We start from the raw sequence: 71,185 nt of genomic DNA, 5'->3' as shown, positions 1-71,185 counted from the left end.
TTTTGATTGCATAATAAAACAAATTCCTCCGAAATCAGTCATCGTAACCATAATGAAAAAGCACTCTACTCTGATACGTTCTTGATAAGAAACTTTTCTTAATAATGTTAAAACACAGATCTGCTATAAATTATTTCCACTATGTAAAAATAAGGAGATGTGGTATGACCATTGCCATTGAAACAACTATCCCTAAAGTTCAAACGAAGTGCACGAAAGCCACCAAAGACAACCGTATGGCCTTCAAAAACTAGCCTGGGATCCTATTCAAAAACCCGTTCCGTATAGCTGGCCCCAACATGAAAAATATGTAACAATTGAATTCTCAGAAAACTAACGGAAACTTTCTCAGAATTTACAATGTCCATCTTGACACCTCAAACATGTGAACACTATATAATTTTAAACCTAAGTGACTCGCAATTGTATATTAAACAATTAGTATGAACTTTTTAAAATTAGTTACCAAGGAGGAATACTTCAAAAAAATCATCTTATTCACGATAAGCAATGCATATTTTAAACTGTTCCGTTATATGTTACCTGTAAAATGGCGCAAATGTAGTTTATATTTTTTTGTCGCAAATGAAAATTAACCTTGTGGCGCAAATGAAAGATTGGATTTTGTCAAAATTTGCGCAAATGTTATAAACAAAATTTGTCCCTTACTAAAGTGGGCTTCTTCCGTTTCCTTTAGTTAGTACCCTGGATATGCCGTGATTGATTGCTAATGTTAAGGTACATTATACAAGTTATTGGTCTTAAATCTATCAGTAATGTCTGTGTTGTTGAGGGACGGTCAGTTAAGTGTAATATGAATACTACACGCTTACTATTCCGTATTGTTTTGGTATAAATTAAACAGAGGCTTCCTAATTCACTATTTTCCCTTTTGTACAAATGTAATGCACAAAAATATATGTTTTATGAAAATCGTTTTTTAGGCCTAAAGACCAACTATGAGTAGCATTCGAAATGGCTGATGACCGTCTTTGGCTTAAACAGGACTTTGTTTGGATAAATATACTGATATTAAATGCGCGAAATATGAAAATCCAACAAATCGATGACATTTCTAAAGTTTAATATTTTTGCAACATTGTGAATATTGTTACCCATAGAATTAGTAACGTAAGATAAAATGCTTGACAGATGAAAAAAAAACTTGCATTAACAAAATTGTTCTAGTAAAGTATCAGATGCCATCACATGAATTCAAATCGTACTAAGTATACTAGGTTCTCCCTTGCAACATACGGGTATCTGAATCACCCTTGTTGTCAGAGCCGAACATATATAGAACAAGGAACCAGTCTAAGACTAATAGGTGACTTGCTTCAAATTGTGGATGGTATACATGTACTTGTATCAGATTATAACCAAACCTTAAATGAGGGGTTCATTAATTTGTCGGCCACAATGTTTTTTAGATAAAATCCAAATTCCGGCCTTTCCAGTCATACACGATTGCAGACAAAATAATCAAGTTCGGGTTAAGTAGAACAGTTGATAATACACTGAACTAATAAAACCATAGAAACCACATACACCTTATCGCTAGTCAGTCCATTCGGGGAAAACAGCCATTTAGACAACTTCCTGTTTAGGTCAAGTGTTGCACAAACAAAGGTCATCAGTAATGAGCTGAGGGAGGAAAACGTGTAGAAAGTGAACATTTTGAAATTGATATAGTTATTAAACACAATTAAAGTAAGAAAAATGGTTTGTTTGAAGTGTTTACAATAGTTTAAACATAACTCTTTTAAAATTTGTATGCACAGTACATTGCTTAAACAGGGCCTCAGATAGCTTCAACTGGTTAAAAAAATGTGTAATTTCAGAAATTAAAAGAATAGAATAAATATCGATAAGGTACGTATATTGACCATAGCTATTATCAATGACCAATGGTCTAACACACGATTTTTTTTAAATTACAGCGTCTCTTATCATCATTTTCATAACGGCAACAGAAAAAGCAAAAACAAAAACAAAACATGTCTTTTGAAGAGGTGACACCAACAGCGAAACATGTCAGGTTTGTTGGCAGGTCTATGCAAGGTAAAGGAGTAGGAGAAGTGCCAGGAATCGGTAAGGCAACCCAAACCAGGTTTGCTAAACACGGAATTACTAATGTGAGTAAAAAGTTTTTTCTCTACTAGTATGTGTAAACTAAAACCGTATTGTCTTTTAAAAAGGCACGTTCAGCAAACATCAAATAAAATAATACATTTGGTTAATAAATCAATCAAGCATCTTGGTGATTTCAGTTTCAAAGAAGTGTTTGTTTCAATCAGCATAATTGTTTTTAGTTTGATTTGCCATCTCAAAAATATTTGAAGCTTTTTTGGCCATCGATTTTATAAGTTAAAGCAAGTTCGATTTAATTACCCCCTTCCTTTTAAAAATTAGAAAGGAAAGAAAAATGAAACAAATGATAAATTTTAAAATCCACCGTTTGCACCTATGATTCATTTAGCGCTCATATCTTATTCCGGACGAAAACAGGTTTTAATAAAATGTACTCCATCGACGTCACAGTGACAATAATTTTAAAATGCTTGACCCAGTCCGCCAAAAGACATGTTATCTATCCAGGCCCATAGTTCTGACCCCGATTGTTATCCCAGCTGTGAATTGAAGTCATTACCTCCTGCAAAAGTGCCGCGCCCGCGTAAAAATTATCACTTACTAGGCTGTAGCAAATTGATGACACTGATTCAACTTATAACATGAAGACAAGTTGTAAGATCCATATCCTGATAATTAAAACGAACAATGGTTGAAAAATGGTTCAATTTATTAAATATTATCGAAATGACTGAACTTGATTAATAATGTAAATTTAATTTTCCCATATTTCATACTGTTTATTTCGCGGGTTGAACATGATATAAAAATAAGATGATGAAGTCAAATTGACGTGGTTGCTGTAAGATATTATGTAACCGTATAGACTTCAACAATGAGAAAAATACATATCGTATAGTCAGCTTATAACAGCCCCGACATGGCAAAATATGAAACAACACAAACGAGAAAATAAACGGTCTTATTTATGACACGAATCACAAATGCAAATTATGTCTATCTATTTTCCTTTTTGCAATCCTTAATGATGTTTAGCTGTGACTGAAAAAAAAAACCCAACATATATCACTTTTCAGAAGATCATGTCATATTTGAGATAAAACAAAAAAATACATAACATATTAGCACTACACCTGTCCATTTTCTCTTAAAATGTAAAACAGAACACCGGTCAATTCCAGAAATTTGAATTAGCAGAAAAGAAATTTGTAATAAAAACTAGCTTCCTGACTTGTAAAAATAGACCGCGGTTTGTGATCGTATTTAGGGGGTTTTAACAAATGATACAGATTGTACGGTGTTGTATTGTAGATTCTATATTGGCTAATAAATCTTTTGTTTACAATTTTAGGCACAACAGCTTTTCGGCCAATGTTTAGTACGTGATTTGGACAGAAAAAAATGCAAAACATATTTGCAGCATTTTGGAATGAACGATGGACTACAGACTGATGCATTCAATGCATTCAAAGAATGGGCTGACCAACATCTATAAAGACATTCCATAAATAAGTTTCTACATATTTGACTATTCCAAGAACCGTTTAAGCTTCTACATTTTTGACTTTAAATGGATATATTTAATATCAGGAAGTCGAGAAATGTTTAAAATTTTGCATCTCCCAAACCAGGAACCAATTCAATGGTAGCCTTCTCAGTATTTTTATTTTTTTTTTAGCAATCGCATTATTACTGACCTGTGGTATTACATCAATTTGACGCAAACTAAAAAAATAATTAAAGCACAAGCATATTTTCACATTACATTTATTAATAATTGTCTTGCATTGTCATTTTTTTTCTTTCTACTTTTGTAATACGACATCTGACCTTTTTTTCTTTTATTGATTACTGAATAATGTAATTTAATTAAGAAGTTCAACATTATGTTTCAGGATGTTCGCTATTCTTGTTTTTGACTTTTGTCAGAAATTCGGAATACTCTAGTTTTATCCATGTAGTGTCAATAAAAATTTTGCACTCTTAACCCTACTTTTCTTTTCATTATTTTATTCATTATAGTTTTTAAAAGCCATTTTTGAAAATCTTATAAAATCCATGGTTTTTTTCATTATTTATGAAAGGAGAAAGGTTGCAATGTTAAAGGAATGAAAAATCTATAGAGAATCATTTCAAGCCAAATTTTCAATGGCTAATATTTCAAAAGCAAGGACACGGACCTATCTTTTTTACTTTTTTAGTTCAATTATTTAAATACTATCAATTTATAACAGTCTGGTAAAAAGCTTGTTATTTTTTTTACAGAGTAGCGAACATCCTTAAGTGTTGATTGATTTTCGGAATGCCCCTTTTTCAAATGAAAGTGAATTTCAAGAAAGGTGTCTACTCGATAAGAAATGTATGTGCTAAAACAACATTTCAGTATATAATCCTTGAATGGTGTAAATTCCCCAATGGAACGTGTATGGTGTATGGGGCCTTGAACAGTGTATGTCGCATATGGAATGCTGTAAGTTTTTTTTCACTTTTGGTTCTTTTTATAAAAAAAAACAAAAAAAAAACGTATATTATCATTTTCAATTCCTACCAAACACGTAACATTGCGGGTAATTATGAATAGTGCAACTCTTCTTTGATTAAAATGGGAAATTGGTAAAAGAAATATTGAATGGTGTATGGGGAAGGTGTATGATTAAATGTGCAATGATGTACGGTGCAAGTGGGAAGTTTCACAATTCAAGGACAGAAATGAATGTTCATTGACACCTTAAATGACAAATTTTTATTTTGTAATACCTTTGTGGTATTACACACTCCTAAGGGGAAAGGGCAGAGAAAGGAGGATATTTCGAAATTCAATTTAAAAATAGCTATACCTGGTTCTGGAAATAACCTTAAATACGATAATATTTAGATATCTCACGAAGGGATAGTTATCCTCTTTCAAGTATTGCAATAGTCTAACTACCGACTTATTTCCAAGTTTTTTGTTGCTTATGGACATGGAAAAATTACAATTTTGACTACAGTTAGCTTCTCTTAAACTTAAAGGTAAAATTGAACATAACAAGAAAACAAGAATATCCGTTCATAGAATCCTTCTTTCCACTAATTTGATCGAAGCATCCAACTACCATTCTTCTTCTCTATTGACACTACATTAAAAATCTATACTATTAAATGAGAAGACCTGATTTTGTGTGTCGCTTCTCTTCCTTCCACAATAAATTAATCATCATGCCTCTGTGTCTTAAAGGTACCATGCATAGTTGCATTTGTCATCCTCGCTTATGATTATTCCGTTTAGGTTATTTTGGGAGAAAAACGAAAATAAGAGCGTCCGGATATTGTTTCCGTCATCGGACGGACTTTTAAGTCAAAGACAAGACTTCCGTTTTAGGACTGTTTAGAATTACTGTACACATAATTTGGTATAATTTTCACCGGGAATTTTCATAGGTACTTGGGGTCAGGACAATTATTTTCGCGTTTTTCTGTAAAACTATGAACATACATATACTATAAAATAAGTGTATTTGCTATTTACTATCAATTCCAAGTTTACTATCCACGGCGGTCACTGATATATTATATAGCCGGAGACTCTCTACTCTATATAATATATCAGTGACCGCCGTGGATAGTTAACTTGGAATTGATAGTAAATAGCAAATACACTTTATTCATAGTATAATTATGTACGTTCATAGTATACAAAAAAACACAAAAATAATTGAAATTCATAGAAAACAACAAAAATAATGGATTTCCACGGCGGTCACTGATATATTATGTAGAGAGTCTCCGGCTATATAATATATCAGTGACCGCCGTGGATAGTAAAGTTGGAATTGATAGTAAATAGCAAATACACTTTATTTATAGTATAATTATGAACCTTCATAGTATACAGAAAAACGCGAAAATAATTGAAATAGATAGAAAACAAAAAAATAACGGATTTCCACGGAGGTCAAAGATATATTATAAAGAGAGTAGAGAGTCTCCGGCTATATAATATATCAGTGACCGCCGTGAATAGTAAACTTGGAATTGATAGTAAATAGCAAATACACTTTATTTATAGTATAATTATGTACGTTCATAGTTTACAGAAAAACGCGAAAATACTTGAAATTAATGGAAAACAAAAAATAGCGGGTTTTGAAAAAAAAGGGGGAGTGCTAAAAATTTCCTCCTACAACACTTTACATACTTTCAACCCCACTCTAAATGCCCGCGATTTCGCGGTTGTGTTCTAGTAATTGTGAATTTTATATTGATTTGGAGTCTCTGAACATATTTCCGTCTAGGGCTGATTTGATGTATAGCCTTACGATAATGTTTTAAATTTGTCGTTAGAACTAGAGATCAAGGCCGCACAGTGAACAGTCACTTTACATTGTAATAGAAATGACCATTGTGCATGCAACACGAACACATTTTCGATTTTTTTAAAGAAATATTAGATATAACTTCATTATGAACAAAAGGAAGTGTGGATTATAAAGCTGTATTTAGCAACCAAAGAGACACAAAACCACAGACTACTATCAGTGAATGATCCTTTATGATGATAATGCATAGCCAATGTGATGAAGTTTAAATTACCTAAAAATTGAAGTCAACACTGCGTTTACCAGATCCGGACATTATTTCAATTTAATTATATTTTCCCATCAAATCTTGCTATGTTCATGTTGACCATTTATACAACGTTTAATTAAGTTTACCGAGGGGGGTGAATCTATATTTTGCTGACGAATGTTTAACGCAAATTCACCTTAGATCGTAAAAGAATAGTTACACCACTTGCATCATATTAACTATGAGTGTGTAAGGCCACAAATCACAAGTTCAAATCAATAAATAAAAGAAGAATGTGTCTGTGGACACGATTGTCCCGCACAAGCATTGCATTTTTTCAAGTTTAAAATAGAGATAGATCTAGAACAGTAAATGCATCACTACCAACAACACTGTCTGCACTGTCTGCATGTTGTTGGTCTTGGCATTGTGTATGAGTTTCATAAAATTTGGATCAAGCAACCTTAAATTAGAGTGCTGAAACGAACAAATAAGCAATTTTCCAATTTATATAGGGGCATAACTATAAAACGGTAAGTGAGTCACTGCCCAAATATTAACAAATTCTCTCAGCAAGTTTTGTTTCTTAACTTTGTGTATGAATTTCGTAAACTTTGGACGAGGAAAACTTAAGTTAGGTTGCAGAAACGAAGACGGAACGAACGGAAGGACGGTCAAGGGTATCACCTAATGTCCTCATTACCTACGGCGGGGTCATAACAATTTTCATGAACTCAAGACAGAGCCATGACAGACTAAGCATGTCCTCCTATGATAACATTTCTCGTCATACTTAAATATACGAAGTCAAACTGTCTGAATAGGTAAATGTACACACAGAAAGAAGACCTTTCTGGTAAATGAAAATATTACATTCATGAGGTATATTCTTCATATACAAAGACTTTAAGATATATGTAGATAAAAGTTAGAAAAATCCTAAACACAAAAAATTGCAGTTTTACACTATTTTACAAATTGAACGTCAAACTGAACAAATTAAACATCAAAAAACAGTTTGAAGTTGTATGTATCAGTTCGCAATAGTTTAAATCTTATTTAAAAAGATACATTTTTTTATTTTGAAAGCGACAAAAGAGTCATGATGTTTAACGAGTCTTTGTTAAAGTTAACTTCAAATAATCTTGTTGATCGCAAATATGATCAGTAAACTTACTTCAGTTCTAAAGAAAAAAATTTACACAAAGGCAAAGCCGGATATCAATAGAAGGTAACGTAAATTTTCACCGACAAGGAAGACAGGTAAAGCTGTGACCAGCTAGAACACTTCCTGCTGTCTTGATCTACTAAATATAGTAACAAAGGGATCATTACGTGCAATGTCAATTTCATGTCACACCTTCATCTACCAAATATGGTGTAGGCCAAGGCTCCGTGTTGAAGGCCGTACTTTGACCGATAATGGTTTACTTTTACAAATTGTGACTTGGATGGAGAGTTGTCTCATTGGCACTTATACCACATCTTCTTATATCTACAAAGGGATCATATCTAAGGAAATTTCAATTTCATGTCACCCCGGCGTCATCTACCAAATATAAAGTAACAAAGGGGCCATTTTGTGAAATGTCAATTTCGTGTCAAGCCTTCGCCTACCATATATGAGACAATATCAGAAAGAGTCTAACTTCCTGGTTCCATCATTCAGCGGCAATTATTTTTAGATCCAATTATCTTTTTGGAAAATTTTAAGTTTCAGTATTAACTAGAGTATGTAATGCACCAACTATTGCCAATTTAACACTCCTTCTTATATTTCTTCCAATAAAATATTATAATATAAATGTTCAACCCCCCAAAAAATCGTGTTGTCCACTTTTGTTTTTCTGACAATGAAATCATTCAATGAATATCCTAATCAAGTAAATATGTTTCCAATTGTCACAATTATGATAGATTATATAAGAAAGTTGTCCCCTATTGATCTGTTTTTTTTTATAACTAAAGCATATCTAAAAAAATTGCATTTTAAAACTTTGACCCAAGGGATAATTTTCTTGTTGTTACCACTGTTTTTTTTACCTGTGGAAACATTTGAAAGACCAAGATTTAATTTCCTATATTGCAATGAGAAGAGCATCATTTCCTGAATGCATGGCAATTCGCATGACTTCACGTGTATAGTTTGAATGGTGGTCAGTTTGAAAAATCCGAGCTTATCCAAGATAAGAATTTATAGAACAATACTTTTGTTGTTCTCTCCTGTTACAGCCTTTTTGTGTACCTTCTGAGAATATTTTAATGTCAACACTATAACATTAAATGTGTTTTTATAGTATCTTATTAAATTGATATGTAGATGGAAGTACACTTCCATACTATTCAAATAAAAGGACAAAAAATACTGTGTAATTCTTTCTGTTACGTTCTGTCATGTTACCTGATAAAAAGTAACAGCATGGTCATAATCAGTAACAGGAAGGATGTTAAAGATAATTTTGCTGATGAAACACAAAGTTAATCTACTGTATGCCAAACAGTTCATTTAATATAATTTATTATTATCATATTAAATAAATCTCTACATAATATACTGTCTTTTGAATGAAAAGACAGGTTTTTGACTTTTGATAACAGCAGAAAACATAGTGCAATTTCAGTATAGTTGATGGTAACAGAAAGGAATTTATTTTTGAATTTTTCATTACAGACAGATTTTTCATCTTGCAAATGAAAGTTTCAAAAGAAAAATGAGTCAGACATTGTTTGCTGTTATCTTCCAATTGTGACCAATTTGTTATTATGTATTTTTCTTAAACTATGAAAACAAAGGAATTGTTTTGAAATAAAGTTCTTCCTGTTACCAACTCTGTCTTGATACTCAAGATTATTTCGTGTTACCGACAAATCGGACGATATTTTAGTATATTTATTAACCTTATGTATTGTAAATGCTAAAATAAATAATTGACATTTGATAAAATATTGCAGTAAACCACAAATAGTATCTTTAATTTATTCCTTATTCCCGTTAGGAACTTTTTAAAATTGATTCACTTTGGTAACAGGAAAGAACTGGAATTTTTGGAACCATTTTTTACATTGCCATAGTTACCACATTTAATAATTTTTTGAATTACAGACAACAGTTCCTGAATCCTCAATGTTTTTTTCTTTTTTTTGTGCTACTAAATTACAGATTTCAAAGACATTTTTGTTTTGTTTTTCCCATTGCCAAAAATAAGACTTTTTCTGATATTGTCTCATATATAGAAACAAAGGGATCATTTCGTGCAATGTCAATTTCATGTCACGCCACTATTTTTCACAATCTGAGGTTCGTTTGGGGAAGTTAAATAATTTATATTTTGTGTTAAAATTTTCATAGATATTATTGATGCAAATTTTAGCTGCAGTATAAAAACAATTTCAGGTCAATGTCAGAAAAGCATCTTCATTTCTGTATTTGGCACGAAACTGTTAAAGGACTCATCAAACGTCGCCCAGTTTCTTTATAACTCATACAAAAAAGTTGATATTTTTCTGACATTGACCTAATATTGTACATTATCACGACAAATGCTCTTTAATACGAAGTTAGAAATACTTTAAAGTGTGATTATAGTGAGTAACTATATTGTCTGGTCAAGTGTCTGTTATTATCATTAACCATATTATCACGGTATCTGACGTTTCAAAATAATATTTGTAAGTATTAAAACATCATATTTGAAGCATATTACTAGGGTGACCTTCAAGAATATGAATGTTTGGTTGGTTGATTGATTAGTTTTTAACACCACTTTCAGCATTACTGTGCTATTTCTTGGCGGTCAGTTTTTATTGGTGGAGGGAGGCGGAGTTTTCGGAGAGAACTGACGACCTTCGTAATGAAAATCGACAATCCTAGGCAATTAAGATTGCAGCTCAAATAGTTTTTATGACGGCCAATGTGTTTTAGAACGCAACTGCCTAGTGCAAGATTCGCACACACAACCTCAGAGAGGAATATTTTAGTGTTAGATACAAGATTTGTTTTTTTACAGTAATAGGGTGCAAACATATGAAAAAATAAGGGCAAAAATTAAAGAATTGTCAAAACATATAACTGATAACAGAAAAGAACAATGTTCAGAATACAGTTATCAATTAATTACAGAAAAGCCATTATTTTTAAAGATAAAGAATAATGAGCGAAAAGATAAGAATACAGAAATGAAGGACCCCTATCAATGCCCTATTTCACACCACTTGTTGCGGAGTTTAAACAGTATTTTAATTAAATTAATTGAATTGCATTGTTCAACAGGCAAAGCCTATGTAAGCCCCCTCCATAAAACAAGGTACAATATATTACATTCAAACAAAACAACACATACACAAACATAATGACAACTACTTGTTATTGAAATTTCTTAACATGCTGATACGAAGGTTTTCGATTCAAATGACCTTTTTGTTAAGTAAAGTTTTATTTGATTATTTCTCCTATTTGCCTTTGAAAACATTTTTTTAACTATTTTATGACGAATACCAAAATTCTCGGGAAAGAAATAAACGTTTTAAATCCAACGTCGAATCCGCTCAAATAGTTTGTATGACGGCCAATGTGTTTTAGAACTATATACAAATAAATTACGAATAGTACAAATACGTATACGAAAACAATACTTTATAAATCCAATAAAAAGGCTTCCGAGCATATACATATATATATATATAGTATTAATGATACAATATTTTTTAAGATATATTACACTGAAAATAAATGAAGAACTAAATATCCTCCATATAAGATGGTGTTAAAATATGTAAATAAAAACAGCAACATCGTGGCCTGAAATAGAATGCAGAAAAGACAAATACAACAATAAAACATCACACAGAAAACCAAAAATTGGGAAGCACGAGCCGAACAAGAATCGAGGATGAACTCAAGTGCTCCGAAAGGGAAGGCAGTTCCTGTTTCAATTGTGGAACCCGTCTTATTGCTCTAGCAAGTAACAATTCGGTGACAGTCGCATTTCGTAATGCAACAATCAAGGAAAAGATGATCCGTGATCATCTGTTACACAGACTAATATCCATAGCGGTCATTCAAATCATGATAGCGCCCGTAAAACTGTACAATATAAAGATATATTAGATATAAAAAGAATGTCCAAAACATTTACTAGAAATATATTTGAGATGTGATCTTTTGAAAATGTATTATACACATGCATATATACACGTCGTTTTATTAGAAACAATGAAAATAGGCTAGAAACTTTTGTTTAAAAAACTGATGTTTCATATGGTCTCCAAATTCTCAAAAATTCAAAAGAAGTCTCGTTCTCATATTGTCTAAAGACAATTGATCATCACTATTGTTTTGTGACATATCAAATACAGAGACATCACTCCATATTAACCGTAAATCTGTTGGAGTGTCTTCGATGCAAATATCCAGTGCAACAATTATAACTTTCAGGAGAGAACGACACGATTTATCTTCCTTTGCTTGATCTATTTCTTAAGCGGCAAATGGTTTAGACATGAAATCAGAAGTCACAACAAATATGATATGACGGCTGCTAGATATCGTATGAGCAATTTGTTCATAGATTGACTTTCCACCAACAAAATTTCTATTTTGTAAAGCGGTGATACAACAGCTTTTGAATCGTATAGAATTGAGTTTCAAATATCTTAATCCAGGTCCAAAAACTGGGTGTCCGTACAAATCAATACTCAAGTTTCGTAATTTTATAGCCGGGTAAAATGGCGTTCCGACTATATGGGAATTAAGAAGGAATATTTCGCTCCTTAAACTTTTATTTTAGCAGTCCGGCAAGACCAAACAACAAACTCCAAACCAAATGTCAAGTAACATACAAACAATAACAATATATATAAGCACAACCAATTAAAGGATTAAGAAGATTAACATATGCCAAATAGAAATAACAATAGATTAGAAGAGTAATTAATGTCCGACACGTATAAGTAAATTATTGTCTAAACTGTTACAGAGAATAAATAATTAAATGAATAGAGTAAATAAATTAAAGTCCTTTGTCCAAAATTATGACACATAATCCGTGTGAAACACTTATGCCTAAATTTACGACAAAGTTCAGAATAATAAAATAAATGCAAAACAAGAATATACATTAAAACAATTGAATTCATAAATGTTGTTTAAAAACTAATTTCATTGCACAGTCCAAATTGTCCGGTCATATATTCCCGCGGCCCTTGAAGACACGACCCGGGTTTTACTGTTCATCTAAAATTATTCCGAAAGTTTCTTCTGTGGTTGTGGCGTCCTCTGTAACGATAGTTTTGGTTTGAAAAGTTTTCTTCTCTTGTATTTTTCCTAAAATTGTCCAATCTCGAAATTCACTCGGTCGTGCCTGAGTCTTACGTTATCTATGAATTCCTTGTTATATTCTAAGGTTGGAAAGAAGTCCATCAGTTCTATGGTATTAAGTTCCGCACAAGAAAAACATTGACATAGCTTTCTGTTCTTTGAATTTTTTCATTCTTTCTGCGTCACGACGTAACTTGGATTTCGATTTAACCTTAACAACTTTCACGTCCGGTTGTCTGTGAAAATTACACATTCTGGCGTAATGTCCCAAACTTCTACACTTATAGCAAAATGACGTTTTTGCTATACATTGTCAAAAATGAAATTGATTGTTCACAGTCTTTCCACAAAACTTACATAGGTGGTTGTCCATATGTTGAAAATTTCTTGTCTGAAAGGTAGTTCCATGATCAGACATCTGGTATCTCCAGTCTCGGCCAAAATTTCTGGTTCTCGGCGTATCCATTTTTCTGTTTGCTGGGGGATCAGCTTCACAGGTAGAACAAGGTATCCGATAGATGCGATGCCCGGATGTCCTAACACCAGATATAGCCAGGTAAAATGGCGTTCCGGCTAAATGGAAATCAAAAAGGAATATTTCGCTCCTTAAACTTTTATTTTAGCAGTCCGGCAAGACCGAACAACAAACTCCAAACTAAATGTAAAATAACATACAAACAATAACAATATATATAAGCACAACCAATTAAAGGATTAAGAAGATTAACATATGCCAAGTAGAAATAACAATAGATTAGAAGAGTAATTAATGTCCGACACGTATAAGTAAATTATTGTCTAAACTGTTACAGAGAATAAATAATTAAATGAATAGAGTAAATGAATTTAAGTCCTTTGTCCAAAATTATGACACATAATCCGTGTGAAACACTTATGCCTAAATTTACGACAAAGTTCAGAATAATAAAATAAATGCAAAACAAGAATATACACTAAAACAATTGAATTCATAAAATGTTGTTTAAAAACTAATTTCATTGCACAGTCCAAATTGTCCGGTCATAATTTTATGATCCGTTGAAATACCTCATCTGGATAAAACAGATACCCTCTTTTATCTGATGAATCCATATTTAAACTAAAATCAAGGTTGATAATATTTCGTATATTTGTCAATATAAATAAACCATCGGTCGATATATTTAGTGCGTTTCCGGCTAACGTTACATTTTCCAGACTATTCAAGCCATTAAAGCCTTTAGGTTGCACGGTGTGTACTTTACTGTTGTCAAGCTCAAGTTTTTTCAAATGCCCGTATCTCGCAATGATTTATTCAAAATAACACACAGGTTGTTTTCACTCAGATCCAAGGATTCAATGTCTATTGGTAAATCTTGCGGAATACCTGTTAAATTTTGAGTGTGAAGTTCCAGTGGGAAGAATAAATGCAGCCAGCAATAAACTTGAAAATTTCATATTTCCCTGTAAGGAAAAGATAAATAGCATTAATTTTTTGAGTTATGAAAATATTTTAAATTGAAAAACAAAATTTTAAGTTTATGATATAGTTTCTTAAAAAATCAAATTCCAATAAACTGTAGTATTTGACATCTTTTAAATTTTGACACTGCTATATCACGTACCGTACGTATCATTGCCATCGTCTTCGTAGACTTCAGACGAATGACAAAGAGCAAGGAATCGCTCCTGCTTATATACCACAATGGTAGCCGTATCATTCTTGAAGGAGGGGTGTTCTTCCAAAGTGCCTCATTACTCGTATTAGAGTTTCCACTGGAACACCCCTTCACATTTGACCTGACCCAAGGTTAACCTACCAAATATCTTATTCTTTTCTATGTTTTATTAAAGTATATACAAATACATGAAATAAGGCTTCTGCCGAACTGTAACTAAGGTAAAATATCGAACCTAAGATACAATATCATCACATTACCAATATATCGACGTTCATGTACATGTATACATCAATTCAAACTACATACATGTACGCTTACGTCTCAAAGCCGTTATACGTGACTGAGTAGGTTGATATGTACCGATTATCAGGTTGTCTGATATCGTAAAATATCAGATGAGAGTCACAATATGAAGCTTTTTGTCGAGTGAGCGCAGCGAACGAGTTCAAAAAGGCTTCATATTGTGTCGAACAGCTGATATTCTACATTATCAATATGCAGACAACCAGATAATCGATTTATCGGGTTGTATTTGCGTAATTTGCATGATAGAAACAAGTGTTTTCTTTGTTTTACCAGCAAACCGGAAGACGTCTTTATAAGTTCGGGTCAAACTTATTAACGTCGGTTCATACATTATGACGTTTTTGATATGTCCGGGTCGAAGTTATTAAGGCCGGGTCAACGTATTTGACGTCACAAATCCGTGATATGCAATTTTATTAAGAGCAGAACAGAGTGATATAGAAAGTGGGACGACCGATAAAGGCGAAGGGAAGGACAATACACACGGATTATGTTGACGGCATTTTTAAGTTAAAATTTGGAATGAAAACAAAATCCAATTGATGTGCCTAGTAACACAAAAAATCCTACTATCTGTGACAGAAAAATGGTTTATAAGTACCAATTATCAGGTTGTCTGCATATTGATATTGTAAAATATCAGCTGCGAGTCACAATATGAAGATTTTTGTCGAGTGAGCGCAGCGAACGAGTTCAAAAAGGCTTCATATTGTGTCGAGCAACTTGATAAGTTTTTTTACATGTTTTGTTTTTTGAAAAACTTTGTGTGTAAAAACAGTCATATAAACCAACTATGAAAATGAACTAATTTGCATCTTAAAGACAACACTGGCATACATGTAGCTACAATAAACCCTATAACATTTTGATGTTGGATCAGAAAGTTCTTCTCATTATTTTCTTATAAATTCAAAACTTTGAATTTCCCAAAATTAATTTATGAAAATGGCCCTGGTGTAAAGTAAATTCAAGGGAATGTGACCCTACCACTTTAAACATGATTTCAAAATTTAATGTTCAGAAATAGAAAGTTTGCATCCATGGAAACAATATCACAGAAATGGTAGAGAAATAGGTAAACTAAAATAAAATACATAATCTTGAATTTGATTCATTCTTCCGAGAAAACACTAAATGTTTGCTGGAATCAATGTTTATCCACATTTACACAGTGAATTTTAACATTGTACTAATAAATAAATAAATAGCTCAAATAGATTATAAGCCTAACATGATTTAATGCATTAAAGTCCTCTTTTAATTAAACCTATGTTATGTAGTGCGGTTGAATCCGGTTCAACATCGGGCTATTTCAGGTTATCAGGGTGTAAGGTCGGACCTGTAACATTGTTTTTTGTTTATAGTTGTAATAATTGTTAGATGATAAATTAGATGTACAGTTTGAAAGGACTTGTCTTATTTACTCCCCGTCAAAGGCAAGATTATATAACCTAACTGAAACGTCTGTTCTTATTTTCAATGGGATTCTGTTATTTCTTTTAAAAACCATCAACTAGTAAGGTTTCTCCAATTTTGAAATTCGACATTTTTTAGAAATGATCAATTTCCCGAAAATGTGAAAATCGTTTATTTTTGGAAAAAGAGGGAATTCCCCTTTTACACCGTCCAATCAAAATTGTCTCGTTTACATTCACAACAGTAAATGACTTGAGTTGACGACATTAATTGGTGCGTCTGGACAGGTAAAGTAACACGATTACCATGTTATGCAAGCATAGATAACATGTACGAAAAAATATATTTATTTCAAAACAAAAAGTCTAGTTGAAAAAACAAAGAAAGCTACGACTGGATCCGTTCGTGTTCTGAAGAAATGCGTATGCGGATGAAAAATGGTCAGAAATTAAAAACTAAAGACAAACACCCCCATAAAATAAGAAAATAAATAAACAAACAAACAAACAAACAAACAAACAAACACAAAATGTTATTGTTAATTGTGCCCATTATTGTATTCAAACTTAAGAGTCCCCTGTCCTCGGTTTTAGAACCGTTTTTAAAAAGGATTCAAGTTTACTTGTATAGTGTCTGGATCATAAGGACTTGACTTCAGGTCCGATATATAGCCCGTTAATCGTCTCCGTGCATTAAAAAAAAACGTATGCCCCTACTATTCACTGGATCCAACTGGATATTTCTTTTTAAATGCACGTAGACGATTAACGGGCTATATATCTGACCTGTAGTCAAGTCCCTATGGTCTGGATGTATCAAGTTGGCGTAATGATACATATGCGATTTAGACTATATCAATTAACTCTATAAACTGTGTATTTAAAAAAAAAATCAAAATAACTTCATCTCCCAATGTAAAAGAAATGTTTCCCAATGTAAAAGAAACGAATGTCTTCTTCTAATTTTTTGGCAACTTTTTGCACAATCTCCCTTCTAAAAGTTTTTTTTTTTTTAATTTTCTTTTTGTCCCGGTTGGATGTGCGTGTGGAAAATAATCACATAATTCATTTAATCAACTTTTCCTAAGTACTGTTCTCAACCCAGATACCAGACAGAAATATTGCACCTATTTAGTTTGAAGTTAGGCAAGTGCTATTCCAAAGTTTTAACCTACTTGTATGGCATTGTTTGAGAAATTTGTTTTACCATGCATTGCTTCAATCTTTCGGAATTCGTTTTTTTTTTCAGGAAAAAAAAAGAAAAAAAACACCAATTGGTGTATAAATCAACTCCTACAATGTACTACATCCTTGAATTTTCACACAATAATAACACATACATTGCAGTTATGCACCTTCTATATTTAAATTGTTTGACGATTTTTACCCTATTTTCAAGACCTTTAATCAGCAATTTTTTTAAAAGATAATAACCATTTTTTTATCCCAGATCTTTTGGAACTTCACAAACTTATTGAGGCTGTGCACCTTTCATTATCGAGTTGTTTAAAGATTTTTTTCCATTTCTCCATTTTATATTTTAATATCTATTTAATCTTTGGTAAAGACAATTCTCCACTGTTTAAAAAAATGTTCTGCAGAACCCGACCATTTGAATCTTTGATCCATTTTTCTATTCATAAATTATGTTAATTTATTCTAAATTTTTCTTAATAAAAACTTTGAACAAAACAGGTAATTTTCATTTGCGTATCAACGATTTTGAAAGGGGGCAAAATAGGCAACGTTAGGAGTTGGGCATTTTAAAAATCTATGCATTTAGCATATATGTAGCTTCATAAGCCCCCCCTTTAAATCCACCGCTGATTCTATTCTGAAATATTTATTCCCCATGTCATTGTTTACTGCTGTAGCTACTGAAACATCTGTATATATCTGTTTAATAGTTTATTATGGTTTTTATATTTAATTGTTAATGTTTAAATTTTAATATGATAGATCTCTTATTGATTAAGATATTTTTTGTGAGCAATATTTTAATTTGCAATGTACATTGTATCTATATCAAACCCAATTCCCATAGCACATGTTTTCCCCGTGGAATAAAGGGAACCACGTCTATTTGTATACCTTGATGCATAATCTTGGCTTGCGGATATATTTATTTAATTTTATCTATATCAATTATACCTATAAATTGTGTATTTATAAAAATAATCAAAATAAACTTAAATTCCCTTTGTTAAAAGAAATGAATATCGTCTTCAATTATTTTGCACTTTTTAGATAATCTACCTTCTTAAAGTACTTCTATGTATTTGTTTAGGCCGGGTTGGACGAAGTCCCAATCCGACATAAAATATTGTGATGACAGGTGGGCGTACGGGCGTGCGGGGGAAAAGTAAGTAACTAATTTGTGTAATCGAATCCTCCCACAGTTCTCAACCCAGATACCAGACACTTCACAGAAAATTGCACATATTTTGACGTTATACAAAGCTATTATAGAATTGGGAACTTAAGATAAATGTCGCGTAGGGAAGCGGAAGTCCGAACGCATCTACGTTGGCCATTTCAGTATATTTTGTCATTCGGAATATCTCCGATTTTCCTTTTTTTTTTGGATCGCCTGCATTAACCAGATATGTCATTTGTAACGTCAATGAGACTACTAATTTTGACCACTAAAATTTGACCTTTACTCTTACAAAAACGGATGTTTTTTTTTCTTAGATAAATGTTAGACGAAGGGTAGGACTGAATATAAAAGTAAGAAAATATGATATGATTGCGAATGAGACAACTATCCACCAGAGACTATATGACATATGAAGTACATATATTTAAATGTTAAATGTTAATGTTGTATGCAACAACCGAAGGAAGTCCTGGTATTGTGGTTAGTTTACAGTCATTTCTAGGCTTCGGTCAAGATATTGAGCATATCTACATGTATATTTGACCTTCGACGTTTGTGGAAGTGCATGTTAATGTACATGTATATGAATGAATCTGCGCTGGTTGTTTATATAATGCTTATGCACAGCAATACCGCTATACACTCTTAATTGATACAGAATAAAATATGTCAACATTATTATTTTTAAAACAATTTCATGATACTCAGTAGTTAGTTACCCCATAAGTATCTTCAAACTGTACCGGATTACTTACAAACCTTTGATAAGGGGGGAATAATTGAGTCAAATACAAGGTTTTGAAATACAAATCGCAATTCAGGCCTTTCCAGTCATACGAGGTTGCAAACAAAAGGGTCGAGGTCGTTTTTAGTAGTACAGGTAATAACACTTCTGTTCCGAGATAGTTCGTTTTCCGTGTTCGATTTCATTTTACATACAAACGACACGTGATGACGTCAGAAATCTATGCAATGTTGAAATCGATACAACGTCGCTAACTGATTTATGACATCATCTAAAGGTAGGTTTTTATGAGGATAAGCGGGTAAGCATACTAGCACAATTTGAAAGAAAGTTTGCCGCGTAAATCTATTTAAATTGTTCCTTTCAGGCTTTTGCTTAATTCCCTGTATGTGAAATACGAATGCTATCAATGATCATGATGTCAATTATGTCACTTTTCAAACTCCACATTGAAACAACAACTATCTCGGAACTCTTCTATACACTGTACTATAATACACCAGAAACCACATTGAACATAGCTATATGTAAAGACTAACAGTCTAACACATCTTTTGTCTTACTTACAGCGTCTTCAGATCTTCATTTTAATCACAACAATGGAGAAAGCAAGTGTTACAGCGAAACATGTCAATTTTGTTGGCAGGCCTATGAAAGGTATTGGAGTAGGAGAAGTGCCGGGGATTGGTAATAAATCGAAAGTCAGCTTTAGTAGAAGGGGAATAACTGAAGTAAGTATAGATAAGTTTTGTATCTAATGACTAAGCTGCTTTGTAGCAACTAAGTTCTGCCTTCTGAAATTTTCTCTCTATTGGCATAACTGGTACGCATTAATAATAAAAATACTGTAGAGTCATTTATTTTCGTGCGTACCAATTTTCGTGGATTGAGGAAAACTAACAGGTTCGTGGATGTTTAATTTCGTAGTTTTGGCAAAGTCTGTAATTCGTTGAACACTTAAATTTGTGGTTCCCCTGTACCCACGAAATCCACAAATATTGGTATAATGCAACGAATATTAATGAATCCACAGTCATGTGAAAAGGGAGAAGATACACTACACTACACTACACTATACTTCTACACCATTATACAGAAGTTTTCGTTTTAAAGGTGGTACATAACACTACAGGGAGAAATCTGTAAAAATCAGCTGAACGTTTTATTGTTAAGGGCATACGATACAGTTACAGGGGAGGTAATGACGTTGCTAACATAAAATGTTATTTTAGCGACGTCAAACTGTGACATATCGGGAAAAGATGTATTTTTCGACTGATTTTTATCATTCAAACTGATTTAACTTGAAAACGAGTTCATGGACCCCTCTTTTTTAAAATGACATTCGGTTTGATTACGTATGAAGGTTATTTGTACCAATTTTCATGAAAAAGTCAATAATGCAATTTTTTTAAATTTGATAAATATACAGCAAAAAATGACGTTTTTATCTACATTCATGAACATTTGATAAATTTGAGTTATTTCTAAACAAAATATTTCATAAATTTATAGAATACTTATATAAAACAGAAATTACAAATAATTTAACAAAAAACAGCTTGTGTTTATCTTTTAAAACAAAAAAGTTATGCATTTCTGTCGGAAGGAAAAATGCGTCCACAAATCCGAATTTTGAGCAAATATCTGAAATTTCGAACTCATTTTACTCAAAAAGTAGCACATGAAGGTATATTTTTTATTACATATTTGATTTAATCAGGTAAAAAAAAGCCAATTTGCAAATTTTCATCAAATTTTCATTATGGGATCAAAACTATATCGTATGCCCTTAAGGAAATATTAAGCTTCTCAATGATCAAAATAAGTGTTTGTCAAACTGCTATATATCCAATGACATTTTTCCGATAAAGTGTGTGGTTCAAGATTTTTGATTTTTTTTTTATTTTTGTCAAAGGTTCAAAGTAAATATTTTGTCAAAATTTTATAAAAAATAAACGAGCCAAATTAATTTTACTCACGGTGTTTGGTACCACCTTAATCAAATGGTTGAATGAAAAAAATGATAGCAATTTCATTTGCTGCAACTCATATAAAGCCTTGTTATACAATTACACGGTAAGTATGCTAGATGGGTACCCCCATAGTCTTTCTTTTCTATTATATACACTTGCGTCCGGCTACATTTCATTTAAAAGAGAAAAAAATGTCGTTACCTAGAAAATATAGTTTCTCGCTGCATTGAAGACCCATTGGTGGCCTTCGGCTGTTGTCTGCTCTATGGTTGGGTTGTTGTCTCTTTGACTCATTCCCCTTTTCCATTCTCAATTTTATTTGCTTTAGATAAATAAAAAAAACTGATACGGAAATATCCCATAGGGAACTGGCTTAAGGTAAATCTAATTCCCTTAAAACGTTTCTAGATTTGGTTTTTTCAGTTAAACGCAGGAAACTATAAAATTTACGACACAAGAATTTAGTTACCCATTGTTATTTTCATTTTATTGGACAGTGACGTTCCTTTGGTCCTTTAACACGATTTTTATATATCCCTACTCGTTTGTTATGCCCGTGTCTGAAGTGACGGCTTACATTTAAATGAAAGTAATCTATGTATATCTGGTAATTAATAAAGTCGTGGATTTCGTTACCACAAATTACGTAAAAATTTTTCTTAATTCTTTATAGATACAAAAGTTTCGACCTGTAAAAACCTTATTACAGACGGGAACACCAGATTTGTACACCACTGTTGTATATAGAGCCCGTAATTTTAGATACGATTCATTTAAACTCATTGATTCTTTGAATGAATTATTCTGAAAGGTTACCAATTTAATACTGTACTAAGATCCTTGAATATTTTCTCTATCATGTAAAAAACAACTTGGTTTTTAATAAAGTAAAACATAGCTAAATATGTATTGCTATACTGGTATGAACACGTTGCTCCACAAAATGAAGTCTAGAAGAAAAAAATCTATATCTTTATACTAAGGACGAGCCATAAGAAACAGCACAACGAATGAAGAAAGTGGTAAAATTCTGCATTATGATTCAATTGGTACAACTTGATTCATGCACTACCATAAAGTAATTAGCTCTGAATCGTAAAAATGTGCAACAATAGATTCGCATTCGTGCCATTCAAGCATTATCTTGTTCAGTTTATTTGTAAAATTGTCGCAAATTGATATATTAAATTACACAGTAGTAAATTATTAAGCCAGAGTCTGACGAAGCCGCATTTAATTCAGCGAGTAACAATATTTTGTCAGGTGTCACTAAATTAAGTTTTGGAAAGATTTTCTTAATTTTCTTTCATTGTGTGTTAGAGTCTACAACGGCCGAGGACTGTTTCATAAAATTGCATGTTTTTCTTTAAATTTAGGCACAACAGCTCTTTGGTCAATGTTTAATACGTGATATGAACAGGGTAAGGTGTAAACATTTTCTTGAGACATTTGGATTAAACCAGAAGCAACAGACTGATGCATTCAATGCTTTCAAAGACTGGGTCGACCAACATCTGTAGAAAAGAAAAGTATACAGCTATCACGAACTATATTTAAGTTTAGATTAATATATAATCAATTAAACATTGATCAATAAATCAACGAATGTTATACTGTACATGTCCAAATCAGGAACCAATTCAAGGTCCTCCATGAAATTTGTGTTCTTAGAAATAAAAGATTATGACAGACCTATTGTATGTTCCATATGATTGATGTATATTGGCTTCTAAAATAACATTACTACAATATTAAATACAAGGAGATGTGGTATGATTGCCGATGAGACATTCATCCACCAAAACTCAAATGAAGTGGATGTAACCAATTATAGGCAACCATACGGCCTTCAACAATGAGAAATCCCATACCGTATAATCGTCTATAAATGGCCCCGACATGAAAAATATGAAACAATTCAATTGAGAAAACCAACGGCCTTATTTACAACAAAACAATTTACGAAAAACAAATATGACAGACATGAACAAACATCAAGCACCTGACTTGGGACAGGCATATACAGAATGTGGCGGAGTTAATAGAAATAAGAAGATGTGGTATGAGTGCTGTTTGTGAGGGTCAACCCTACCCTAACAGCTTTCTTCACTTTATTTTCAAATCTCTTGTACAATTTTATTATTTTTTACAATACGTCATCTGACGATATTTTATAGGCTTTTGTCTCTCCTTGGTTTGGTTGAAAAAGCGAGACTAGGCGAAATGTACTAGGCGGGGGCGGCGGCGGTGGCGTCAAAGATGTATTAGTTTGTTATTAGGTCTGTTTAAAGTCAATAATATTTGGTATACAGATGTATTCGTTAATTTTATCCCTCGCTAACGCCCGAGAAAAAATTATAATATTACGGCCCAGGCCATGTGAAAATTTCCAACAAATCTATGGCTTGCAGGAATTATTTCTTAAATGAAGGCTTTCGACAGGAAAACAAATGTATGATTGATTGATTACTCGATTGATTGATTGGTGTTTAATGCTACTTTAAGCACTATTGTGTTATTTCGTGGCGGTCAGTTTTAATTGGTGGAGGAAGCTGGAGTGCCCGGAGAGAGACGCATAACGATCCTAGTCAATTAAAATTGGAGTCGAGCATACTTGCAACGTGTGGGATTCGAACTCATAACCTCAGTGTTGACAGGCTAGAGATACAGTAGTGCGACTACTTCGACCACTCGACCACCGAGGCCCTACAAATGTATGAAGTTTCATTGTTATGTGTAGTTTCCCAGTCTGATCAAGAAATATTTAGATGCGCCTTTCCACAATCAATACCACTTCATTGACTCTCGAGGCCATTATATTGGAAAATCCAAAACCTGATACAAACGTCGAAGAGCTAATAGCACTAAAACAAAGAATACATAAACTATAGCCACATCCGCACAAGAAATCAAAGCTTTGCACGAGGGAGATATGTTCCTTTAAAAAATATACGTATTTTCATGCTGGTAACAAAGTACTAGCACTGAGCTGTCAATACTTCTGAGACTAACAGTCCACTATCCTAGGTATCGACCCAGGTGTTGTAATGATAATTATCACATGCATCAAATTAGCTACAATGTATGACTGGGTACGACATAATGATTTCTTAAGCTTTTCTCTTGCTTTTAGTCACTACAAGAAATTATTTTTATGATATTGTTTATTCATTATCGTTTTGTTTGTGCTTATACACACACTGAGCTGCTTTTTAGTGTGTGAGTCTACTATGGTGAGTTACAGATCGAGTTTACGTTTTGTTCCGCTCCAAGTGATTTTTGCCAAAATTACGGGTTTTGGACTTTGAAAATATCGTTTGGTTCTGCTCCGCTAATTTTTGTCGAAAAAAATGGACTTTTGACTTTTGTGAAAATAACAGTTATACGGACTTTTTTTCTAAACACCTTCACATATTGAGCTGATTTTTAGTAGGTGAGTCTACAAAGCTGAGTTACCGATCGTGTTTACATTTGGTTCTGCTATGAAAATAACAGTTATATGGACTCTTTTTTCTTTTAAACGCCTTCACATATTGAGCTGATTTAAGTATGTGAGTCTACTTTGATTAGTTACAGTTCGACTTAACGTTTTGTTCCGCTTCAATTGATTTTTGCCAAAATTACGGGTTTTGGACTTTGAAAATATCGTATATTCACATATTGATATGATCTTTAGTATGTGAGTCTACTATGGTGAGTTACAGATTGAGTTTACGTTTGGTTCTGCTCCGCTAGTTTACGTTTAGTTCTGCTCCGCTAGTTTACGTTTAGTTCTGCTCCGCTGATTTGAGCCGAAATTACTGGCTTTAGAATCTTGAAAATTTCCTGAAAATAACCATTATATAGACTTTCATTCTAAAATATCCCCTTTTAAATATGGCTTCAGGCATTTGCTGCGAGCGGGTATATTTGTGTCGATCCGACATATGCAGCTAGTATATTGTATACCGTTACGAAATAGTGTTATGGATCCATACGAACAAAGTATTTATCTGACACACATTTATACACTCCCCACAGGACGGTACAATTACGATATGCACACCCATAACCATTGGATTATTCATACATAAGAAACTAAGATTAGGTCCTTTTGGTCATATACCTCACGTTTAGAGTTTTTTTACATTCCTGGCTTTCACTTTTCGGTGGTATGATTGTCCCTGGTTAAAGTTATTACAAACATGCACTACGGTCGCACCGAATTAATAAAGAAATGTTCATGCAATGTTAAATGTAGCTAGGTCTGAATTGTATTGACCGTGGCACATAAACACAAACAACTTTAATTGACAAAGAGAGAGACACACACAAACATTGTAGATGCCATTATATTTATAAAACCCTTTTCTATATTAATTTGCAAAATTAAAATAAGAATATAAAATCACGCCATCTATTCATCATTGTACGTTGACACTTATCATTTTGTAAATAATATACTATAACAATGGAAATACATATATTAACATATAAAAGAGAGACGAAAGGTATCAAAGGGACATTCAAACTTAAGTCGAAAATAAACTGACAACGCCATGGCTAAAATAGAAAAAGACGAACAGACAAACAACAGTACACAAAACACAACATATAAAAACAAAAGATTGAGAAATACGAACCACACCAAAAACTGGAAGTGATCTCAGGTAAATCTGTTTTAAATTCAGATAATGAGTCGTATGTTCAAAATATGTTTACTCAACATTATTTTTTCTCTCTCTAAAAAGTATTTTATCTTGATTTACAAGTGTGGACACAGATCAGTGTGGAAAGTATGTTTGGATGTTTGACAGTGTTTTCAGTTCTCTGTTTTTCCCCATAGGTTCTATTTTACACTGTGTTGCACAGTGACAGCCAACCTGTACCAAACACTAAAGATTAGTAGTGTCGTTTATTTAATATTTAGTTTTAATGTTCAAGACTTTCATGGAGATGACACTAATTTAGATCAGTGCCGACCGTTCATAGATTTTATTTAGCTACATTTGACACTGCTTTTAATATCTAATCTACATCTTGGTGAACGTATGAGTGCTTCATGTATATAATATGTACATTCCTGTAAATAAATTTTGTGCATGTGCAACATTCCGGTGGAGGATTTCTTTTCAACATTTTAACTTTGGAATTACTTTTTTGTGAATACATTATCATTTTAAAAACTGGTCCGTTAAGGGAACATAGCTAGCTGTGTGTGCTCCAACGCTGGAGGGATTTACGTAAAGAAGAAGAAGATTGCATGGATTACCAAATGATTCTGATAAAATATGTTCCACAACTTTGATTTTGGATAGCAGCAAAAACTCAAAATTAAAAGAGGAACACATTAGGTGCATTTCTGCATGAATTTATTTTATTATGCGAGATGGTATCTGAGAACCTGCATGCATGTACTATTTGTATGGTTCTATTTATGTTCCTTTGTGGTGGTCATTTCTTACTTGGTTTTGTCTACAAAAACTGTAAATAGTTAAGCATCTTCCCAGTATCGTTAGTAAAAGATTTCGTTTAAATGTCGAAATTGTTTCTTAGAAGATAAATAATGCTTTTGAGTAATGAAAATTTACCAGAAATAGCAGATAACAATACAGATGCTCATAACTCCTACAAAAGTAAACTGATAAAAAATTATTGTTGTTATGAACGTCTACATAATATGTTCTAATTATCTACAAAGTTTCCCGAAATTCTGTTGTATGGTTTCAGAGAAGTTGCAATGAAAAGAACTGGACCTATGAACAAACGGACTGACGGGTCAAAAACGTTATACTTATTTGCTTTGTTGTGTGGGGTATAATAACTTGAATATTGATTTACTAACACTTGGTTGATAGCTAGATAATTGTACATGATGGTTGCATTTTCATTATGACTAGTAACAACAATCTTAAGTTATCAGCCTTTGAACTCAATTATAAAAAGTTGCTGCAGCTCTTTATCGGAAGAGTTCTCATAGGGTATTAGTTATCCTCCTTTTGTTTTTCAGCTCCTGGTTTAGCTGTCATACGATAAAAGAATTAAATTCTAACACTTTTATTTTATTATATAAAATAACAAACGAAAAGTAAAAAAAATAGTTAACATTGCTCATTCTATCCTTTTATAGCAAATACGAAGATTTTCATCAGAGGTGTCTCAAAAATTCAGCAGAAGTCTGGTTTTCAGATTGTCTAAAGCCAAACTAACTTCATTCGAATGTCGAGGCCATTCAATAACAACAACATCACTCCATAGTGCCTGTAATTCTCGTGGTATGTCTTCAATGTTTATGTCTAAGGCAATAACAATTATATTCTGTAGCGAACGTGATGACCTGGCTTCTTTTGTCCGGTCTATTTCATACGCTGCACAAGGTTTAGACATATAATCGGAGGTCACGACGAAAATGATTTGGCGACTTCTGTTTATAGCAATACCTATTTGTTCAAACGTCGATCTGCCACTTATGAAATTCTTGTCTTCTACACATACTCGGAAACCCCATTTTGTTTCCAGTTGCTCTATTAAAGTCTCAAGAACCCATGTATATCCATCGTATCCATAAGAAATGAATACGTCATAATCATAATTCAACTTCAAGCTGTTCTCCACAATTCCTCGAAACTTCCGGTAGCAGAAAAATATGATTCTCCATCGGAAGTTGTATATTACTATAGTAGGAAGAAGAACCATAAAGAAAGATACTAAAAGTATGACACCAACTTGTAACCAAACGAAAGCATCGCAATTACCGAAAATTGCATGGTAATTCATTAAAACCGTGTCAGTGTTACTGAAGGATCCATTGCTCAATCGACAATAGTACGTCGTATTGTCCAAATGTACCATGGTACTATTCAACCATCGAACAAATTCTCTGTGTTCACACGAACAAGAGAAATCATTTTTCCGTATCTTGAGTGAAAAATATCCAAGTTTTACTTGTTGGGCATCAAGCCATGAAGTAAACTCTGGGAAGAGAGTAAATATTCGGTTCCCTTTCAGATCTAGCGATTTTAGTCTTGGCAGATCTGTAATAGCAGTAGGAATATGACTCAGACGATTTTCTGAAAGTCGTAGGTGAGTTAGAAGGTCCAAATGCCTTATGAATGATGATGGAAAAGTAAACATATAGTTCGAGTGTAAATCTAAACGCTCTAAATTTGGAGTATTTGTAAATATATTAATGTTCTCATCTATAGTACGATAGAAATGTGCATCCCTTATGTACAGTTCCTTAAGCACTGGGAAGAAAGGCAGGTTTTTCTTCTTAAAGTAAAGCTCACAGTCAATTCCTGAGATGTCTAAAAATTCCAACTGTATCTCTTGATTGTACAAATAAATATCAGGAAAGCATTTGATATCATAATAAGACATGTCTAAGTATCGTAAACTAGTTATATTATTCATAATAAGTAACTTTGGAAGCGGAGGCGCTCCTAAAACATGGGTTATACGCAGTACTTCTAGTTTAGATGGAATAGTTACATTGACGGAAGTTTCACCTTCACAATAATCTTGCTTCCTTTTCTTTTTGATGTGCGGATGATATGGCTCTACACTGGTTGTTGCTGGCATGTAAACTGCATCCAAATATGTTAACGCCAAGTATGAAAAATCGAAAACTCGAAGACGTGAAAGTCTAAAGGCAGTAAATGGAAGGTCGTTTTTGATAGAAAAAAAACCGAAACGATTGCCTGATAAATCGATATATTCAAGGCATTCGAGATTTTCTGAACCAAACAATGACTGAGGAAGAATATCAACAATGTTGTTATCAGCTAAAATAAGAATTTGAACGCACATTGTGTTCAAATGTTTCATCATTTCCTTTGTCAGGATGATGGTATGAGGCAAAAGTAGTCTGTTTGTTCTTGGATTTAGCATGTGTGATAGATTAACCACTTGCATTGTCCTCATTCTTAGTGGATACAACAGTTCCAACCCTTTCGGTAGAGTAACACAAGTCCAAGACATGTCAAGAATAGAAAGCGAGTTAAACGGTCGCAATGCGTTAACTGCGATTTGAGAAGTATTGATAGAAATACATTTCGACAAATGTATTTCTGACAAAGCATCTGGAAAATTTTTAAATGTGTCATTTCTTAAATTTTGAAGATGACAGCTCTGGAACTTGATATACTTCAATGGTAAATTCTTGAATTCAGGTTCAAAAACGGGATATCCATACAAATCTATAGTCAAGTTTTGAAGCTTTTTCAAGTGTTGAAATGCCGCTCCTGGATACAACAAATGTCCCATTTTATCAGCCGATTCCATATTTGAACTAAAGTCGAGGTCAATAATGTTTGGTATGTTACGTAAAATAAATAACCCATCATTGGTTGATATATTGAGCGAATTATTAGCTAATGATAGGTTTTCAAGCTTCCACAAACCTTTAAATGTTTCTGACTCCACGCTTTCAATGTTGCATGTATCTAATTTTAAGTTGCTATAACGGCTGAAGGATTCATTCGAAATTTCAACAAAGTTGTTTTCACCAAGATCCAAAATATCAATGTCTTCCGACAGATTTTGAGGAATTTCCCTTAAATGAAGTTTACGACAATCAGCTATTTTGAAACTGCCGTCAATGATTTTACAGCGGTGACAATATACAACGTGAACACTTGTGGTAAATAATACCAGCATCAACATATTCATTGTTTCTGTAAGAGAAAAAGAAAATTACACATGCTGGTAACAAGATCCTTAAAGGGGCATTAGCTACGAGATATGAAAAAAAAATAGAATATGATTTAGTTTGGTTTCAATCATCAATGAAAGTGAAATAATGAAATACTAATTCGCTTTTACATGTAGCACCCAATTTTGTTCAATTTTGTCAAAAATAAGCAAAGAAACTTGCAAGTGAATAATTCGATCTCATTGAATCCGTATTCATGTGACCTTCAATTTAAGCCATCAGCTAGAGATTGGTTACGCATGTTTTAGTCGTGTGCAGTCATTAAAAGGAAAAGAATGTCAACATTGAAAGTGAAACAAAGGTGAGCCATTTCGTTGACTTGTTCTATCCAGAAAAAAATATTCCTTTACAAGTTAAAACGATAATTAACTGATTTTGTTAACCTATAACATGAAATCAAACAGACATAGAACAATCCAATTGCACGAGGTTGATATCTATTTATATTTATGTTTATGTTTATATCGGGTTATGTGGCCGTCGGCAGTCTTCGGAGGTCATCTCGATAGTTAATTAGATGGCGTCTAGACTAAAATACACACGAAATTCTGATAAATATTATCGAGTACATGCATTGTTAACTGTGTATTTCAGACTTCTTGTAATTTGGATATACGTTTTAGTATGTTATAAATTGAATATGAGAATTTGAGTCAAATCGGTGAACATGATTTTGACAGCTAATGCCTCTTTAATAATTATATGAAACTGGCTAAGTTTTGCAATTTTTTTCTCTAAGTAAACAGCTTATTGTGATTCGACAAAATAACGTTTGACACACTTATCTATATTTGTGTTTGCCAGGTTGGGTGCTTTATTAAAGGTTTCTTTGCCTATTGTTACAGTAATGATCTTATTATCATCTTTAGCCATAGATGTTCACAACCTGTTAATTAAGGGATTCAACTTCAAGCTTATGAATATTTAAACCTTATATTTGTGGCATACATGTGAGAAATTTGAATACCCTTCCGGAGTTCAACCTCGATTTAAGTGGGAGCTCGTGTTAGTCAACTGTTAATATGATAATTGTAAAGTTTTGTTTCTCTTTTCGGTTTTTGCTACGATGATGTCGGTTTCTTTTCAACTTATTATTTTTGATTGCACATTTGGTATTCTTTCCACGTTGTGGTAACTAACTGTACATGATGATATAATTTTTGTGTCTCTCTTTGAAGATAATATAATAATATTTGCATAGGAATATAATACATGTGGAGTATAAGTTAAGGAGACAATTCAAGTCCTAAACCTCGAATGACTTCTAGAAGGCATTGGTTATGGTGGTGTTTTGCTGGTTTCTTTCTTATTAAAAAATTGAAAACAACACGTTAAATAATTTCATGCGTCCGAAGCGCTTTTCTCGATATACCTTCATCAGGAACGCTCAAAGCCAAACATTTGAAATCCGAAGGATGTATAAATACCGAAACAGTTGAAGAGCTATATGACAAAAACACCTAAAACAAATAGCCAAATTCATCTAAGGTCAACTTTGCTTGAGGGAGTTGAAACCTTAGTTTCTTTATAATTTCAAAATTTATCAACGGACTATTTAGAAGGGTTTGTTATAAATCATGTCAGTACCAAAGTACTGACTACTGAGCTGATGATACCCTCGGGGACTGATAGTCCACCAGCAGAGGTATCGACCTAGTGATGTAAAAAATTGAAAACAACACGTTAAATAATTTCACGCGTCCGAAGCGCTTTTCTGGATTTACCTTCAGCAGGAACGCCCAAAGCCAAACATTTGAAATCCGAGGGATGTATAAGTACCGAAACAGTTGAAGAACTATATAACAAAAACTCGATTGAATATTTCCTTTAAATGTACATGCATCATTGAAGAAGATTCAAAAAACTAGTAAATGTCAGTGATTGTTGTTTCAGACAAGATAGTAAAACCAAGAAAAAACATTTAAAGCACCGCTTCCTTGACGTATAAACGTTTCCCAATATGTCTTTGTATTGTGACGGGATTGCTTCCCTTAGTATATGTTTAAGATACTTAGCCAGCCGTAAGCTGTTGACCTAGGGAAGTACTACTTTAGCTCAGTCGATTAACTCGCTGCCTTGTAACACAGAGCTCCCGGTTTACGAATGTCCCGCACAAGCATTGCAATTTTTCAAGTTTAAAATGGAGATAACTCTCGAACAGTAAATGAATCACTACCAAAATTCGAGCTTGTCTGCGTGTTGTTGGTCTTGGTATTGTGTATGAGTTTCATAAAATTTGGATCAAGCAACCTTAAGTTAGAGTGCTGAAACGAAAAAATAAGCAATTTTCCAAGTTATATAGGGCATAACTCTAGAACGGTAAGTAAGTCAGTCACTGCCCAAATTCGAACAAATTCTGTCAGCAAGTTTGTTTCTTAACTTTGTGAATGTATTTCTTAAAATTTGGACGAGGTAAACTTAAGTTAGGGTGCATAAACGAAGACGGGACGAACGAAAGGACAGACAAGAGTATGACTTAATGCCCCCATTGCCTACGGCGGGGTCATAACAATTTTCATGAACTTAAAACAGTGCCATGGCAGACTAAGCATGTCCTCCTATGATATACGAGGTTAAACTGTCTCAATAGGTAAATGTACAACAAACAGAAAGAAGACATTTCTGGTAGATAAAAGTATTACATTCATGAGGTATATTCATCATGCACAAAGACTTCAAGATATATGTAGATAAAAGTCAGAAATATCCCAAACACAAAAAATTGCAGTTTTACAAAATTTTACAAAGGTATAATAGACTACCTAACGCAATAGACGTGTTTTTATCCTGAACGTTCGTGAATATGTGTTTACTAAAAGAAATATGTAGTGGTCAAACTGTCCCAAGACTTATAGTCTAGTTTCGATAATAAACATAAATGTTATTATATCATTAAAGGGTGCCAGTTTTACTACACCAGATGTGCATGTATACAGTTAATGTTTCTTCAGTGATACTCGAATCCAAGATAATTTGAAAATAGCCTAATAAAAATGCGAGGAGCTAATAAAACCAAAAGAAAAGCAGGAATGAGAGCTATGTACGAGGGATGTACCTTCCTTTTAAAAATCCATTAAAACACAAATCAACAAATTGAACGTCACCCTGAACAAACTGAGCATCACTAAACAGTTTGAAGTTGTGTTAATCCGCGGAAGTATAAATCTTATCTAAAGATGTAATATTTTTTTAAAGCGACAAAAGAGTCATGATTTTTAACGAGTCTTTGTTAAAGTTAACTTAAAAAAATCTTGTTTATCGTAAATATGATCTGTAAAATTACTTCAGTTCTAAAGAAATAACTTAACGAATTTACACAAAAGAAAAGCCGGATATTAATAGAAAGTAATGTAAATGTTCACATACACCACCAACAAGGAAGACAGGTAAAGCTGTAAAACTAATTTGTACTTCAGCTAGAACGCTTCCTGCTGTCTTCTTCTACTTTTATTTAAAATATAGTAACAAAGGGATCATGTCGTGGAATGTCAATTTCGTGTCACGCCTCAATCTACTAAATATAGTAACAAAGGCATAATTTCGTGCTATATCAATTTCATGTCACGCCACTACTTTTCACAATCTGAGGTTCGTTTGGGGAAGTAAAATAATTTTTTATTTTTGTGTTAACTTTTTTATAAATATTATTGCAGCAAAGGAGAAGATCCGGTAAGGACTAATTTTGGCCTAAAATTTGAATTATAACGAAAGATTTTTGACATTTTTTAAACGCTTAAATGTCTACTTCAGTCAATTCAATTAATTTATATACAAGAATTAACTGATTTGGTCTTTAAAGTGTCTTTGATACACTGAAGTTGTCTGTATGCTTGTTGATGGGTAGATCTTGTTTTAGACTGGCTTTTTATGAGTATATCTTGCGATGGTATTGCAATTTCATTGTCTATGACTTTGCGGAACATTTGGAGTCTGGTTTTTAACCTGCGTTCTTGAAATGTTTGCCAGTTTAGATTTTGTATCATTTCAGATAAACTGTTGGTATTGTGATAGCTGTTGCAAGTAAAGTATATCGTGCAGCTCTTCTATGCTATGTTCCAGTCTGTATATATTTTCTGAAGTGTGTGGATCCCATACTGTGCAGCAATGTTCTAATTTTGGTGTTACTATAGTTTGATAAGCTCTTTCCTCTACTAATATTGTGTTAATTTTTAGATTTCGTCTGATGAATGATACAGATTGATTTGCTTTTGCTGCTGATTTTTATTTTCGCGAATACTGAATAATATACATTAACTCGACTCTGAATTTAAAAACCTCTAAAATATAATGGTATATGATATCGTCCGAAACAGGTTCGCCTATCATCGATAAAGGTGAAATACGTAGTTTCAGAATTTTGCACAAAGAAATAAGACTGTCTAAATGTGTACAAACCCGACGTCAAATGCTGATACTGTTCTACTTCAATGGCTGTAGCAGAACAGATTAGATGACAGCAAATAACAATCTAGAAACAAATTAATTGCAATGGTCAATGGAAGGTCAATGGAAGACTTTCCCGCGCAAAACGTCAACTATATATAATGGTTTTGAATTAAGTTATTTTGTCTGAAAAATGATTTATTTCTCGCAAACAACACTAAATACTAAACATTAACTCGACTCTGGATCTAAAAACCCCTAAAATATAAAGGCCGGTATATGGAATCGTCCGAAACAAGTTCTCCTAACATCGATAAAGGTGAAATACCTAGATTCAGAATTTTGCACAAAGAAATGAGATCAGAGATAAAGCCCTATGTAAAGTGGAAACCAAAAAAAAAAAACATCTGAATTTAATCATGGTTATTAAAGATCATTAAAGTTGCTTGCATAAGATCCTTGAAGTTGAAACTACGAACGATTATGTGTATAAAAAGCTTTAAACCATATCATACACATTAGACACTAATGATTTCCAAATAGGCATAGCAACTACATAATATTTATAGAAATATATATTGTGGTTTCTTCCAATACTGTAACGTAAAGGTCAAAGACACAAACCATTTCACAACAACAAAAAAGATTATTTCACGCTTTAAATATTGATTGAAAATATATTTAAAGGTCCCAACTAGATAATAGGTGAATGTTTGTGCACATTCAACACTGCGATGCTAAATACGAGTACAATTGTAATTGTAGATCATTGATAAGAGAGGAACTTTAGGGAAAGACCAAATAGGTTTAATTATAGAACTACGGCATGCCAAACGTTTCAATCATTCCGTTCAGTGTAAATGATTCAATATACACGCAATGTTCGTTGTAAAAAAAATATTGACAGTCACGCTAAAAGGAATAAAAAATACATTTAAAACAGTAGAGTTATTTGCGAAAACATTAACAAACACATCTAATCAGCTGTACTCGTGATTAATAACTTTAACAGCAGTTTTTAAAAGCTTGTAGATTGAGGACTAGGATACCCTAAGAAAATTTTTTTGGTAAATAAGTTTCATTAAGAAAAGCATACGAAATAACAATTATACTGAACAAACTATTTAAAAAAAATAATCAGCATTTCTCAACAACAAAAACAGGGAAACCGATTAATCAAACGAATGTTATAAATGTTAAGTTTGTACAGGCATGTTCCATGGGAATTGCATGGGTAATATTTTTGAGATAGTTCTGACATTTTCCACTTGAATACCCGACATTAATATTTATTATGACTTTTGTAATTTTTAGATAATATTTCCAAAGAAAGAGGCCCTTTACATAAATCCACCAGTTAAAAGTAAAACGACAAGAAATAAATTTGGACGGTAAAATCTTTCCATACATTTTTCATTGCCACTGCATGGTTTGTTTAGAATTTTTTGATTAACAACAACACATTAGAGTTAATAGAATGAGGTAAGTTGTTTTGATGAATTATAAAATCATAGAAATATCAGACCGCAGTTTTTTTTCAGATTTAGGACATGTCTGCAATCTTAATTTATTTTTTAAGGCACCCAAATAAACCTTTACATATACAAATCAAAATTCAATTATCAAGTGGGAAAAAAGGGTGTCCGTATGCAGGAATATTGATTATGAAAAAACTTTGATTGCATAACATGCCCCTGTCCAATTGTTGAAATCGAGGCTGCTCGATGGCTTAAATACTTAAACTAACTCTTATCACATAATTAAGATCTTTTAATATCGTTTATGTTCTAAATATTAAAGGGGTCCTAAACAAGAACTATGCATCATTTTCATCCGTTGTGACTACATATGTACCCAGAACATTCATATAAGAATATAACAAATACATATTAAACATTTTATGACTACCTATAAGAACAACAAAGATGTAGGATATACGTCAATAAGACAGCAATTAGACGACACTTATAACCTAAGGACAAATAGAGCTGAATTAATATATGTAGGACTCTAAAGTGCGATGGGGACGCTATAACGCGATGGTCACGCTAAAGTGCGATGGCCTAAGCTAAAGTGCGATGGTTTGATACGCTAAAGTGCGATGGTCTGTGCTATTCATTTGAACACGCTATAGTGCGTTTTTCCGCAAAAGTATCGACGTTAGCATCGTTAAACAGCATTATGACGAGAATGTTTGTCCAGATTAAGGGTTTTTATTATACAAGAGAAGAAAGATGAGAGAAACCAATGATCACAATCTGGAACATTTTTGGTCGTTGATAGCAGAGGTTAACTTAATTTGTAAAATTGTAAAAAAAGAAATTTAATCAAAACAGCTGGGGTGCCAAAAAAAGTCTTCTTTTTTACTTTCTAATTTAAAAATTCTATAAAAAAATTACAATATGGTTTGTTATTTCTGTTGAATAATGAATATACGTCAACTAGACAGCAACCTAACAGATGTGTTGTAGCATCATATGATTGCCAATAAGACAACTCTCTATCCAAGACATAATGTCATTAATGTATGCAACTTTAGGTTATAGTATGACCTTTAACACGTACCATTCAATTTGGCTTACACCGCATAGTATTCTATTAAGACCAAAGGGCCTCAAAACAAACAAACAAATATAAGGCCATCATCAACACACGATTCTATAAATAAGGAAAACATTAAGATATAACATACGATAACTCCTATGAGTTTCCTTAAGTGGAACATTATATGGTTTGGTAATTACATTTAAGGCTACATATAAATGCTGGATTCATATCCCATCTGTTTCCCATTTTTTCTTCTTTTTTTTTGGCACTGCAAATGAGCCAGTAAAAATGTCCTCCACACTCGTTGTGTATGTAAGATTTGACAATTTACTTATATGAAATATCGCGAATTGTAAAGAACCATAGAGACATATAAAAATAACGCGAATTGTAAAAAACCAAAGAGACATATATATGTAGGACTCTAAAGTCCGATGGTACTCTAAAGTGCGATGGTCACGCTAAAGTCCGATGGTCTACGCTAAAGTGCGATGGTGTCAGACGCTTAAGTGCGATGGTTTTTCTTTTTTAAGTGCGATCAGATAACACGATAAAGTCCGATGGTATGACACGATGGTATGACACGCTAAAGTCCGATGGTGAAACGGGAATGTGGTTTAGACAATGGTTTTCGTTTGTTGCTGAGTTCCTATTACCTTTTCGTTTATTGTTTTATTTATATATCAAGCCGTAGTCTTTCTCTTTTGAATTGTTTTACACTGGTCATTGTATAACCCTATATAGCTTATTATGAGTTATGGGCTAAGGCTTTACGTTGAAGGCCGTATGATTATTAGTTGCATACACGAACGACATTTGGGATTGGATGGATAGTTCATACTACATCTTCTTGGGAGCTACCATTTGATTTTTATGGGGAGGGGGGCTAGGATGGAATTTGAAAAAAGGCAGGCCAGGAGTTTTGAGTAAAGAAAGGCAGGATGACAATTTCTGTTAAAAAAAAGTCAGGATAAACCAATTATAAAAAAAAAGGCAGGACCGAATAGAGTGAAAAATAAGAAGGCAGGACAGAAATTACAACTAAAAAAGAATGCATCCATAAAAATGAAATGGTAGTTCCCTTAGTGGTAGTCGTTTGTTGGTATATTTCATATTTGCTGTTCGTTTATTGTTTTGTATTTAAATCAGGTTGTTATTTTTCTCGTTTGAATTGTTTTACATTGATTGTTTTGAGGCCCTTTGGTCTTAATAGAATACTATGATCCGCGTTAAAGGTCATACTATAACCTAAAGTTGAATACATTAATGACATAAGGGTTTGGCTACAGGGTTGTCGTATTGGCAATCATATGATGCTACAACACATCTGTTCGTTAGGTTGCTGTCTAGTTGACGTATATTCATTATTCAACAGAAATAACAAACCATATTGAATTTTTTTTAATAGAATTATTTAATTCGAAAGTAAAAAAGAAGACTTTTTTGGAACCCCAAGTAGTTTTGATTAAATTTATTTTTACAATTTTACAAATTAAGTTAACCTCTTCCAGCAACGACCAAAAATGTCCCAGATTCACGGTGATCATTTTTTTCTTTCTTCGTTCTTTTCTTGTGTAATAAAAACCCTTAATCTGGACAAACATTCTCGTCATAATGCTGTTTAACGTTGCTAACGTCGAAACTTTTGCGGAAAAACGCACTTTAGCGTGTTCAAATAAATAGCACATACCATCGCACTTTAGTGTATCAAACCATCGCACTTCAGCGTGAGCCATCACACTTTAGCGTGACCATCGCGTTTTAGCGTCCCCATCGCACTTTAGAGTCCTACATATATAAAGGTCATTGGTGTCTTTCAACAATAGGCATCTGCTTGCACAGAATGTTAGGAAGTTAGCAATATCCTTTAACTTTACGTTCCGCTATATAGATGATGTTCTCTCACTAAATAATACAAAATTTGGTGACTATGTTGAACGAATCTATCCCATCGAACTAGAAATAAAGGATACTACAGATACAGTTAAGTCTGCCTCATATCTTGACTTACATCTAGAAATTGATAATTAGGGTCAGTTGAAAACAAAACTTTACGACAAAAGAGATGATTTCAGCTTCCCAATTGTGAACTTTTCATTTCTATGTAACAACATTCCAGCAGCGCCTGCATACGGAGTATATATCTACCAATTGATACGATATTCCCGGGCTTGTATTTCCTATCATGATTTCCTTGATAGAGGATTGCTGCTCACAAGGAAGCTATTAAACCAAGAGTTCCAAAGGGTGAAGTTGAAATCATACCTTCGTAAATTTTACGGAAGCCATCACGAGTTGGTTGACCGTTATGGAATAACCGTTTCACAGATGATATCGGATATGTTACTTATGTCGTAACTACAATACCCTTCCCTTTTCACGAATGTGACCTACCAAATTAGACTATTTACCGGATTTGTAATAACACAAGCAACACGACGGGTGCCACATGTGGAGCAGGATCTGCTTACCCTTCCGGAGCACCTGAGATCACCCCCAGTTTTAGGTGGGGTTCGTGTTGCTTAGTCTTTAGTTTTCTATGTTGTGTCATCTGTACTATTATTTGTCTGTTTGTCTTTTTATTTTTGGCCATGGCGTTGTCAGTTTGTTTTCGATCTATGAGTTTGACTGTCCCTCTGGTATCTTTCGTCCCTCTTTTAAAGTGTTTAATGCCCTAATACTAGACGATGTATAAATAATTTTATTAACACTAAAGGAGTACTACAAAATGTATGCAATGTTAATTTTTTTTATAAAAATAGATCAGTGTTGTAATTCGCCGTTTCAGAATCTAATGAATTCTAGGCAATATTTTTAAAAGCGTACACCAACACGCTGGGATTGGCTAGCAACGTTCAAAACAATTGAAATTCAACCAATGACGTGATGTCGTTTTCATTTTGGGGTACGAACAATGAAACTCCCCAGAATGCAGATTCTGAAACGGCGAATTACTGTTCACACAAAATTTTGATATAACAAAATAATTTGGTATTCTGTCAGGCCTTATGAGTTTCGTCCTTTTACGGTCAATAAACATGAATAACAATTTGGACTTGTCAGTAGGCAGTACAGATGGTTAAACACCTGTCAAAAATTTGCAGTTATCAGTTTTCTGGAAAAGTTTAATAAATCTGATTGTTTATGCCTGGAAAAAAATGTATAATGCTTTAATTGCCCTTTTACAGGTCATTCAATGCTTCAATAATACATTAAGCTTACAGTTTTTTAAGGAAATAATGTGACATACTTCAACAATTTTACCATATAAACATGTAGATTGTCTGTTTACAAATCTTAGAATAATGCATAAAAATGAACTTCTCGCTGTACAAAGAACCTTTATACTACTCTTAGTGAGAGCGCTCAATCATGGTATATACGTGTCATTACACTGGGTTATACTGTCCATAACTTCAAATTTGTAGCACTGTTCCTTACTAAACAACTTGAAGCACCCACAAGAAAAGCCTTGCTCAGTAATTACACTAAATGTAGACGTGGTAAAAATATTCAGTACAAAGGTAATGGTACTGGTTGTCACTAAATTCACAAATCCTATGAAATAGATATACTGGTATGCTTAATATGTATTTTTGACACTAGAACAGACTTCCATCTCTCCATGATAAACAGGTTAACAAATGTATAGTTGCTTACAATGTACATCCATAATTTCAGTCCGCACTAAAAGGTTTACTAGGGTTTATAAAAATCCAGAATGATGTCATGATTGTCAGTAAGGAAAACATTGACATAGGTAAAAATCTAGAATTGATTACAATGATAAAGTACATGTATTTTATTTTTTCCAAAATAAACAGTGCATCAAATATCAATATGCCTGGAAACTTCCACAGGAAATTGATTTTAATTCCATCTTAAAAACATTTGTACATGTAATGTACATGTATGTTTGGTAAAATTCATTACATCTGATAATATAAATGCTTTGTTTGATGCCTGTTTGTATCAATTTATCCCAGCCTTGAAATAATTTTATACTTCAGAATTTCCTATTTGCAGGAACCCCCTCTACAGCTCATTAAAAATGAGAACTATTACCTGTTCCAACTGGTATAACTGTCGCGAAGAATTCTCTTATATCTATCAACTGCTTCAAAGTGATTCGCCTTTCAAGTTATCCAGATGCACAGAATTTGGGCATTTAGCTCTTTCTTTGATGTTCGTGATATACCAAGTACTGTTTTAAGATGAGTGCAGACTGTAAGATTTCCCATTTAATAATCAAAAACACCTCTAGTATGGCTTTTAATCCCTCATATTTTTAAACGCTCGAATAGAATTTCACACTGCGAGGAATTTTTATATGTGTTATCCGACAGACACAAATATGGACATTCATATTTCATAGATACAAAGATTTGATTAGTTAATTTGGCTGTACTTATTAAAAACGGTGTTTCACATCCTAAATTTTACGGTAATATTGTACTAAAAGCGCGGAAATCACTATGTGATCCGTGTACATGGTGTAAACTCATCGAACCTTTAAACAAACTTATTAGTAAAGGTTATCTTACCAATGTTATAATTAGATCTTTGAATATAGTTTACATTGGCACAAATATCGATTTTGTCATCAGCAAATTAAAACATAACTAAATTGTATTCTTTTCAAACGGGATGTATAAAGACACATCCACGTTCATTTTTTTCTATAAAGAGGTTAACTCCCAACTGTCCTACTGCCGGTCGATACATTTATGTTTGGCATTGCACAAGTCATGTCTTCTTTGACTGTCCATGCCGTTATAATACTAAATCCCTGGGATGTGTTTTAGTTGATTTTAGTCTCTGATGCATGATTTTTTATTATTAATTGTTTTTGGCTTTTAACTAGCTGTCAGTAACTGCGAGTACTCTGAAATCGTACTTTCTTGTTAATTTGACCTGTTGAGACTATTTGTAATGCCTTTTTGTTGTTTAATGTTTACTTATTCAGGGATATATCTCGTCTATATACCAGCTTTGATAAGTGTTGGGTATGACTATAAATTTTCACTTCTTGTACTATGAACAACAAAATTATTTATTTTGTAAAAAATATTTCCGTTCTCCATTTAAACTGTATACCTTACAACAAATTTATTTTCATTTACCTGTGTTTATTATTGTATTTGGCGGCTTTTTGTTCAAGGTTGTTGTAGTTTGTTTTTTTTTTAAATTGTTTAACATCTCACAGCGGTATACTACTGTTGCCTTTATTTATTCACCCCTTATTTTATTAATTTTTTTATTTACATTGTATCATAGATCAAATTTATTCGTTCAGTGTATGTTCACTTGTGTTAATATGTCTTTTGATTGAGTTAAGCCATTTCAATTGATATTTTATAGTGTGTCTTTCTATGTTGTGATGTTACACTATTGTTTCAGATAAGGGTGATGGTTGGTACCTATTAAAACGTTTAAACCCGCTGCATTTGTTTGCATCTGTCCTAAGTCAGGAATCTGATGTTCAGTAGTTGTCGTTTGTTGATGTGGTTCATAAGTGTTTCTCGTTTCTCGTTTTTTATATAGATTAGACTGTTGGTTTTCCCGTTTGAATGGTTTTACACTAGTCATTTTTGGGGCCCTTTATAGCTTGCTGTTCGGTGTGAGCCAAGGCTCCGAGTTGAGGACCGTACTTTGACCTATAATGGTTTACTTTTACAAATTGTGACTTGGATGGAGAGTTGTCTCATTGGCACTCATACCACATCTTCTTATATCTATATATGTTACGACTAGAAACAAATTTAATAAAGCTACACGTAATGCACAGTTTAACTACAAAAAAAGAAAAGGCCTTGAACTTTGTAATATTGCAAAAAGGGAACCTAGAAAGTTTTGGTCCGCCGAAAAACAGATCAAAATGTTTAGTTGAAAATGATGAGATGTTGAACTATTTCGAAAAGATTTTGGGATCGAACCCTCCAGAACTTTGTGATGAAGTTTTATATTTATTAAACAATACCGACTTTGGTGACATAAGTATTGATATTCTTGATTCCGAAATTACAGAAGATGAAATTAAAAAAGCTATACAGAAACTTAAAACAGGCAAAAGTTCGGGAAGTGACGATATAATTGGTGAAATGTTAGCTGCTAATTCTCTTTTCTTTGCGCCTATTTTTAAAATTCTTTTCAACTCTATGTTTGACAATGGAATATATCCAGATAATTGGACCGAATGTATAGTTATCCCTGTACCCAAAAGCGGTGACTTGTCGGACCCAAACAACTTCAGGCTGATAGTATTAGTAAGCATTCTTTCTAAGATATTTACTAGCATATTAACGGAGCGTTTGCTTTCATGGTCGGAAGACGAACAGAAATTAATAGACAATCAGTTTGGATTTCGTTCTGGTCGTTCAACTGTAGATGCCATTTTTACATTGCATGGAACTATAACACATGTATTAGTACACAAACTTCAGCTGTTTTGTGCCTTCTTGGACTTTCGTAAGGCTTTTGATAAGCTACACAGAAGAAACCGTTTTTATTTCAACGACAGAGAATTAGAAATTGTGAACTCCTATGTATACCTCGGTGTGCTGCTCCACTATAATGGAATTTTTTTGCAAACTCAAAAGCGTTGTCTTCACTTATAAATTCATTGAAACAAATGTATGTGACTACTGAACAACAGATTTTTCTATTTGATAGTATGGTTGGATCCGTTTTAAGTTATTGGGCTGAAATATGGGGTTTTCATCGTGCTGGTGATATAGAAGCACTGTGCGGGACAAAATTGCCATTCCAGAATTGGCAAATCTGACTTTGTTGTTTTACAAGATAACAAAAATATGTCCCAACATGTCACTGCTGTCACTGTTGTCACTACAGCTGATTAAAAGTACATTTCCCATGGGAATATTAGAAGTTCCCATGGGAAAATTTAAAGTTACCATGGGAAAACAAGAATACAAAAAGTTCCCATGGGAATTTAACTTTTCCGATGGGAACAGTTTATCTTCCCATGGGAACGATTGTTCTTCCCATAGGAACGATTTTTCTTCCCAGGGGAACATTTTTTCTTCCTATGGGAATAATTTTTCTTCCCATTCGAACAGATATTTTTACAACGGGAACATGTTTTCCTATTGATTGTTTTTCTCCTAGAAAAATTGAAATTTGTTGAAAATACAGAATTATTGCAGTGTGTAGGTTTTTTTTTACAAAATATCAATATGGTTTCGTATCTAAAGTTGCACTCAAAATACAACTTCCATAAAAGTCTGATTATCCAGTAAAATATGAAGTAATGACAAGTAAGTTTTTAAATTAAGTTGTGCTTGTGTGCTGTGATTACAAAATATTCTTTTTTCTATTATTGAACTTATTGGGAAATAGTTGAAAAATGTTTAAAACAACTTTTTTTTCCGGTGCGTAGAAATACCACAAATTTTGATTGTTTATACAAAATACAAGACCCATAAAACAAAAACACTATAACATGACATGGAGTAGTGATTTCTGTGACTTTTTTCTTACATATACACGTACATGTACCAAATGTACAAGTTTGTTACTTTTTACGTGAGTTTTTTTTTTTTGTGTGTGACTTCTTTCCGTTGACCTTATTTTTGTTTTGTTTTTTGTTTAAACATACGTAATTTCCAAAAGTAGCAAATGGGATTGAACACAAGTTATAACAACATTAGTGAAGTCCTCTCCCTTTACAAATATAATCACAAAATACATTAGATAAGGACGAAAAACAAAATAGAAATGCATGTACATGTAATACAGACTATAAACAAAAACGAAAAAACAATATAAGATTGTTGTAATCCCAGCAAACACACAACATTTTAAAAACATTTTTTAAATATCATATGGACGTCTCTCACAAAATATTTCAATAGGATATCATTTAAACATAAAAAAAATGTTTATTTTATTGTTTTTGAAATGTTTTATTTCTAACATTTAAGTAAAATGTTTTTACAACATTAACAAAATATTATTTGCTAATATCTTTTATTCATGTTCTCAAACATTCATTTTGTTCTAAAATATCCCGTAGATATTTTATGATATAAAAAAATAATATTTTCTTCAATTGGTATTTTTATATTTTAACAACATTTAAAGTAAATATTTTCCAAATATCCAAAAAAACATTCTGCAAAAAAATGTTTTACAGAAAATATAGTTTTGCTATTTGCATAAAATGTTTTATAACGTAAAATTAAAATGTTTCACATAAAACATCTGAAAAATATCAGCTAAATGTTTTCTATAAAATATTCTGCATACACATTACTTAATAGTTTTACTGATATTTTATTCAACATTTTACATGTTTTACGGATATAAAATAACATTTTATTTAAACTTTATTCAAAACCCCACAAACAACATTTTGTGGAAATAGCTCGTTTTTTTCAGGATAAGATATAGTACTACATTTCATCAATATCATGACAAGCAAGATACTACGGTTGAAATCCTTAATTGATATCTTGAAGATCCTTGAAGTCAGATTTTTATTCCTTCTTATATTAAAATTCAAAAGAGTCAACATTAAATTAAGCAATATTGTATTAATAAACAATCACCTTTCTTTAATGTTTATTCATTTCGTTCGTGTATATTTTAGAAATTAATAAATGAAAACTGTAACTGTACTAAGTTCAATTTTCGTATCGTTTATATGCCTTACGGAAAACCGACCTTTTCCGGAATCGACTTTTGTTTTATCACCGGAAATGATTTTGAAATTTGAATTTCGAAACGAAGACAGGATATCAACAAAGAGAGCCAAGAAAATTGTTTGTTACGCGATATATACTCACATGGTAAGAATGATTAATCTGTTAAGATGAAACTTGGGCATTCATTGTGTGTGTTCAATCATAATCGGAACCAAATTACATCTGTTTAACTTTCTGGAGTTGCGGATCAAGGTTTTGAATAAAGGGGGGCCCCTGCCCAAGGCAAGCAAACGTTTGGAGTGAAACTTGTAAATAGTCAATACATTTATCTTATAAGTAGCTCCATAAGGGGGTCGGGGCCCCTAAATCCGCCACTGTTCAAGCATCTATGTACACCAATTATGAATTTGTTCATGGATATAAAAAAATTATAAGGATATGTGGCTTGTGTGTTTGATTGCCAATACACCTTATCGCTATTTGTCCGCCATTACTGGCCATGGTCATCACAAAAGTTCCAGTAAAATGTTGACGTCATATTAGAAAATATTTGACACCACAATTGAAAGTAATACACCTTATTTGTATGTCGGTTAAAAGCTCATTATAGCTTATGTTGTCTTTGTTTGTATACCTTGCCGACCCTAAATAAAGCTTATTTATTTATATTTATTATTGCTAGTTGATTGCCATTACTGGACATCACACAACTGTCACAAGTTCCCTTAAAATTTTGACGTCATCATAAAAAATATCTGATGCCACAATGGAAAAGTGATTGTTGTTTGACGTCAAAAGTTCAAGCAGGATAGATTCTCGGGTCAAGCGGGAATAGCGATAAGGTGTATTATTGTATGACGTATGCTGACGTAAAAAGTTCAAGCTGGACAGATTTCCAAATACTGAAATAGCGATAAGGTGTATGAGACAGCTATCCACCAGAATTCAAATGACTTGGATAAAAGAAATTATAGGTCACTGTACGGCTTTCAAAACTGAGAAAACCAATGCCATATAGTCCACTTTGAAGCCTTGACAAACAAATGTTAATTTTTTCTCAACACAATTGAAACAAAACAACTAACTGCCTACATTAAATACACATTATGAAAAAGAAATTTGACAGACTTAAACCAACAACAACTTTTGCAATAAGCATGACTCAATACCTTGTTTCCGAGGCACACAAACAAGTTACAATAACACTAATATAAGCACCATTTGAATATGAAGATTTTTTTTCCTAGTAAAATCAGTGTATGTATGTATTTGCAAAACAGTAAATTCAATTTCCCTTAACAGCTTAATGAACATTACAAAGACTATGTAAGACTTCAGTACAAGCAAGATAATATAAACTGTTGCTTAAAATTATATTTATTGCTTCATACACACAATGTACATACAATGTATCTTTTATTTTTTAACAGGAGCTAAAAGAAAAGCCACAAAGGACAAGTTCAATATGCAGGTTTACAATTTGGAAGTGGCGCAGGTTCTTTGGAATGTCTACAACCTTTCAGGAGAATTTTTTTTTGAAGTAAGATTTTCATACAGAATTACTGTTATTCCATATTTAATTCAAATATTTAGCATAAACAATGCATTACATTCAAGATAAGATTAAGGGCATACAATACAGAAAAGATATCTGGATATTTGAATAAATTATTTTTTTTGTGACAAAAAAGAAACAAGTTGTTTATTTAAATCAATCTTTTAGTCCAACAGTGTGCTTTCATAAACAACATATTTGCTTTCCTTTGAAGTATTTCAAATACATATAAACAACTCATTTAATGACATCTGTGTGTTTCTCGGAAGTTATGTTATATTATTATCATCATTGCGAAAACAATGCGTAACACTTCGATAAGTTATTATGTGCCTATAGTATACTTCTAGGACTGTATCCTATGCCCTTAGATACAAATGACAAGTTATAAACTATGTCACTCTACAGAGTTTAACACTTAAAAAGGACAATAAGATGTTTAATGACATTATGTAGCAGGGCTTTTAAAGGCCCCTACATGATACAATGCATTTAATGAAAACTAAAAAAAACAAGAAAAACAACAGCCTGATTTATACAAAACAATAAAAGAAAAGAAAATATGATAGACAACAATCAACGAGTATAATAAAACAAGACTCTTGACTGGACACATATCTAGTCTATAAAGTTTTTTATGTGGTTTTTTTTTCAGCGTGGCATATTGCTTTCTCTTAACACGGTCAGCCATTTATCGTTCCCTTCCGACAGACTATCATCATTATTTGTTTCAAACCTTTAAAGGGGAGGGGATGTATATCCTTCAGGCAACGTGAATCGTTCTATAATATAGGAATGTGCAAGAAATTTATATATGAATGTAAGATTTTTTTTTTTCAGAAGCATGGCACAGCAAGAAAAAGATATAAGACACTACAAGACATTCCAAGTGATTTTGAATAAGACAATTGATTGACTTTTTCAATGTATTCTTAAATAAATCAAATAGTTGATGTAAAATGGTGTTTTGTTCTCATCTCTTCAGCCAATTATCAATGATTATTGACTTAAGATGTAACCCTATTAGAAGTGTATCGTTTTAGTTTAGAAAGAGAAGTTGTATTGAAAAATCTGAATTTGGGACACAAGTTTTAGTCAATGTAAATTGAACTTAAAAATGTGTATAATGTTTGCATAATGTCCAATGGCAAATATGTCATGCATGTTCAGGTTGACATATGCATGATGTTTATAAGATAGGTAATAAAAGTTGAGAGTGAAAAACTAAACATTATACCATTGTGGTTGGAATGTGGGCTTTCTTGCACTGTCTGTCGTCTGTCCACCTATATTTGTCGGATTTTGTCCAACAAATATTTTCATCACTGTTTTTCCCAAAACTGCTGATAAAGATGAGTTCATATTTAATGAGCTGCTTGATAGTGATGAACTGTGATGTGTGAACATTTTTGTATCTGACACCTGTTTCCTGTTTGCTTATACATTGTATTTCAAAAGTTGAATGTTCTGAAATTTTTCATTATTTTAATTAGTAATGCTGATGAACAGAATGACTTCATATTTGTTAAGTGGCTTGACCATGATGAGTTGTGTCTGCCATTTTGGATGTGTCAAAATTTGTAGATACTTCTTGTTTTTAGAGACTTTGAATTGTGAATTTCATATGCTTAGCAAAACAACTGATTTATTCTTGTTTGTATATAGAATTAATCACTGTGTATAAATTAATTTAACTAATGATTTGTTATTTAAAAAAGCAGGAAACTCAATCAAAAGTACAGACATTTTTATATTGATATGATCTAGATATCAACCAAAAACATCTTCTTAAAACATTTTGAAAACATTTTTAGGCACATTCTCACTTGCAAGAAAACATCCAAAAACATTTTTATAACATTATTTGATGTTCATGATGTTTTTCAAACGTTCAGAAAATATTTTTAGAAAATATATTTTAAAAGATTATCAAAATGTTTTATACGCCATTGTTTTTCACATTATCATGATATTTCTTTACAACATTTTAATTATATTATGCAAATATTTTAGAAAATATATTAGAAAACATTTTAGTGATATATATTCTACCATACATTTAATGTTTTTCTCACGTTTTTTTTGTGATATTTTCATGAAATTAGACACAACATTTTAAAAACATTTTAAAGATGTTTTTGTGTTTGCTGTGATATGGACTGGCGTGAAGTGTAAGAAAGTAGGAATGCAGAATTTAAGCTGATTTTGCAAGTCACAGACTTTTCAAACCAGTTCGCATTGGAAAAGATGAAAAAGAGAAAAGAGAACTTTCATTTGCTAACAAAGGTATCGATGGCGTCAACTTAGGCAATATCCTTCATCATTAATTAGTTCAGTCGAAAATACCTCCTTATTTTAAATATCAGTCTGTACCAATAATTTCTTATACCTATACCAAACCAATTGAAACTAAAATTTTCAATTACAAACACGTTTTGCAGGATCTCAACATTGACGACTTCAAGTCTAAACCTCCTGATTGCACCTGTGCTAGTTCCCAATTCACATATAATCCGGCTGGCCACGTTATTACCGGAGACCTCAACATTGTCAATAACACTTCCCTGCGAAATTTTTTATCCAAAGGTCCGAAATATCGTGAGCCTTAATCCATCAATTGAAAATACAACTTCAAAATACTGATGGATTCAGTCGAGGATTATGCCAGGCAATGGGCTAAACGCGAGAAAGAAGACGTAGATACTCTTTCCGAATGGATTAAGGATGTGAGGTCGTTGATACAAATTCGAATTAAGAAACTAAATGGGCATATCAATACCCACGCTACATCAATTTTTAAAGACCCAAATGTTGCAAAACACTTGTCCTACCTTCATGACAAATATGTTTTTGTCCCCGCAGATAAAGCCCCAAACAACATCGTTTTTGTGTGTAAATATCATTACATAAACTGCTTGATAAATGAATTAGGTATTGACAATTCACTTGGAAACTCAACATATATCCTCACGACACTTACCAAAGAGGAAATCCTGGATAATCATAGGTCTGTTCTATGTTCCTTTGGAATTTCAACCAAAGATGAAGAACTGGATCTTCCATCACTGTATTGGATACCTAAACTACATAAGTGTCCTTACAAACAACGGTATATTGCTGGGTCTTCCAAGTGCTCCACGAAACCTCTTTCTAAATTATTAACATCTATTTTATCAGCAATCAAAGCCGGGTTCCAAAGTTATTGTGAAACTGCCTATTCTAGAGGTGGCGTGAATCAGATGTGGATACTAACAAATTCCAAAGATCTTTTAGAGTACATACAATCTAAGACTCTCTCATCTTGCAATAGTATTAAAACAGTTGACTTTTCTACACTTTACACAAGTATTCCCCATTCCAAACTAAAAGACAAATTGAAAGAGTTGGTATTACTTTGTTTCATTAAAAAGAATGGCGAACGTAGATACAAGTATCTTGTCTTGGGGAGTGATAAATCCTACTTTGTAAAGAATCACTCTGATTCAAACAAAAAATTCTCTGAAACTGACATTATCAAGATGCTTGATTTCTTGATTGACAACATATTTGTTACGTTTTGAGGACGTGTTTTTCAACAGACTGTCGGAATTCCAATGGGAACCAATTGTGCCCCTCTTCTTGCGGATTTGTTTCTTTATTATTATGAGGCTGACTTCATACAGGAACTTCTTAGGAAGAAAGATAAGAAGTTAGCAATATCCTTTAACTCTACGTTCCGCTATATAGATGATGTTCTCTCACTAAATAATACAAAATTTGGTGACTATGTTGAACGAATCTATCCCATCGAACTAGAGATAAAGGATACTACAGATACAGTTAAGTCTGCCTCATCTCTTGACTTACATCTAGAAATTGACAATGAGGGTCGGTTGATAACAATACTTTACGACAAAAGAGATGATTTAAGCTTCCCAATTGTGAACTTTCCATTTCTATGTAGCAACAATCCAGCAGCACCTGCATACGGAGTATATATCTCCCAATTGATTCGATATTCCCGGGCTTGTGTTTCCTATCATGATTTCCTTGATAGAGGATTGCTGCTCACAAGGAAGCTATTAAATCAAGAGTTCCAAATGGTGAAGTTGAAATCATCCCTTCGTACATTTTACGGACGCCATCACGAGTTGGTTGACCGTTAAGGAATAACCGTTTCACAGATGATATCGGATATGTTCCTTATGACGTAACTACAATACCCTTCCCTTTTCACGAATGTGACTTACAGGATTTGTAATAGCATAAGCAACACGACGGGTGCCACATGTGGAGCAGGATCTGCTTACCCTTCCGGAGCACCTGAGATCACCCCAGTTTTTGGTGGGGTTCGTGTTGCTTAGTCTTTAGTTTTCTATGTTCTGTCATCTGTACTATTATTTGTCTGTTTGTCTTTTTATTTTTGGCCATGGCGTTGTCAGTTTGTTTTCGATCTATGAGTTTGACTGTCCCTCTGGTATCTTTCGTCCCTCTTTCATTATGTTTTCTATATGTGTATGCAATTTCCTTGTTGATACATTCTGTACATATTCCGGCTCGGAGTTTCATGTGTTAAAGCAATGCCGTGTGATGATTTTAACTTATTTTACACTGAATAATGTAAAGTGATGTGTATTCATATTCAATTAATTCACCAAAAGTGTATCACTATCAACGGTGGAGAATATTTTAGCGCATAGATAGGACATTTAGCAAAAAAAAGTCGGAAGTTTTAGCGCCAAAAAAAAAGTCCATTTACCGAAAAGAGAAATTATCAATGCCATTTTTAAGAATATTATTTATTCATTGTATAATAATGAATTTTAATATAGTATCATGATAGTACAATAAAACCCCCAAAACAGCAATACAAGTCTAAAAAGTTAAAGGGAAACTCCGCAAAAGAATGAAAAATTGATATCATGTTCATTTTATATAGAACAGCACAAATTCATAAATATTAACATTTTATTCTCCTAGATAAGAGCCCATCGATTTCAAATTCAAAATATCAATTCTCTACATTCTCTAATATTTTTAAATAATTATGATCTGTCATTTTTAAACTTTTTTTTTACTAACTTTATAAAACAAGTAAATATATGGGAATTAGTTTAGAGCTATTTCTTTTATGGATTCTCTCATAGTTTAAAGCCATAATTAACTAGCGATGTTCCGTGTAAAATTGTTTTCAATAATCTAATTTCTTCATATCTTTTTTTATCTTGGACTATTATACAATATAAGAAATTATTATGTCCCAGCTTTTATATAATGCCTTTATTTAATTCCCTAACTTGACCATCAGCATGGCTAAAGGAATTATTGCCAGAGGTACTGTGAGGTGACACTTCCAGGTATTCAAGCGATTTCCTGTCGGTTAAAAACTCTTATTACACGTAATGCAGGTTCACGCACCGCTTCACTGCTGAGCAGTGTACGCGGCCTGTAATTTGGAACTTTATATTTAAAAATTATCAGGTATAATATACATCATGTGTACATTTTTTTGTGTGTCTTGAGTCCAACAGTGATATACTATACATTACTAAACTCATACGTGTAGTCAAGTTTACTCTCACTTGTTTATGAATTACATTGCTGGTGTAATGAATGATATTTAATTCCAACCAAAGATTTGAAGAAGTAACAATTTATTTAGATATTTTCCATCGGTAAATTTTCAAAAATGTAAGTTTGTACTACTTGTCAATAATTATTGACATTTTAAAACATATAAATGTTTATTTCACAAAATGTACGCACTTGTCGATCGTTGGTTTATACAGATAGAAAGATACGGAACTATAGATAGTCACAATTCAAAATATGTATTTTGAAAATAAAAAAAAAACCTCCATGGCAGAACCGATCTGATTTAAATTCAGGGCCCGTATGCATAAAGGTAATCAAGTTAAGATTTGTTCCGAACGGGCGGATTTTTCTACTACATATTATACGATAAATTAATACTATACGATTGGATATCGTAACTTAAGTGGTTTTATGCAGATCTATACATTGTATCTAACTTGCTTTGCTTCGTCGAAGTTATGAATATAGAAAAATCACAGTTTTATATTTCAATTAAAACGTTCTAGAACAGTTTAAGAAATTCGTCATCACAATTGTTAGTTATATTGCATAACTATAATGTGAACCTTGTGAAATAGCATGTGAAATTCCAACTAAGCGTGAATACTTTGGAAAAGCGACGGTTCTATTAATACCTAATGTCAATTTCAAGTTCTGTTTCGACATGCATTGTAATATATGTCACTAGACGTTAAAATTCCATCATCACTATCGTCTTCCTCAAATATTGCTGTTGGTTTCTTTTCTTTACATGTACGTGTATACACTCCAAGTTATTCTTATGTTATCTCATTTAGAAATTTAATGCAAAGGGAATTTTAAAGATGAAAATCCAATGGGCTGACATAGTTCGATAATGCTTCAAATTAAATATAAACTGAGAATATATATATAACTGCCATATTCCGAATCCCTGACTTCAGCGGTTCATGTGTGTAAAAGAAGAAAAGATAACAATGATCGGTATCTGAGTGAATCTACGTCTCAATCAAGCTTCATAAAGTTATTTCAGAATATTCAAGATTTACGACTTTTCTTGAATAAAAAGATGTGGGCTATGAATGCCAATGAAATAAACTATGCAGCAGAGACCAAATTAGCCCAGCTAATTTGTGTGAACTATAACAACTGAAACCGTAATTCCGCTGTAGTGCACGTCGATCGTATCTGTTATAACAGGAAGTTGCATGGTAACCATACTACCTTACTAAGTTCAAAAGTACATAACAACCCTATCTTTGAGCATTATACGCTCAGGAACATACATTTTACTATTTTGCATGGATTGTTAGCAAATGCTACTGTTCAACTGTAGTCCTAAACCAAAGCGTTTTTTTTTTTTTAATCTGACAAGCTTAATTTCGGATTAAATTATCATACAAGTACGGAGGCTAGGATTTATAATTCGGGTAGTCTGGCTGACTTCGTGTCATACCCCCGATCCGTATTCATTATTTTTTACATAAATCATTTAAATTTTAGATCCTTCAGTTTGCATATAAATATCATATTTAAATTTCGTTTACAAACTTTACATACTAGAGACGAATAGTAACGTATGGCTTAGTACAACATGCAGATATTTACCTATCGTCGACAGAGATATGACAACGAGACATTGATACTACAGATTCTAAAATCCTTCGGTTTGCATAAAAAAAAAGATTATTATTCGAAACATGATTTTGAATTTACTCCAATCAAACAAAAACAAAAAACGTATGGCTAAGTATACCATACAGGCATTTAGATATATTGAGGGACCATTTATAACACCTCATATAAAAACAAACACTCTTTTCAGAAGAAAACACACATGTGAATAACATTTTATTTGATGTCACCAATTGTAAATTAAGTAAAATGAAACAATAACTGACTATACCAACACAGACTTTTGTTGTATGTTTATACAAACCGAAACCACTACTACATGAGGGGGTTGACATGGTCAAATTTACAAAATTGTGTTTCAGAGAACCAATGCACCAAATTAATTTTATAGGATTTAGTTTTACATTTAAACCTGTTCAAGGAATGTATTACTGGACAAGAACAATTTAAATGTAAGACAAAATCGGCTTTCAACACGAATTTTTTTCAAACAATAGTACCAAGCATGTGACAAAATGACGGGTATGTAACAGAGGTAACGCAATTGCAGATGGATTGGTGGATAATTACCGTGTGTTTAACGCATAGTGGCAAGTATTTCATGCATATTCAGGATCAAACTAAGTTGGGCAGACGACAAAAGCGAAATGGTGACAAATTCATTGTTCAAAATTTATTTCCAAGTGTTACTTAGGAATTCATATATATATATATGTACATGTATATATATCATGGAAATAAATTGTACTATTACTTATTGAAAGACACTTTAAAAAGATCAAACCCGCTAAAAGAAAATAAACCCGGCGAAAGAAACTTTGAAAGATTGCTGAAATAAATGAAATGTAAAAATAAAAAATAAAAAAATTACACAAACAACTTTAAACTTTCAATATTATGAAAATAATGCTGATTTCTTCCTGGCCAGATTTGATTAGAGTAAATAATCACAAAACGTTTCTTGAAATATAGCGAAGAACTTTTTTTTTAATTTCGATTTATCAAGTTGAATACCTTGTGCGATCTATGGAAATACTCCTGGTTGTTGAATTTGGGTTTGGCTGACCTCAAAGGATATTACGTTTTAAAACAATAATTTAAATGAAATATACAATTATTTTACTCTGAGGGGGGGAGGGGGGAATTCATTGGCCCTAATTTTTTTACGACAATATAGGCTTATAAGATAAAAAAAACTTATTAAGCAAGTCTGCCCAAAAATGATTGATATTTCAAAGAAAGATTTATAGTGTGTGTATAGTAAACTTAAACGAGAATGCGTATAGATGTCTCTGCTTATACGTACAACAGTCACAAATCACTTCTAAATATAAAAAATCAACGATGTAACATTAATGCATTACTGTTTTATCGAAAGTGATTGAGATGCGCTAATTGCGTAATTCACTTATTTATTTTTCAAAACACATTATAGTTAATATGCATCCTTCTATTAAAGTTTTGTTTTTCTTTAACACTTTAAGACCGTATCTCGGGGGCACTGCTGAAATAATATTTCAAAAAGCAAATTTAAACTTCCATTTTTAAAACTTGTATATCAGATAAATTTGACCAATAAGACTAGAGGAGGGACGACACTCTGCACACGGCACGCAGATTTGTCTTATATTATCGATCGGTCGCAGTGATAAATGCCGACCGTGCGAGGGCTGTATAGCCAGTCAATGTCGTTAAACACCACCATCATCATAATAATGTGTCTTTTGTTACAAGCCCGTTATGGTGTGAACATCACCTGGACACTCGAAATTTGTTGAATGAGAATCAGATTATAAACATTAGCAGTAATATACAGTTGTAATTATCATACAATATACATGTATATATAATAAACGAATTTGGTAATTGTCTTTTGCTGCTGGGAATATTTATATTATCTGACCAATACTACAATAAACATTGGTCACGCACGACATATTCCGATGTATGACATGTGCGGTTACAATGTCATAGCCAGTTTTCACGCATCAGCGCACACAGGTTTGTCGAACAGGCTAGTTCATTGGAGGAAAGTTACCAATAACCCGCCTACCTTAAACTAATTTGCATGCACACGTATAAAAATTGCGGTTTTTATCCAACGCAATCATAGGTTTGAACGTTGTTTTCAATTTAGACTTGTTTATATTTTTTCGTTTGGGCTTGTATTATATTTTCCTTCGGGTTTATATGATCCGTTCATCCTATTTCTAATATTTCGACTCTTCAAAATTCAAGAGTCTATCCCAAATTGAGGTAAATTATATGACCTTCCAAATACCGTTTCGATCCCTAACATCACTGAAGAGACATTAATTGTCGAAATCCGGATATGGTGTACTAATTTTTGCACCTTTTGTTTGCGGTATACTATCTTTTCCGCAAGTTTATTGTTTTCTGTTTGGTATTAAATTTATGAATTTTAAAAGATCCATTTTGTAACATCTTGTGATCCGTTTGTTTGGCAATCGCCAATGGCAGTCAGCAGGGTTTAAGAACATCTGTTGTTCGACCTGTTAGTCAAATGCATTTTGTTAAAATATACTTTTTCACTTTTTTGGTCTTTCGGAAAATGTTGTTTGTGCTGTATTTAGACCCCTCTATCAAGAAATTTGTTTTGCATGCACACGTATAAAAATTGCGGTTTTTATCCAACGCAATCATAGGTTTGAACGTTGTTTTCAATTTAGACTTGTTTATATTTTTTCGTTTGGGCTTGTATTATATTTTCCTTCGGGTTTATATGATCCGTTCATCCTATTTCTAATATTTCGACTCTTCAAAATTCAAGAGTCTATCCCAAATTGAGGTAAATTATATGACCTTCCAAATACCGTTTCGATCCCTAACATCACTGAAGAGACATTAATTGTCGAAATCCGGATATGGTGTTCTAATTTTTGCACCTTTTGTTTGCGGTATACTATCTTTTCCGCAAGTTTATTGTTTTCTGTTTGGTATTAAATTTATGAATTTTAAAAGATCCATTTTGTAACATCTTGTGATCCGTTTGTTTGGCAATCGCCAATGGCAGTCAGCAGGGTTTAAGAACATCTGTTGTTCGACCTGTTAGTCAAATGCATTTTGTTAAAATATACTTTTTCACTTTTTTGGTCTTTCGGAAAATGTTGTTTGTGCTGTATTTAGACCCCTCTATCAAGAAATTTGTTTTGCATGCACACGTATAAAAATTGCGGTTTTTATCCAACGCAATCATAGGTTTGAACGTTGTTTTCAATTTAGACTTGTTTATATTTTTTCGTTTGGGCTTGTATTATATTTTCCTTCGGGTTTATATGATCCGTTCATCCTATTTCTAATATTTCGACTCTTCAAAATTCAAGAGTCTATCCCAAATTGAGGTAAATTATATGGCCTTCCAAATACCGTTTCGATCCCTAACATCACTGTAGAGACATTAATTGTCGAAATCCGGATATGGTGTACTAATTTTTGCACCTTTTGTTTGCGGTATACTATCTTTTCCGCAAGTTTATTGTTTTCTGTTTGGTATTAAATTTATAAATTTTAAAAGATCCATTTTGTAACATCTTGTGATCCGTTTATTTGGCAATCGCCAATGGCAGTCAGCAGGGTTTAAGAACATCTGTTGTTCGACCTGTTAGTCAAATGCGTTTTGTTAAAATATACTTTTTCACTTTTTTGGTCTTTTGGAAAATGTTGTTTGTGCTGTATTTAGACCCCTCTATCAAGAAATTTGTTTTGCATGCACACGTATAAAAATTGCGGTTTTTATCCAACGCAATCATAGGTTTGAACGTTGTTTTCAATTTAGACTTGTTTATATTTTTTCGTTTGGGCTTGTATTATATTTTCTTTCGGGTTTATATGATCCGTTCATCCTATTTCTAATATTTCGACTCTTCAAAATTCAAGAGTCTATCCCAAATTGAGGTAAATTATATGGCCTTCCAAATAACGTTTCGATCCCTAACATCACTGAAGAGACATTAATTGTCGAAATCCGGATATGGTGTACTAATTTTTGCACCTTTTGTTTGCGGTATACTATCTTTTCCGCAAGTTTATTGTTTTCTGTTTGGTATTAAATTTATAAATTTTAAAAGATCCATTTTGTAACATCTTGTGATCCGTTTATTTGGCAATCGCCAATGGCAGTCAGCAGGATTTAAGAACATCTGTTGTTCGACCTGTTAGTCAAATGCATTTTGTTAAAATATACTTTTTCACTTTTTTGGTCTTTTGGAAAATGTTGTTTGTGCTGTTTTTAGACCCCTCTATCAAGAAATTTGTTTTGCATGCACACGTATAAAAATTGCGGTTTTTATCCAACGCAATCATAGGTTTGAACGTTGTTTTCAATTTAGACTTGTTTATATTTTTTCGTTTGGGCTTGTATTATATTTTCTTTCGGGTTTATATGATCCGTTCATCCTATTTCTAATATTTCGACTCTTCAAAATTCAAGAGTCTATCCCAAATTGAGGTAAATTATATGGCCTTCCAAATAACGTTTCGATCCCTAACATCACTGAAGAGACATTAATTGTCGAAATCCGGATATGGTGTACTAATTTTTGCACCTTTTGTTTGCGGTATACTATCTTTTCCGCAAGTTTATTGTTTTCTGTTTGGTATTAAATTTATGAATTTTAAAAGATCCATTTTGTAACATCTTGTGATCCGTTTATTTGGCAATCGCCAATGGCAGTCAGCAGGGTTTAAGAACATCTGTTGTTCGACCTGTTAGTCTAATGCGTTTTGTTAAAATATACTTTTTCACTTTTTTGGTCTTTTGGAAAATGTTGTTTGTGCTGTTTTTAGACCCCTCTATCAAGAAATTTGTTTTGCATGCACACGTATTAAAATTGCGGTTTTTATCCAACGCAATCATAGGTTTGAACGTTGTTTTCAATTTAGACTTGTATATCTATATATACCCCATATTCTTTGTTTTTCTACTATCTTACCTCCTATACATTTTTAGGAATATCATTGGTTAAAAGCGAACATGCGGATACTAGTGTATTTAATATTCGGTCACAAGGCGTGGTTTATTTCAATACACCGTGGTTAGTAGCAGTGTTACGTCCCTTTATAAAAACATCATAACGTTGACGAAAAATCTGAAACATTTTGCCCAGACAACAGACGAAGAAATTGATGACAAACGATTGAAAATAAATGCAGGAAACACATAAGAAGCTAACAAATTGTTAGTGTTGGTACTTGTTTTTGTATAGACCATATAAGTTCTAATATTGAAGACTTGATTACTATAATATGCCACTAGTCTAAATTTCACAAGTTAAGATAGTCTGTAAGATAAATTCGTTACACAGTTTGCTAGTGACCTAATACAATATATACGGGGTCAGTAAATTCCATATGGGGTTCGAGCTTTGCTCTCTACCCTTATGGAATTAAATGACTCCGTATATATTGTATTAGGTCACTAGCACATTGTGTAACAAATAATATTGGAGTGCTAATAGGAAAAGTTTACTAATTTTAAATCATTTGTACTATATTTATGTTTTTATTTTGATTTATTCGGTGTTCCTGTTTTTTTTTCTATTTTAAAGAACAGTAGTAAAGTTTTTCGTATTGTAATTCACTCATTGATACCATTATGTGTAATTGGTTTATCATTTATTAATTAGTTTTGATTGTTTTTTTTTAAAGAAATATATGTATAAGAATTCGTTTTTAGATGCCATCAAAGTCACAAGTTCACCAGCGGTTCGTAAATGAACCAATTGGACCAAAGTCAGTAACTGCTATTCCACAAATAGGACCACAAACAGCCGTGTATTTCAATATATATAACATATATCTGGTATGTTTATCTAACTTTTTGATGTTGTATGTGTAAAAGAGAGGCAAAGGATACCGAAGGGACATGTATTCAAACTCATAAGTCGAAAAAAAAAAAAAAAAAACAAAGACCAACAGACAAACAACTATACACAAAACACAACACAGAACACTAAAGACAGAGCAACACGAACCCACCCAAAAACAGGGGTGATCTCAGGTGCTCCATAGGACATGAATATCAATTGTATCTGCTAAATCCCAAATGAGTGAAATTAAAACAACTGAATGCACAATTCAAATAATGAAAATGACTTCCATAAATGTAAATATATGATATAATGCATACAAAGTTAAATAGTGGACAGGGTTAACATATTTGGAAGCCTTTTAAGGACTAGTATCGTACACTTTTTAGTTCTTGTAGTGTTGTTTATCTTTATATAGTTATTTTAAAATTGGCCCAACCTAACACAAAAAATGTTTCGTTGTTGTTGGTGTAAAGCTTTTTTGTAAGCAGCAACCCTCCATCGAAATCCTGACACAAAATGCAAATTCTGGAATAAAGCGTCATCTTTGGAATATATACTCAGTATGAAGACTCTGATGGGAAGTTGCATACCACATTTTTAGACGCAGTCAGTATAATTTCGGTTTGTGACCCATTTAAAAAAGACGCTTAACTATGGTAACGGCATGCATGATGTCACAAATCCTTATTCTGATTGGACAAAATAACGGAATTGAACAAAACCCATTGGCAACAAAAAACGATATATGCTACAAACATAAAAATGAAATTATCCAGATGAATTAAAATAAATCTAGGTAAAGAAGGTGTCATTATCACCACTGTCAAATTGTTTGGATTTTGTAGACTTAGATTTTAATACATGAGAAGGTAAATATGACTGACAGGTTCATTAGATCTACCAGCTCAATATTAGGCTATTAATTGCTCGTCGAGTGCTTTGAATATATCTTATCGACTTAAGTTTCTAATGCGTAATAATAATCTCAAAGAGTACAAAATATTATACTTCAAATAAAGATTGTCAAAATACATATATTGCAAATTTAATTATTTGCCTTTGGCGTCGGTCCGTCCGTCCCCGATATACACACCGAAATAGGTTGTATCTCTAATTGTTAAAGTTGTTCTAGACATATAGTTATAATTGACACTTCTTCATGGACCTTAACTGTTTCAAGTTTGTTATTCATTACAGATGTGTAAACTACTGATATCTTTATGTGTATGTCTATTTCATAGCTATAGGTACTTCTTTATCTCTGAAAAATACCTATATATATACATTTAATTAAGTACCATGCAGTATATTTTTTAATTCTTTAGAGAAAAGCGCAGATCGTCAAATTTTAGAATCGTCAGCCTTTTGCCGTCAAATTGTGTGCTTTTTTTTTTAAGTATGATGAAAAAAATAGATTGAAATTAAGTTTTCCATGGTTTGGTCACTTTGCAAACCTTTATGACACCAATGGAAGTGTAGTCAAAAGAATATATTTTTATAGTGCAAATATGCATTTCAGATTGAAACAAATTGAATACGGTACAACCTATACCTTAATGTCACCTAGGGGAACAGCGTAAATTGACCTTATGATATAAATGACCTTGTAAGATATGTTCAGAATGATAACCAATTCAGCGGGAAGAACCTGCCTAGACAAGTATTCGTCTAATAGAGATTAATATGTTTGACTGTGATAAGTGATGACCCTTAAAATTTGACTGTAAGTAGTCAAGACCGATCAAAATTAATTGAGATCACAGTGGAGTTTTCATTCAGGTCTACACATTCAAAAGATGGAAGCCTAGATGTATAACCAAGAAGCTAGAATATTATCCGAGAAGCCCAATGTTAGTAAAAGTTTCATAAGTTAGCTCTGCAAATTCCTGTTCTTCCTTGCACTCATGATTATGCATATTTTTTTATATACTTTTGACCATTTCAGAGTGATTTGTTAGACATATGTCTTTTTATGTGGGCAAAATCTGTTTACCAATCTGCAGCACAGGTCTGCCAGATATTTATGGGGGTCGTGTTGCCCGGTCATTCGTTTTCTATGTAATGTTTGGTTGACTTTTCAATTGTATGACTTCTAGACGCTTTGCGTTTTTTTTTTTTTTTTTGCGATTGCCTTGTCTGTTTCTCTTCGGCTTATGAGTTTTTATTACCTCTGTGACATCTTCCTTCTCTCTTTTTTGTAAATCGAGACCAGCGATTGGATTTTTTTTCTGATCATTTTAAGATATAGATAATCTTTAACATTAACGTAATCTTAACGACATTTTAAGTTGCAAAATCAATTTATTATATTATTTTTTGTATATTCTAACTTATTTAATTTGTTCAGAATGCATCACATGTTCAACTCTATTTTCAAAGGTAGACTGTAAACGTTAGATAGAAAAGTGATATTGCATAGTTATTTTTAGTATATCTTTTAATTGAAATCTAAAAACCTCAATCCTTTGTGACACAATTATAACAACCAATCAAATGAATGTCTGCTCTATTTCAGGTGCCTTGAAAATGATAATATAACAATTGCATGTATCCTTTGTAGAAGATTGTTACGAGGATATGTCAACCTAAAGAAGGATATCGACCTTATACTTCGTCTTCAAACGACATACTTCTTTCAGGTAGATATATCCTCGTATCGACCTCATACAAAGGCTGTAATTGTATAATATTTCTGCTTTGTAAAGCGGAAAGTTTATAGTACGGAGAAGCACTCCGAATGTACGTTCGTCCTTCAGTCCCATTTTTCTATCTTCAATATCTTCTGACCTATCTGAAAGTATATATAAAAAAGTTTTCAGAGAATTTTATGCACATAGTTAAACTTTTAACCTCTTATTTCATTACTTCATATGAACGAACTTTTGTGGTTTCTTAGCGATGACATGGACTTCTTCATATCGGAACACTATAATACACATTTGCACCCGCTTACTCATCTAAATTCGTTGTAAAATGAAATAAATCTTCTTCAGAATTTTGACCATAAAATGCCATTTTGCGCATTGCATAAGTCGGTTTATAAGAAAAGATACTACAGACTGTGTGTATCTTTTATCCCTTATATCTAATATAGAATAAAACTGACTTATTCATTATTACGTGACAATATCTTATGATTTTTGTAGGCATCACAAATACTCGGGTATTTTCTATTTATACAACGAGATGCGGGGAACTTCATGCAATGGTTATCACGTCACGGATGTAATAATGGACAACAGAAAGCTATTTATGACGCAATGCAAGAATATGTACAGCAACATTTGTTTTAATATTAAAACATTATTAGGGTGTTTTATATACTGACCGACTAGAAAACGCAACACTAGATTATTCTTTTTAATTCTCATTTTCAAATATGCTATTTTTGTTAAACAAATATATGAAGTTCAAAAACATTTTTATTCATTATTTTATTGTCTAAAACAAATTGGCAGTTCGAAAGTTGAAATTGATTACGTCATTTTAAATGTTCTAATCATGTGGTATGCACTAAAACCCTGGTTCCTCCATTATCAATGGATGTGTCTCTTTCAAAGGCAATGACTGCCTGTAACCAACGCCAAAATGATTGTCAGAAAAGTCAACCAATTCTGTTGGGCATGTTGTGAGTTCTGTTTTGTACCTTCTGATTTTGTCCTTGTCCCACCCATTACAGTGTGTTTTGGCAATTATGCGGTTTAAACTTTAGGGCTATAAATGTTTTTTTGAAGTCGATTCTTTGGCATTTCAGTTTATGGGAAACATTTATGGCATGAATCTGTCTGCCCTGACATTTGGCGATTTGATTAGCAGTTGACGTTGCGGTCGTAAACATGTCTCGCAAATGACGTTGTGTAATCAAATTCTATTGACGTGGCGCTGTCACTACATATTGATCTGGTCATGGATGGTCATCAACAAAACCCGTCTGCCTGTAACGTTGTTGGAAGGACAGAAAGACTAGTTTTTGACGTCAAATTGCCTTGTTACAGCACGTTCACGTTTTCCTGTCTGCAATATTGGTATGGGCTGATTCAGATTTTAATTGCTCAATATCGAGATGCATCATTTATTAAATGATTTAAATGTGGATATGGATTGAAAGAATTGCTTCACGAAGAAAAAAAACTTAAAAAAATCATTTATGGGTTTCAATTTTTGCTTTAAGAAATTCGTGCGACTTCAATAAACCAGTATGTGCAATAACCTCAGCTAAGTCAGATATTGGATTTTTCTAAACAAAAAGAAGTATGTATGGTAAGCATGAATAGTCGTTATATAAGGATCAATCATGATTTGGTTAACAAATCTACAAAATGTGTGTTGTGTTTTTAAGGTCCGTCAGTATATGTGCAAAATGTGTTTGTTAATTTACTTAACAAACTAAATTCAGAAGGTCTTTTATTTTATGTTTTTTAGAAATTTGCAAATCTTACAAGATTTTAATTATAATGGTACATACAGCTTCTATATCGTCGAATATGATTAGGTTGGAAAAAAAAGGTTTTTGAAACTGATCTATGTATACAACCAATAACAACTTATTTGCATGGTCAATGTATAGCTTATAAATGATACATATGAAGATTTCTTTGCTTTTTATGTCATGTTTGTGTGTTTTGTATGTTTTTGTGTATGTACTGATATTGTGTCATGGGTGAATACCCCATATCCTTTTTTCTATTACATGTACATACAATTTTCTCATTCAGCACATTGTTACAGTACTTGCAACCTTAGGCGTTACTTTTTTAGCGATCAATCAGCGGTCACCGATCAGTCACCGATCAGTCAAGCTCGCGTCAAACTCACGTCACCAATCCGTCAGACTTTTAGTAAAAGTTTTTGACTGATCGGACGGATCGGACGGATAGGACCGATCGACCTTTCTGACGGATTGAACTCTACTACGTCACATGATAAACTAATACAAATTACGAAATCTTAGTTTCGTTTCATTTAATTAAAATGGCGACATGGAAAATACGAAACATTCAAGTACAAATGATCAACATCTTTTTTTATTAATTATTTAGCACAGTTTTAAGAATTTAAAAAGAAAAGAATTATGCATATAAAACTAAATTTAAATATTACTATTAAAGAATGGCTATTTTCGTTTTAATTTTAGGTTATATTTTTTTCAAACCCGGACATTTCTAAAAGGGTGTTGATCGCGATTTTCAGTGATTTTATTATTTTCCGAAAATGCTCTTGAAAATAAAATGAAATGATCATTTATTGCAAATTTCGATGTATTATTTTTAAATATTTTAAAGTATTTTAACCTTATAATCTTAAAATTCTTTAAACAAACTTATCTCGAGGCCATTAAAATAACAAATCACAAATAAAAATAAAAATGGTGCAAATTCTCTCAAAAATAAAAAAAATATTTGTAATTTCAAACAACGAGAACAACATTATAGAATATTTTTTCTTATAGTCTTTTAACTTAATAAAAAATAATCAATCATTAGCTATAAAAAGTACAAAAATCCAATGACGGTCAATAATTTCCATTCAAATAAAGCATAAAGCATTTATAATGACTGATAGCAATTGCATTGCACTATTTCTGATATAAAAGAAGAAATATTTGTATTTTTATGCAATGCAAATATTAAATTTAGCATCTGATCCCTTCAATTCAACATATTTTATGAAATGCAACCAATCCTGATGTACAAAAAGTACTGAAATCAAATGGTGATTCATTATTTCTATCAAAATGAAGATATTATTGCATTCATTTTCAACACCAACAAAAGTTTAAGCCTTATTCTACTTATAATATTAAAATTCTTATAAAAAAAATAATCTTGAAGCCTTTGAAGTAACTAGTTACAAATAACATTGCATTATTTTTTAACAAAACAAGAGAAATTGGTAATTTTAAACAATGCGAACAACATTTAAGGATATTTTCTATGATCTTCTTTTACTTTTATGAAAAACAACCAATACTAAACTATGAAAAGTACAAACATCTAATGACAGTCAATAATTTTCATTCAAATAAAGAAATTATTGCATTCTTGTTCAACAAAAACAAAAGTTTATGCATATTTATCCTTCATTTATTCACATTTTATTAAAAAATACTTAATATATAAAGGCATTTATAATGACTGATAGCAATTGACATTGCATTATTTCTGATATAAAAGAAGAAATATTTGTATTTTTAAGCAATGCGAACAGTACATTTAGAATCTTTTCCCTTAAATTCAACATATTTTATGAAAAACAACAAATCCTGAACCATAAAAAGTACAAAAAGCCATAGGCGTTCAATAATTTCCATTAAAAAAGAGAAATTATTGAATTCTTATTTAAAAAAACAAAAGTTTATGTGTATTTATCCTTAAATTATTCATATCTTATATAAAAGTACTTATCTGAATGCATTACTTATGACTGATTGCAATTGATGTTGAATTATTTCTGATATAAAAGAAGAAATATTTGCATTTTTAAGCAACGCGAACACAAATTTAGTATCTTTTCCCTGAAATTCAGCATATTTTATGAAAAAAAAAATAATCCTAATGTACAAAAAGAACCAAAATCAAATTACGGTTCATAATTTCTATCAAAATAAAGAAATTATTGCATTCTTATCTTACAAAAACAAAAGTGCATGCATATTTATCCTTCAATGATTCAAATTTTATACAAAATTACTTATCTAAAGGCATTGATAATGACTGATTGCAATTGAAGTTGCATTATTTCTGATATAAAAGAAGAAATATTTGCATATTTAAGCAATGCGAACAAAAATTTAGTATCTTTTCCTTCAAATTCAGCATATTTTATAAAAAACAACAAATCTTGCTGTACAAAATCTACCGAAATCAAATGACGATTCATAATTTCTATCAATATAATGACATTATTGAATTCGTATTCAACACAAAACAAATGTTTAAGTATTATTCTCCTTACATTATCAAAATTCTTACAAAAAAATCTTATTGGAGGACTTTGAAATAACAAGTTACAAATAACATTGCATTATTTTTTATCAAAAGAAGAAAAATTGGTAATTTTATTCATTGCGAACAACATTTTAATATATTTTCTCAGATATTATTTTGATTCTATAAAAAACAACCAATCCTAAACCATAAAAGTACAAAAAGCCATAGGTAGTCAACAATTTAAATTGAAATAGAGGAATTTTGAATTTTTATCAAGCAAAAACAAAAGTTTATGTATATTTATCAGTGAATTATTCATATCTTATACAAAGGAACTTATCTGAATGCATTAGTTGAGACTGATTGCAATTGACGTTGAATTATTTCTGATACAAAAGAAGACATATTTACATTTTCAAGCAACACGAACAAAAATTTAGTATCTTTTCCCTTAAATTCAGAATATTTTATGGAAAACAACCAATCCTGATGTACAAAAAGAACCAAAATCAAATGATGGTTCAAAATTTCTATCAAAATTAAGAAATTATTGCTTTTTATCTAACAAAAACAAAAGTTTATGCATATTTATCCTTCAATTATTCATATCTTATATAAAAGTACTTATCTGAATGCATTACTTGTGACTGATTGCAATTGACGTTGAATTATTTTTGATATAAAAGAAGAAATATTTGCATATTTAAGCAATGCGAACAAAAATTTATTATCTTTTCCCTGAAATTCAGCCTATTTTATGAAAAACAACCAATCCTGATGTACTTTTAAATGAACTAAAATTAAAAAACATACAAGACTAACAAAGGCCAGAGGCTCATGACTTGGGACAGGCGTAAAAATGCGGCGGGGTTAAACATGATTTGTGAGATCTCAAAACTCCCCCTATACCTCTAGTCAATGTAGAAAAAGAAACACATAGCAATAAGCAGTGTAAAACTCAGTTTAAAAGAAGTCCGAGTCCGATGTCAGAATAGGTAACAAAAGAATTAAACTAAGCAAAATGACAATGATACATAAATGAACAAAGGACTACTATCAGTTACTGACATGCCAGCTCCAAACCTCAATTAAACTGATTGAAAGATTAGGTCTTCATCATATGAAAATCAAGTACAATCCCTCCCGTTAGGGGTTTAGTATCATACCATCATAAAATATATGAGAAGAACATAACCCGTATCATGCCAACAACTGGTTTTAGAATAAATGTGTTTATTTCCGATGCAAAGACCCTATGAGTAAATCAATATTAATACCAAAATATGCAATCCTTAATGACTTGACAACATTATCGTAACTTTATCCTTTCCGAATAAGTCTGTTTAAAGGTTTGGTTAGCTTTTGAGGTGAATGCCGACATTTTTGTGCTTTGTAATGAATATTACCATTAAATATTGGATGTGAAATACCTGAACGTATAAGATGTCTGCATGTTGATTTATATTTACGAATGATGTCCTTGTACCGATGATAAAATTTAGTAAATGTTTTGACTAGTTTGTGATATCGAAAACCCTGGTGTAATAATTTTTCAGTAATACAGAGATTTCTTTCATTGAAATCAAATACGTTGTTACATACACGAGCGAATCGAACAAGTTGAGATATATAAACACCATAAGATGGCGACAAGGGAACGTCACCATCTAAAAATGGATAATTAACAATAGGAAATGAAAAATCATCTCTTTTATGATAAATTTTGGTATTAAGTTTCCCGTTAAAGATAAAGATATCAAGATCCAGGAAAGGGCAGTGTTCATTGTTAGTATTAGTTTTATTTAAAGGCAGTTCGGCAGGATAAATCTCTTTAGTGTACATACTGAAGTCGTCATTATTGAGAGCCAATATATCATCTAAATATATTAAAGTGTTATTAAATTTTTGAATCAGATGTTGTTTCGATGGGTCTTTGCTGATTTTAGTCATAAATTGTAACTAATAACAATACAGAAACAGGTCCGCAATAAGTGGTGCACAGTTAGTCCCTATTGGAATTCCGATAACCTGACGATATACGGAATCTCCATAGCGAACAAAAATGTTATCTAGTAAAAATTCAAGGGCAGTTATAGTATCAAAGCAGGTCCAATTGACATAGTTCTTTTGTTTGTTGTTACTAAAAAATGACCTAAAAGAGTTTGAACATATATATATCATATTTATATAGAAACATCATGATATTAATGTAGAAACAGCACGTACAATCTAATTAATTTTACAAACATAAAAAATGCAAATTGCACTTTTTTTAAACTGATAAGAAAACAGAGAGAAGTATTGTGTATAGTTTTAAATGATAATATGTCACAAAATCAAGATTGATAAAATAGAAATAAACTAATCGAGTATACTTTGGATATTGGAAACTGGTAATTAAAGAAATGGTTTAAGTATTATTATGTAGCATTTCCCTGATCCAAATGGTACCGTACGGCAATTGAAAGGATCTGCGTACTCACTTTTTCAAGTTGTGTGATATATCTTCCAATTAACTTCTCTTTATTGTCATTTTAACATTTCCCCCTTTTCACCAGAAAATTTATAGTTTGTCTCATATCGACGTCTTGTCTCAAATTGACATTCGTTGTGAAATCGACGTCCCTTTCTCAAATCGAAGTCAAACTTACATCATAATATCGTTCTTTTTCATTTGGTGTCTTCCATGGTAGCAAGTCATTTCGTACCTTAGCCATTTCGTACCTCTGCCATTTTGTACCCAAAATTACCATTTCGTACCCAACATTTACCATTTCGTACCCACGATAAAAACCATTTCGTTCCCTATGGGCCAAATTCATATACCATTTCGTACCTCATGGACTATACACATGTTTACCATTTCGTATCAATTTTTTGTAGAAGTTCAGTCTAATTATTTTTAAGATACAAAACATTTTGAGATGAATTTTGTTTTAAATCTATATTTTACTAAATGAATAGAGTTGAAATTGGGTGTCGCGTTTTCTTCTTTCACATAAAATCCACGAATATTGTTTTATACCTCAAGGGGTAATGACCAGCGTAGTTTATTATGTGTTCATTTCAAGATCTTTTGGGGGATATTTGGGGGTTAAAATTGGAAAAAAGCCAGTTCGGATCGACGGTCCTTCACGACGTTCGGCTCTGAAATTTACGTGCCGTCATCATTTTTGTCATTGCACATCTGCCCGGCAAAATTAAATTTTATTTCGTAGCAGATACGGTAAATATTGACCTTACACTGAAACACTTTGTGATACACATTCCCTTGACGCTCTCAGCAATTTAACAACAGATTTTTACACGTCAAGAGCTTTTCTTCCGGGAAACCGCATCAATTCAACAAAAAAAGGGTTGGGGGATTACTTCAGTTTTCGGTTCAAAATGGGTGCCGAAGTGCGGCTGGAATGTGACCCACCCCCGTTCATATATTAATGCATAAAATTTTCAGCCCACTCATATATGGGGGTGGTTCTGAGCACGGATACACCACCTGGATTTTTTATCATTCAATGTTTTCCCTATGTGTTCAGTACACAAAATTTATTTCCAAAATTTTTTGAGGGATTGGCAAAACTGCTAGAAGTGCTAGACAGATTATTTTTTTTTACCAAATCAGGGTCAGGATATTTTTTGTAAAAAAAATCCCAGTCAGTTTTCACTCTATATGTCACCAGTTAACGGTATTTATAAACACATATTATTTTGATCAGTGCAATTCTTTTGGGTGTCATATTGAGTGGTGGTATGTCGTCTGTGACACACTTCAAAAAGATTTAAGATCTTAATACCGCCTTACACCAAAACTATATATCTTCAAATTATGAACCAAAGTAGATTTCGCGGGTATTTTCTACTATAACAAATAAATTGCATCCAGCTTTAGAAATTTTATAAAGACCCATGATTGCATGGTTAGATTATAGGCACTTGCAAATTTAATAGTTTTAATC

At 32.4% G+C, this 71,185-nt stretch overlaps 1 protein-coding gene and 3 long non-coding RNA genes across 4 annotated transcripts; 3 read left to right on the top strand and 1 right to left on the bottom strand.

Moving 5' to 3' along the window:
- The first annotated feature begins 16,585 nt into the window (after nt 1–16,585).
- On the top strand, nt 16,586–23,120 carry LOC127711715 (uncharacterized). The gene is made up of 3 exons (XR_007986862.1): nt 16,586–16,625; nt 20,032–20,193; nt 22,815–23,120. It is a non-coding gene; the product is annotated as an uncharacterized LOC127711715 (long non-coding RNA).
- A 4,404-nt stretch (nt 23,121–27,524) lies between these two features.
- LOC127712896 (toll-like receptor 4) lies at nt 27,525–29,682 on the bottom strand. Its single transcript, XM_052219495.1, has one exon. The coding sequence runs from the start codon at nt 29,680–29,682 to the stop codon at nt 27,577–27,579; it is 2,106 nt and encodes a 701-aa protein (XP_052075455.1). The 3' UTR covers nt 27,525–27,576.
- A 6,189-nt stretch (nt 29,683–35,871) lies between these two features.
- LOC127711714 (uncharacterized) lies at nt 35,872–63,719 on the top strand. The gene is made up of 3 exons (XR_007986861.1): nt 35,872–35,995; nt 60,165–60,290; nt 63,447–63,719. It is a non-coding gene; the product is annotated as an uncharacterized LOC127711714 (long non-coding RNA).
- On the top strand, nt 46,421–48,241 carry LOC127711712 (uncharacterized). The gene is made up of 2 exons (XR_007986853.1): nt 46,421–47,266; nt 48,122–48,241. It is a non-coding gene; the product is annotated as an uncharacterized LOC127711712 (long non-coding RNA).
- Nucleotides 63,720–71,185: the final 7,466 nt, after the last annotated feature.

The sequence above is a fragment of the Mytilus californianus genome, unplaced genomic scaffold, assembly GCF_021869535.1.
Source record: "Mytilus californianus isolate M0D057914Y unplaced genomic scaffold, xbMytCali1.0.p SCAF_8, whole genome shotgun sequence".
NCBI classification, from domain to species: domain Eukaryota; kingdom Metazoa; phylum Mollusca; class Bivalvia; order Mytilida; family Mytilidae; genus Mytilus; species Mytilus californianus.
Note: the sequence above shows the minus strand (reverse complement) of the source record. Positions and strands in the feature narration are given on the sequence as shown.

What these genes read in the sequence shown, in the direction of transcription:
- LOC127712896 (XM_052219495.1), bottom strand. Translation starts at nt 29,682, where the DNA reads ATGGGACATTTGTTGTATCCAGGAGCGGCATTTCAACACTTGAAAAAG.